Raw genomic sequence first — 72,089 nt, 5'->3', positions numbered from 1 at the left:
AAGAAGAAATACATAATCAACAAATACAACTCTATAAGAAGTAAGAAAAACATAGATAACAAAGGTATAAGACTAAAAACAGAAAAAGTAAAAAGAGAGAGATAACATACAAATGCCGAGATATTCTCGAGTGTGCCTTTGTGTTCATCGCCCATAGTCAACAAAGACATGATTTGATTTTGCAAATCTTGAGTGTGGTAGAGGAAACAAGTGCGGTAGAAGAATATAATTGAGTATTGATGAAGATGATTTGATATTGTTGATATGAGAGGCTATTTATAGATGAATGAGTGAGTAGGTTTGCAACCTAAGATGAATGTGATTGGTTGCATGGAGTGGCAAGAGAAGACAAGGGAATGACAAACTTCAGAAAGCATGTGACAGAAAGCATGTGAGGAATCTCTCTTCTAGGCGCATGTGAAGAAATCACATGTAAGGGAAGAGGCGCCCTTCCTCTTAGCGCCTACATGTGATTCTTCATATGCAAGGAAGAGGCACCCTTCCTCTTGGTGCCTTAGTGTAGGGCAATGGGAAGGGGCGCCCTTCCTAGTGGCGCCTAAGATCAATTTTTGTGAAGAGGTGCCCATCCTTTTAGCGCCCCAGTTACTTTATGGCGCCTAGGGAATGGGCGCCTAGGTGGGAATCTTAGGGCTCAGGGTTCAAAGATTCCTTGATTCCCCGACGCATGTGTGTTCTTGTCACTCTTTTCTCTACATGGTTGATTCTTTCTACTGCATGCATGGTCAAGTCTGTACGGACAATGACCAAGTTATCAATGCAACGACCAAGTTAGCAATGACCAAGCTATTTATGTTGTGCAGATGAACAACTTAGCAATGCATTCAATTCAATTAAAGCTATCTACATATTTAATATTTCAACAAAAGGTCTTCCACACAACATTACATGATCAGTGTCCATGTCAAAGGTAAAATATTTGATCATCAGTTGTTCGGTTTTTATTTTTGAAACACAAAGGTAACCCGGTTTACAATAAATCGATGATCAAAATTTTCACATCTGAACAAAGAATAGAAAACAAATTGCAGTGCAGTGATGTGGGCCAAATCATCTATAAATATCCGGTTTGGTTTGCAGAAAACCAAGTAAAATTTTATCAGAAGAAGATTCGAGATGATGATGATGTTCAACATATGTTTGTCAGTCACGAATAATTCGGTTACAATGATGTAGAGTTGTATATATTACCACATCAACAACAGGTGTCAGTACATTGATCAGTCACAAGTGTTTTGTGAGACTGATGACGAACAAGCTGAGGTGAATGTTCCAGATGACGAAGAAGAAGAAGCTGAGATCATGGTTGGTGAACGCTGAAGAGGAAGAGGAGCCAATACCAGTAAGTCATGTATACTGTCCTCCCTAACACATGACAAGGTTAAATTTGGGTTCAGATGAACCTTCATCAGATGTATGTGTCGCATCACGCGAAAAACCGGCGGGAAAAGAAAGAAACAACAGAGCCGCCACCGTGCGTTATTTATCCCAAAAGAGGGAAAGGAAACGCTCGAAGTAAACCTAGGAAAGAACATGGTCTCGCGACCAAAGAGGATGGGTTCAGGAGTCGGTTATGCGAAGGGAAGGTGTTAGGCACCCTACGCATCCGTAGTACTCTACGGGATCCACGCACAAAAGGAAGGAATATTGGTTGCTAAACACTGCTCAAACTCACACACACTGGCTGAAGGAGACAAAAGAAACTGACTGAAACTGACTCGGCAGGATGTCGCATCCTGGGCCTACTTAGTCTATCAGGCATAGACATCAGAGTCGAAGTAGTTCGGACTAGGGAAACGACACATGCTCGCTAGGATGTCGCATCCTATGCATACGTATCTTCTCGGACGAGAGAAGAATCAGAGCATTCGTAGCTCGGCTGACACGCACACAAACAAAACAAAGGCAAACGTGGAGCCTGAATGCCAATCGTTGGACTTACATCAGCATCCGAACCAGAAAACGCACACAGGAAACCAACTGCCAATCGCTGGACTTATGTCGGACTCCAACCAGAACACACACAAGGGTGGTTAAGACACAAAGGGTTGAAAAAGAAAAAGGGCGCCCGGAGAGATCAGCTCAATCTCCTGCCTACATACTTCATTTGGTATGAAGATCAGGGCGATGTAGTTCCCCTACGCAGGGACAAGGATCTAGCCTAACCAGATAACAGAGGGGGACACAACTCTAGGGAGACTACGACTCGAGCCTAGATGTTGTCATGCAAAGTCAACCCTAAGTTAAGGTTTCTAGCTAAATGGCACGAGGGCCAACCTATCCTAGACAAGGCTTGCACAGGAAGCAAGGGTCTCGATCGCAACGAGGGCGAGAGAAAGGAAGAGTCTCGATCGCAACGAGGGCGAGAGAAGAGAATCCCAATCACACAGGGGTGAGAGAAAAGGGTTAGATGTTAGTGGTTAGTCAAACTCGACAAGACATCGCATCTCGTGCCTACGTATCTCATCTGAACATGAGAATCAGAGTTGCCGTAGTTCGGCAGGAGGGACAAAGGTCTCGATTGCAACTAGGGCAAGAGAAAGAGAAAGTCTCGATCGCAACGAGGGCGAGAGAAAGGAAAAGGCTCGATCGCAACGAGGGCGAGAGAAAGGAAAAGGCTCGATCGCAACGAGGGCGAGAGAAAGGATCGCAACGAGGGCGAAAGAAAGGATCGCAACGAGGGCGAAAACAAGCACGGAGTAGTCTAAACTAAACCTAACTTGCACAGGAAGCAAGTCTAAGCTAGCCTAAGAAGCAAAGCAATCACAACACAATCACAGGAAGCACACACTATATGCATACAAGAGGCTCACACAAGGGTTAGGTTTTAGTCGAGGGGTCACATCAACCTCAACAAACAAACCTCTGGAATGGGGTGAGTGTTGCTCTTAACCTTGCCATTGAGGGGCTAAGGTGAAGCAGATGAAAGGAGATGAGGGGTGTGCCTCATTGCTTCTATCCCTGATCAGGGAGAGCATTTGACAAGAATGTGTGGGTTCAGAAAGTGGGAACCCTTCTACACATTTGATACTGACTCAACTGTGCAATTGCACAAGATCTTGGGTTTTTATCTGAAATGCATCAACACAGTGGTGTGAGCAAGACAGAAGACACACTGAATAGCAGGGGATAGATTGCTTATCCCTTGATTCTGCCAATTGCCTCTTCACTTAGGAGGTCTTTGACTCTGTACAAGGACAAATTAAACATACACAAACATTGCCTCTTAAGGAGGACTTCAGACAGTTTGCCCGGCCAAGTAACAGGCCGGGTCTCCAGACTACATGAAGTAACAGAGATTATACCTCAAGAAAGTTGCTAAAAAGCAAAGCAAAGCAAGTTCAGAGAACTTAAGCAACTAAAGTACCTGAAAAAGTCAAAACAATCAGCAAACAGTTCAAAAGTTTAAATCAAAAGGAATTGGTAAATGGTCAACACAGATGGTCAACTGTGCAAGGCATAAGACTCAAACACATGAGTCAAACCTGCAAAACAAAGGTTAGCACATGATAAACAGGTCAAGTTCAAACAAGTTTGAATGATCTTTGAGGCATTGGTGCTTAACCTGAAACCTTAACTCAATTGTAAGTACAAAAGACCACTAGGACTAGCCTAGGGTCAAGGATGAAAGAAAAAGTCAAAACAGCAAAGAAAAGTCAACCAAATTCAAGGTCAAACATTCAAGAAGCAATCTCAATTGGTCTCACATTCAAATCATGCATCATTGTCAATTCATGAGCAAAAGAAGGCAAGGCATGGCAAATGAAAGCACAAAAAAGTCAACAGAATGACTTGCATCAAAAGTCAACCCAAACAATCTCAAAAATCATCAAATAAATCAAATTCAATCCTAACATCTAGCATGGCAAGCATGTCAAATTTCATTGCATTTGGATGAGAGGAAGGCAGTCAATTAAGATCAAGAAGTCAAACCAAATTCAAGCATGCACAATGAAGGTCAACAAACATGGGTCAACTTCAAAAAATCATATCAAATTGAAAACAGATGATAAATGAGTGAGATTAACACCAATGCAAAGCTCAAGATGTCTAGTTATCACATATGAAATTTCATGATCATACAATATGGTATGAGAATTTCCCAAAGGATTTGGCAACATGTAGCACAAAAAGTCAACATTTGACTAGGCAGGGAAGAAAATTCTCAAATAAATGGAGAGCAGCACAATTAATTCCAGGAAAAATCACACATGAACTAGACATGTAAGGGAGGGATCATGAAAAATTTGGGGTCATTTGGATGTAAGGAAGCATGTCAATCAAAATTGGGAAAATGCACATTCATGGTGTGACACCAAATGTAACTTCTAACTTCAGAAAATCATATCTCTCAATCCACAAATGATAAATGCACAAACTTTATACCAAAATGAAGGTGAATGTGTCTAGTTTCTCCACAAAAAATTTCAAGACCAAAGGATGCATCATCATTATTTCACAAAAGAAATGGCAAGAGGTATCAATTTTTGTCACATTTCACAAACCCTAGAGCCAAATAATATCCAGCCAAGCAAAAAATAATAAAATTCGTGATAAAATAGAGGACATGCTTGTGAACATGATGGAAAAAGTTTCATAATTTTTGGAGTTGAAATGAATTAAATATGAATTATGGAAGATTGATGAACATTTGGATGAAACAATGAACAAAAGCAAGGCATGACAAGTCAACATAAGTTGACCGCGTGGCAAAATGGTAATTGATGGCCAACTTAAATGAAACGACTGTGCATAGGCAAAGGCAGCGAAATATTCCTATTGGCTATCCCTCAATGGAACAGTAGCACGCTGGGAAAACAACAACAACAGCCAATCGTGGCTCATGATTCTGGGCAAAGTTTGAACTTCAAGCAGCCTAGGGTTTGGAAACAGCATGCATCTCGTTTTCATGCAACATCATCAATCAACATCCCAATAGTATGGTAACAGCATGGCATTAATGTTCATGTAACAAAAGCAATAGCAAACAAACAGTAAATCCAAACATGATTCATGAAGAAAATCTGGGCAGACATGTAGGATTCAAACAGGGTATTCATCATCAACAATCCATCATGAACGAAATTTACAGAAAGTAAAATCGAGCATGGCAATAGCATCTACCAACAATGAGCATCACATATCCAGCACTCAAAAACATTAAAACAAACTCACACAAGAGAAATCGAAGGAAACAAGTTTGAACATGAAAATGTAATTTCAGATTTCTCACACATCTCTTAATCATTTGACACGATTCAAGGCCCACCATACTCAGCAAGGCAAGCACTATACATGGCATAGCATCATTTCAAAAAATGCAAGATTCGAAATACTTACCAAATCTGCAGAACTGAGCTGATTTGTGATTGCTTGAACTCCAATGGTTGAAACAGGGGTCCTTTATGCTTCCAAATGATGATTGGTGAAGCAATCTTGGCTTGAAACCAAATAAATTAACTCTGCATAACTTCTGCCATTGATGATACCTTGACCAAACAGCCACGAAAATGATGGTTACAGATGGGGTTTGAAGGTTGAAACCAACTCACAATGGTGTTTGGATGGTGATGCAACAAGCTAGTTCGTGGTCTTTTAGAGTTTTGTGCAGAAATTGCCAATATGCCAAAAAATGCAAGAGAGGAGAGAATGAATGTTTTTGATCTGCAAAGGCTGCTGACTAGGGTTAGAAAGTGCAGAAAATGACTTTATATTGGTCTGTTTATCCTTGCTAATCCAAAGCCTAAGCTTGCTTAATTCAAAATGGATCATTTGCACTTTTTGCTAATTTTGGTCAAGTGGAAGTGGAGGTGTGGTTGTACACGAAAATGGGCCTTGAAATAGGCTGCAAAGGATCCTTTCATTGGCTGTTTTAAGTTGGTTCAAAGAATGGTAAGTTTGTTCACTTAAAAAGACCAAAAATGCATCATTTGCTAACTTTCAAAATGTGCACATGGAAGTGGTATAATGGTAGTATGAGCACAACTTTGGGCTTGAAACATGTTGCAAACATCATTTAAAATGAATCCCAATTGGCCAATTGTGTCAAAAGTGTTTAAATCAAAAAGTCAAACTTGAGTCAAACTTGAATTTTAAATGCAAAAGGTCAAAAAATGCCATTTTGATTGGTAAGGTTTTGGTTCATGATGTTTACATTTTTGGAAAGAGGAGGAAAAATGTGGTTTGTAGGAAAAAACCCACCAAATTTGGCCTTATGGTTCATGAGATATGGCTCTTTGAAGTTCACAAATATCTGAAATTGAATTGATCATATCTTGACAACCATGCATGGGATTTGAGAGTTCTTGGACTTTTTGAAAATGGGAGAACAAGACCTTCAACTTTCATGTTGGGCAAAAATTCATTTGAAGCTTGTATCATGATGCAAGTTGAGGATCAAGAAGTTTCTATTTTTGGCAGTTGAAATTACAGGTCCAGTTTCTATTTTAGGAAATTTTCTGATTTGCTTCAAATTCTTCAATGATGTTGATCGCCATGACACATGAGGCCTATTAGGACATGAATAAGCTCTCTCAAACCATTTCCATCCATCAAAACCATAGAATCAACCACAGTTGACCAACTTTGACTTTTCTAGGGTTTTGCTTGACTGAAGCACCTTCTGATGAATTTCAAACCCTAATTCCTTGAGACCTTGACTTCAGATGATGTCCCAAGTTGTATGAACTCTTGATTATTGATCATGGTGCCCAAATTCCACAAGAATGGCCACCATCCACTGCAATGACTGACTTTGACTGATTTTGACCTAGTTGACTGATTATGCATGAACTGATGACCTCTGAACATCCAATCCTTGACTTAAACACCTCAAATGGACCTCCAAGTCATGTGAACTTGTTGGACAAACCCTAAGGCCTTGGCTCCTTGAGAAACACCTTTGCTTGATTGATGGACTGATCTCCTGATCAGTTTGACCTAATTCTTGCTTGCTTGCTCTTGAGGCAACTGGGGACAATGCAATGCTATGCAATGTATCATGATATGCTATGACCTAATATGAGATGGTATGTACAATGATAGGTGCAAATTTGAGGTGCTACAGCTGCCCCTATTCAATCAACTGGGAACCTGAACGGATGATAGCAGATGGCTGTCAGACTTTCAGGGTAAACAGGGATTGAATACAAAAGAACCGTAGAAATTTGCACCGACAGGATATGATACGAAAAGAACCACGTCATTTACCGATGACAACTGCATGACAGCTTCAGAAAAGCAAAAACCATTTACCGATGGTTGAAGAACTGGAACCTTGATATCAACTTCAGCACGACCATTTACCGATGGTTGCTGGGAAAACATCTTCTGAAAATCAAAACCATTTACCGATGGTTAAACCTTGATATTTACCGATATCAACTTCAACAAGACCATTTACCGATGGCTGCTGGGAAAACATCTTGAGAAAAACAGAACCATTTACCGATGGTTAAAACTTTGATATTTACCGATATCAACTTCAGCCAGACCATTTACCGATGGCTGCTGGGAAAAACAAACTTCTGAAAAACAAAACCATTTACCGATGGTTAAAACTTTGATATTTACCGATATCAACTTCAGCCAGACCATTTACCGATGGCTGCTGGGAAATAATTTGATGTAGGAAGGAAGCAAGACCATTTACCGATGGTGGCTTCAAAGAAACTTGACATTTACCGATGTCAACTTAGCGAGACCATTTACCGATGGCTGCTGCAACTGGGAATTCGATATTTACCGATATCGAAGAAAACTGGGCCATTTACCGATGGCATCTCCGCTTGGGGAGGAACAAAATCTTTGTGGTGATACCAGACAAACCGTTTACCGACGACTTCTGGGGATTTTGATTTTATTAACAAGAGAACAAAGAATGACCAGACATTTACCGATGACTGGGATGAGACTCGATGTTTACCGACATCGAAAGATGATGTTTACCGACATCAAAAAGAATGACCAGACATTTACCGATGACTGGGATGAGACTCGATGTTTACCGATACCGAAACAATGGCGTTTACCGACACCAAAAAAGACCAGACATTTATCGATGACTGGGTGAGACTCGATGTTTACCGACACCGAAACAATGGCGTTTACCGACACCAAAAAAGACCAGACATTTACCGATGACTGGGTGAGACTCGATGTTTACCGACACCGAAACAATGGCGTTTACCGACACCAAAAAGACCAGACATTTACCGATGACTGGGTGAGACTCGATGTTTACCGACACCGAAACAATGGCGTTTACCGACACCAAAAAAGACCAGACATTTACCGATGACTGGGTGAGACTCGATGTTTACCGACACCGAAACAATGGCGTTTACCGACACCGACCAATAAAACACACGTGGGTGCTGACATGACACTTACTGGTATCACGAGAACGAAATCTGAGATATGTCAAAGCAAGACTAATCACTTGCTGGGAGGGTCTCACTGGGGGAGAAACAAACTTTTGTCACCATCGGGTGAGGAAATAAACCTCTGTGGGGATAAGCAAAATCTGAATGTTGTCGAAGCAACTGTAGCAGACTTGGTGCGCTGATGTTGAATAAAGATGATCCGCCTCTGTCGGGGAATACGGTCTGATGTGGTTTCGAACACATGAATGCATACGTTTGAATTTTTCTATGGCGTAATGCTCCATATGGAATGGAAATGCTACGCAGTTTTGAGGATGCAATGATTACTATATGCAATGCAAAATGATGAGAACTCTGCGGGGAGAAATACACAGGACGACTGTGCTGAGGAATCTTCAAGATAAATCCACTGGGGGGAACCACGACTGCTGGGGAGCCGTCAATACAAATCCACTAGGGGGAGACAAGTCAACTCGCTGGGGAGTGATAACGCAACTCTGCTAGGGGAAAACAACGGTAAACTGCTGGGGATAGCCCAATCAATCCACAAAAAATTCCGCTTGGGGAAATAAAGGCTCCGCTGGGGGAATAAAACAGGCAACTCTCTGGGGGTAAGGCTCATACCAACCTCAGATAAAATAGGCCCTGCTTTGGGGAATAACCGCTACTCCGCCGGGGACGACCCACAACGTTCACAAGTAGAAACGACTCAGCTGAGGATGCAGGTATCGACCTGCTACTGAAACCTGTCCAATCCACTGGTGGGATGAACTCTGCTGGAGAAATATTTCATGAAACCCGCTCCGCTCGGGGATCAAGGTCACGACAGCGAGCAAACAGGAAGGAACACCATGGATACCGGGTTGTAGGTATGAAATGGGTGACCGACCAAAGCGTGAATTGGTTTGTGTTCCAAAATACTCAACATCCTGAAGAGGGCTTAGAAAAGTAGTCTTGTTAAAGGATGGACATTCGATTCCACAAGGAAAACGAATCTTACTCGGCTGGGGAGTACGACTTCGACCCAAGAGCGCATGAGACATATTATCTATTGCCGTCAAAACGTAGATAATAAACTCGCATGGAAGATTATCCATAACCGGGTTGTAGGTTGTTAAATGAATAATCGACCGAAAACATCCTGAAGAGAGCAAAGGCAAACTTGTTAAAGGATGAACATCCGATTCCGCAGGGAATACGAATCTTACTCTGCTGGTGATAACAATCGAAGGATTGACCAAAGAGTGCATGAGATATATTATCTATAGCCGTCAAAACGTAGATAATAACCTCGCATGGAAAATTATCCATAACCGGGTTATAGGTTGTTAAATGAATAATCGACCGAAAAGAAAGGCATCAGGGTACCAGGACTAGGTATGCAAAAGATGACCAATCAAAAGAGGATAAAAGTTGCTAACTCGGAGCAAAATATCCAAAAGAAAGGGGAAGACCCACTGGGGACAATACTGCTTGATCAAGGCAAGTATCCAGAGGGGAAAAGAATATCAATACCGCAAACTGGATACTGATAACTGCAAAGAGGGGATTACATCTACCGGTTTGTAGGCAGAAAACCACGGAAAAGTAACCAGTCATCATCGGGATGAGCACAAATGGTTAATTCCAACAAGGGGATGAAAGTGGGATTTTACAACTACCAGCTAGCGGGTAGAAAACCACAAAGATAGGACTTACAGCTACCGGTTTGTAGGTAGAAGCCAATGGAAAAGTAACCAGTCATCATCGGGATGAGCACAAAGGGTTAACTCCACCAAGGGGAGAACGTGGGATTTTACAACTACCAGCCTGTGGGTAGAAAACCACAAAGATAGGACTTACAGCTACCGGTTTGTAGGTAGAGGCCAATGGAAAAGTAACCAGTCATCATCGGGATGAGCACAAAGGGTTAACTCTACCAAGGGGATGAAAGTGGGATTTTACAACTACCAGCTTGTGGGTAGAAAACCACAAAGATAGGACTTACAGCTACCGGTTTGTAGGTAGAAGCCAACAAACGGTCTGCTGAGAGACAGAGTGAGAAAAAGGATTTACAACTACCGGGTAGTGGGTAGAAGACCGTAAAGATAGGACTTACAGCTACCGGTTCGTAGGTAGAGGCCACCAAAAAGTCTGCTGAGAGACAGAGTGAGAAAAAAGGATTTACAACTACCGGGTAGTAGGTAGAAGACCATAAAGAAAGGACTTACAGCTACCGGTTCGTAGGTAGAAGCCACCAAAAAGTCTGCTGAGAGACAGAGTGAGAAAAAAGGATTTACAACTACCGGGTAGTAGGTAGAAGACCATAAAGAAAGGACTTACAGCTACCGGTTCGTAGGTAGAAGCCAACAAACAGAATGAACCACAAAGGTTACCTCTGCTAGGGGGTGAAAGTGGGATTTTACAACTACCGGTTTGTAGGTAGAAAACCACAAAGATAGGACTTACAACTACCGGTTTGTAGGTAGAGGCCCACAAACCATATCCGCCAGGGGATGAAAGTGGGATTTTACAACTACCGGCTAGTGGGTAGAAAACCACAAAGATAGGACTTACAACTACCGGCTTGTAGGTAGAGGCCAACGAATTTCCGCTGAGGATAAGATGAATGAGTGCCAGTTAGTGAGCGACTATTCATTTATGCCCCAGGGAAGCACAGGAGACAACAGAAAGCCAATTTAGGATTGATCCAAAAAGGCAGACTGAAACAAGACTCATCCTAATGAGGAAAGAACTCAATAGGGAAAAACCCATCCCGTGTAGGGAGGGAACGGAAACAACCGTCATCCACGAGGACGTATCTCAGTGGGGAAATGGCAAGAAAGGATAGACACTTTCTGCTTAAGGGGTTGGCTCTACATGGAGAGATCAGACACACCCATACTGCTTAAGGAAAATCTACTGGAGAGATTCTGTATCACCAAATAGCAGGAGACAACCAACAACAGATACACGGCAACAGCTGCATCACGAGTATCCAAATGCTATGATTATGCATGTATGCATTATGCATGATGAATGTATGATGAATGCTGACAAACAGACATGCTCAACACGCAGGTCCGGGAACCAACCGTCCGGAGAGAAAACCAAAGCCACCAGAGAGCAAAGAAAATCCACTGGGGACGGGGATATCAGGGAACATTTATCCTGCAGGGGAGGAAGGCCACCGGAGGCTTCCGGAGGGATCATCAGTCACAACCGGAGAACAGAGTTCAACATACGGGCGGATGCGCCACAACAACTTGTGCTGGAAATCAGGGATACCAAGAAGCAACCAGATTTCTAATGAGGATGGATAGGCATAGAGAAAGCTCATCATGCCAACAACTCCGCTCGGGGATCTATCTGAGAGAATGTCGGATTACAGGGATGTCGACCCTCCAAATACTGAATCTTCAAAGGAAAAACACCCATGCTGGGGGAGATGAAGACTGCCCTGCTGGAGAGGCGAAAGTTGAAGTCTTCAGTAAACACTCTGCTAGGGGAGCTGCCCCACAATAATGCCCGAAATAGCAAACTTGCTGGGGATGCCCCACGATGAGGCTCAGACAGCACTCTACTGGGGATGCCCCACAATAGAGCTAACAGGGACTTGGAGGAAGAATCTGTACTGCCGGGAACATGAAGATGAACAACTTCAAACAACACTGCATCGGGCAACTTCACTGAGGAGAGACCATACGAGGTTCTGCAGGACAAAGATACAGTCATGCTCGAGATACGAACAATTGTCTTACCTGTTGGTAATCATACCACCCTCGGGCGAGCACTGCGGGTCTCCTAAGTATTCTTCCATCATTGTGAATGTTCACTTTGTTTAAGAACAATTTTCTTGAAAAATTTGTTTATTTTGAAAACAATGATACTTTATCAATTAAAACATGCAAAACATTTGTTGAGTCGAAACAAATAAGAGTGCAAATAAGTGGATAAAAGCTCAAATAGATGTGATGGAATGGTAGTCTGCAAAGGGCGAGACTCCATAGATCTGTACAAGTTTGAAATCGGTGATGTATATTGGAGAGGGCTACATTGAACATAATGACCTTTCCTCTACCATTCTGAATTTTCGATGTATTCAAAGCTTCAGTCGATGACGAATCGAGAATCTCTGACGGATGACAGATATAGAGCACAGTCTTGTCAAGATGCAGTTACTTGCCAAATCCCTAATTTTTGCCTAGATTGCCCCAGTGTAAGGTGTTCAATCTAGCGGGATGCAAATTCTTTTTTTTTCAATGTCTCTAACTTTTTCCTGGATCGCCCTTTCGGGTTTTCAATCCACCGAGACGCTCTTTTTTGCCTAAGTCGCCCTTTGGGGTGTTCGACTTAGCGAGCTTTTGCTTTTTTCTTTGTTTTAGGCGAAGTATTTCTTGACTGCGTCGAAAATTCACAGGACGAGTGAACCTCTTCATCCATTGTTGTAAGTGTCAGAACACTGCCTGAAAAGGCTCTCTTGAAAACATACGGACGTTCATAATTTGTAGAGTTCACTTGCCCCTGGAATCGGGTGTGAAAGACAAGACTTTCCTGAGCACGAGGTCACACGAGGCTTGACCTTCTCTTTGAATGCTTTCGCCACTCTCTGCTGATATGACTGACCATGACACATGGCAGTTGATCTCTTCTTTTCGATCGAATTCAGCATCAGTCAACTTGGGACTTTGAGGGTGCTATTTTTCTTTTTTTTTTTTCTTCTTTTTCTTTCTTTTGATTTGGATTTCTTTTGATTTTGATTTTTTTTTATTTTGATTTTTTTGATTTTGCACCCTCTTCTTTCTCTTTTTTTTTTGATAATGCCCCAGTTGGCTGTTCCGCTGATTCTCGAGATGCAGCTGAGTGATCTTCTTTTCTTGCTCAAGAAGTCGGGAAATCTCGTCAGGAATCCCTTCAACATCATCTTCGTCCGCTTCAAATACAGGGAATTCAAAATTGGGAGATGACGTCCGATCATTATGTTCAATGGGTTTGAGAAACAACCTACATAAAGATTTTGATATGAAAAGCATTTTGAAAATCAAACAAGACAATCGTTATGCAGATGAAAAGATTGCTTTTATTCTTGTTTTTAAAGGTTTTTTGTGATCACCAATTTCATGCAAAAGCGAAAAGGGAAAACAAATGGAAAAACAAATGTTTAACATGAATTTATCTGAATGAAAATATCATTGCACAAAATGTTGCCAACAATGTCATCACTTCTCCTTTTGGCATGGGAGAAGGGTTTTTAAACAAAGTGATTACTACTCTGACTTATGAACAAACCGTAGGAAAGCCCACAGTGACCCAATGGTGATAGATCCCATCGGGGACGACAACTGTCAGTAACTCTTGCATTAGCCACTTCTGTTTTCTGAACAACCCTTCTGAAGAAAAAGTCGGCGCCAGCCCGGGACTTGTTATCTTCAGACTTGATTAACACGGGGACCTAGGTCCTCCAAGATCAGAATACCTGACCTCCCAAGGTCTTGAACCTTCATCTTCAGCTGAAAGCAGCTATCCACATCATGACCAGGAGCACCCGAGTGATACACACAATGCTGTTCAGGCCTATACCACCACCGAGGGTTGACGGGTATGGGCGGCGGGTCTCTGGGAGTGATCAAGTTCCGCTCTAACAAAGAGGGATACAGTTCGGCGTAGGACGTGGGGGTTGGATCAAAAATGATCTTCTTCCTCTCGTTACTTGTACCAGCTTGATTACCATCGTGAGGCTGGGAAGCCTGCTGCTGAGGACGATGTTGTTGACGCTGATGCTGCCGAGCTGGTCTTCTCTGTTGCTGTTGAGTTTGAGTTGCTGGGATAGTCACAGCAGCAGCCTGACGATACTGTCCTCTGTTTGCACTCCTCCGACGGTGCACATCATTTGTTTCACTTTCTCCCCTTTTGGGTGCCCCAGAGGATGACTTCTTAGAACCGGAAGAACTTGAAGAGCCAGGATGGCGAACCGGAGCGCGGGTTGCTCTGACATTAACAGTCTCTGCAGCAAGAGGCTGTTCACTGATTCTGATCCCCCTCAATTCATCACCCACATCAAAATTACTGGCGGGAGTGGCAGCAGCAACATTATCATCCACAGGAACACCCACTGGTGAAGCACGGTTGGCAGTTGGAATCACAGCTTCCAGTCTCTGGGCTAAGGCACGCAGCTCCTCTTGCCCCTGAACAACTCCTTGCATTGTTGTCATGAACTGGGCCATGTTTGCCCTCATCTCAGCCAACTCTGCTTGAACCTGATCCATAATCTTCTGATGATTGAGTCTGGTCGCGGTGCGGACGATGATCAACAACCCTGTCTCAGTCAAAACCCAAAGTGAGAAGTCTCTCCCAAGCATGTCTGTAATGCAAGGATGGTATGTACATGATATGCGTATGATGCGGATGCTATTTTATTATGAATGATCCCGAAAAGGATATGCGTATGCGAGTTAACTCTTTTTTTTTTTTCATGCATTATTATTTTTTGAAAATAAACATGCTATGATGCAAATGATGCAACATGACTGGTCAAGCTGTGCGTCTCAAGGCACAGGGTCAATGCTTCGGCTTGAACTCTGATCACAAACATCTGAAACCCAAAGTCAATCTGATCAACTGGCGTCTGAACCCAAATCTGGAGAACCGAGTCACCATAAATCCGACTTGTGGAGTTCCGAAATAAACGGAACTGGAGATTGCATTACTATCATCACAGGATCATCCACTGAACGGATGACAGCCAGCTCCTCTGAACAGGTATTCTCAAATTCAACCCGGGGATCCGAAATAAACGGAATCCGCTGATAAACCACGGACAGAACTCCGGCGTCCCAGAAATAAATGTCCATAATTCACAGTCACCGTCATTACCGAGAGTCACCAACTGTACCTGTTAAAATGATCAATCCCCCCCACTCACGGGTGTAGTCTAGGCCAGGGTAAAGGCTGAGAGAGAAATGCAGCATAAATAACCTTTCGCAGAATACCATCATATACACACCCGAAGTATGTAACGACGATACCCCACCAGGGTCTGAACTGCTCGTGATATCAATGTTCCGCTAAGTGGCGCCATACCACCCGCTTCCCATGAATCACTCTATTCCTAGGTATCCTAGATTTCACTCATGGTCTGGGTATTGGACCTTTTACCTCAAGTGACTCCCACCCCTCAAACAGAGAAACACAGCCAGATGAACAGATGAATATGAATGAATGCAAACATTAATGCAAACAATAAATGCAAACAGCAAATGCAAATATATACAAAGAATGCAATAAATAAAGCAGCACAAAGAAACCAAAGCCCTAACCTAGAGAGCGCTAGGAGAGACTCGCTCGGGGAAGATGGACCAGCACAGGTCAACTTCTTTAGTTGTCCCCAGCAGAGTCGCCAGCTGTCGCATCACGCGAAAAACCGGCGGGAAAAGAAAGAAACAACAGAGCCGCCACCGTGCGTTATTTATCCCAAAAGAGGGAAAGGAAACGCTCGAAGTAAACCTAGGAAAGAACATGGTCTCGCGACCAAAGAGGATGGGTTCAGGAGTCGGTTATGCGAAGGGAAGGTGTTAGGCACCCTACGCATCCGTAGTACTCTACGGGATCCACGCACAAAAGGAAGGAATATTGGTTGCTAAACACTGCTCAAACTCACACACACTGGCTGAAGGAGACAAAAGAAACTGACTGAAACTGACTCGGCAGGATGTCGCATCCTGGGCCTACTTAGTCTATCAGGCATAGACATCAGAGTCGAAGTAGTTCGGACTAGGGAAACGACACATGCTCGCTAGGATGTCGCATCCTATGCATACGTATCTTCTCGGACGAGAGAAGAATCAGAGCATTCGTAGCTCGGCTGACACGCACACAAACAAAACAAAGGCAAACGTGGAGCCTGAATGCCAATCGTTGGACTTACATCAGCATCCGAACCAGAAAACGCACACAGGAAACCAACTGCCAATCGCTGGACTTATGTCGGACTCCAACCAGAACACACACAAGGGTGGTTAAGACACAAAGGGTTGAAAAAGAAAAAGGGCGCCCGGAGAGATCAGCTCAATCTCCTGCCTACATACTTCATCTGGTATGAAGATCAGGGCGATGTAGTTCCCCTACGCAGGGACAAGGATCTAGCCTAACCAGATAACAGAGGGGGACACAACTCTAGGGAGACTACGACTCGAGCCTAGATGTTGTCATGCAAAGTCAACCCTAAGTTAAGGTTTCTAGCTAAATGGCACGAGGGCCAACCTATCCTAGACAAGGCTTGCACAGGAAGCAAGGGTCTCGATCGCAACGAGGGTGAGAGAAAGGAAGAGTCTCGATCGCAACGAGGGCGAGAGAAGAGAATCCCAATCACACAGGGGTGAGAGAAAAGGGTTAGATGTTAGTGGTTAGTCAAACTCGACAAGACATCGCATCTCGTGCCTACGTATCTCATCTGAACATGAGAATCAGAGTTGCCGTAGTTCGGCAGGAGGGACAAAGGTCTCGATTGCAACTAGGGCAAGAGAAAGAGAAAGTCTCGATCGCAACGAGGGCGAGAGAAAGGAAAAGGCTCGATCGCAACGAGGGCGAGAGAAAGGAAAAGGCTCGATCGCAACGAGGGCGAGAGAAAGGATCGCAACGAGGGCGAAAGAAAGGATCGCAACGAGGGCGAAAACAAGCACGGAGTAGTCTAAACTAAACCTAACTTGCACAGGAAGCAAGTCTAAGCTAGCCTAAGAAGCAAAGCAATCACAACACAATCACAGGAAGCACACACTATATGCATACAAGAGGCTCACACAAGGGTTAGGTTTTAGTCGAGGGGTCACATCAACCTCAACAAACAAACCTCTGGAATGGGGTGAGTGTTGCTCTTAACCTTGCCATTGAGGGGCTAAGGTGAAGCAGATGAAAGGAGATGAGGGGTGTGCCTCATTGCTTCTATCCCTGATCAGGGAGAGCATTTGACAAGAATGTGTGGGTTCAGAAAGTGGGAACCCTTCTACACATTTGATACTGACTCAACTGTGCAATTGCACAAGATCTTGGGTTTTTATCTGAAATGCATCAACACAGTGGTGTGAGCAAGACAGAAGACACACTGAATAGCAGGGGATAGATTGCTTATCCCTTGATTCTGCCAATTGCCTCTTCACTTAGGAGGTCTTTGACTCTGTACAAGGACAAATTAAACATACACAAACATTGCCTCTTAAGGAGGACTTCAGACAGTTTGCCCGGCCAAGTAACAGGCCGGGTCTCCAGACTACATGAAGTAACAGAGATTATACCTCAAGAAAGTTGCTAAAAAGCAAAGCAAAGCAAGTTCAGAGAACTTAAGCAACTAAAGTACCTGAAAAAGTCAAAACAATCAGCAAACAGTTCAAAAGTTTAAATCAAAAGGAATTGGTAAATGGTCAACACAGATGGTCAACTGTGCAAGGCATAAGACTCAAACACATGAGTCAAACCTGCAAAACAAAGGTTAGCACATGATAAACAGGTCAAGTTCAAACAAGTTTGAATGATCTTTGAGGCATTGGTGCTTAACCTGAAACCTTAACTCAATTGTAAGTACAAAAGACCACTAGGACTAGCCTAGGGTCAAGGATGAAAGAAAAAGTCAAAACAGCAAAGAAAAGTCAACCAAAGTCAAGGTCAAACATTCAAGAAGCAATCTCAATTGGTCTCACATTCAAATCATGCATCATTGTCAATTCATGAGCAAAAGAAGGCAAGGCATGGCAAATGAAAGCACAAAAAAGTCAACAGAATGACTTGCATCAAAAGTCAACCCAAACAATCTCAAAAATCATCAAATAAATCAAATTCAATCCTAACATCTAGCATGGCAAGCATGTCAAATTTCATTGCATTTGGATGAGAGGAAGGCAGTCAATTAAGATCAAGAAGTCAAACCAAATTCAAGCATGCACAATGAAGGTCAACAAACATGGGTCAACTTCAAAAAATCATATCAAATTGAAAACAGATGATAAATGAGTGAGATTAACACCAATGCAAAGCTCAATATGTCTAGTTATCACATATGAAATTTCATGATCATACAATATGGTATGAGAATTTCCCAAAGGATTTGGCAACATGTAGCACAAAAAGTCAACATTTGACTAGGCAGGGAAGAAAATTCTCAAATAAATGGAGAGCAGCACAATTAATTCCAGGAAAAATCACACATGAACTAGACATGTAAGGGAGGGATCATGAAAAATTTGGGGTCATTTGGATGTAAGGAAGCATGTCAATCAAAATTGGGAAAATGCACATTCATGGTGTGACACCAAATGTAACTTCTAACTTCAGAAAATCATATCTCTCAATCCACAAATGATAAATGCACAAACTTTATACCAAAATGAAGGTGAATGTGTCTAGTTTCTCCACAAAAAATTTCAAGACCAAAGGATGCATCATCATTATTTCACAAAAGAAATGGCAAGAGGTATCAATTTTTGTCACATTTCACAAACCCTAGAGCCAAATAATATCCAGCCAAGCAAAAAATTAATAAAATTCGTGATAAAATAGAGGACATGCTTGTGAACATGATGGAAAAAGTTTCATAATTTTTGGAGTTGAAATGAATTAAATATGAATTATGGAAGATTGATGAACATTTGGATGAAACAATGAACAAAAGCAAGGCATGACAAGTCAACATAAGTTGACCGCGTGGCAAAATGGTAATTGATGGCCAACTTAAATGAAACGACCGTGCATAGGCAAAGGCAGCGAAATATTCCTATTGGCTATCCCTCAATGGAACAGTAGCACGCTGGGAAAACAACAACAACAGCCAATCGTGGCTCATGATTCTGGGCAAAGTTTGAACTTCAAGCAGCCTAGGGTTTGGAAACAGCATGCATCTCGTTTTCATGCAACATCATCAATCAACATCCCAATAGTATGGTAACAGCATGGCATTAATGTTCATGTAACAAAAGCAATAGCAAACAAACAGTAAATCCAAACATGATTCATGAAGAAAATCTGGGCAGACATGTAGGATTCAAACAGGGTATTCATCATCAACAATCCATCATGAACGAAATTTCCAGAAAGTAAAATCGAGCATGGCAATAGCATCTACCAACAATGAGCATCACATATCCAGCACTCAAAAACATTAAAACAAACTCACACAAGAGAAATCGAAGGAAACAAGTTTGAACATGAAAATGTAATTTCAGATTTCTCACACATCTCTTAATCATTTGACACGATTCAAGGCCCACCATACTCAGCAAGGCAAGCACTATACATGGCATAGCATCATTTCAAAAAATGCAAGATTCGAAATACTTACCAAATCTGCAGAACTGAGCTGATTTGTGATTGCTTGAACTCCAATGGTTGAAACAGGGGTCCTTTATGCTTCCAAATGATGATTGGTGAAGCAATCTTGGCTTGAAACCAAATAAATTAACTCTGCATAACTTCTGCCATTGATGATACCTTGACCAAACAGCCACGAAAATGATGGTTACAGATGGGGTTTGAAGGTTGAAACCAACTCACAATGGTGTTTGGATGGTGATGCAACAAGCTAGTTCGTGGTCTTTTAGAGTTTTGTGCAGAAATTGCCAATATGCCAAAAAATGCAAGAGAGGAGAGAATGAATGTTTTTGATCTGCAAAGGCTGCTGACTAGGGTTAGAAAGTGCAGAAAATGACTTTATATTGGTCTGTTTATCCTTGCTAATCCAAAGCCTAAGCTTGCTTAATTCAAAATGGATCATTTGCACTTTTTGCTAATTTTGGTCAAGTGGAAGTGGAGGTGTGGTTGTACACGAAAATGGGCCTTGAAATAGGCTGCAAAGGATCCTTTCATTGGCTGTTTTAAGTTGGTTCAAAGAATGGTAAGTTTGTTCACTTAAAAAGACCAAAAATGCATCATTTGCTAACTTTCAAAATGTGCACATGGAAGTGGTATAATGGTAGTATGAGCACAACTTTGGGCTTGAAACATGTTGCAAACATCATTTAAAATGAATCCCAATTGGCCAATTGTGTCAAAAGTGTTTAAATCAAAAAGTCAAACTTGAGTCAAACTTGAATTTTAAATGCAAAAGGTCAAAAAATGCCATTTTGATTGGTAAGGTTTTGGTTCATGATGTTTACATTTTTGGAAAGAGGAGGAAAAATGTGGTTTGTAGGAAAAAACCCCACCAAATTTGGCCTTATGGTTCATGAGATATGGCTCTTTGAAGTTCACAAATTTCTGAAATTGAATTGATCATATCTTGACAACCATGCATGGGATTTGAGAGTTCTTGGACTTTTTGAAAATGGGAGAACAAGACCTTCAACTTTCATGTTGGGCAAAAATTCATTTGAAGCTTGTATCATGATGCAAGTTGAGGATCAAGAAGTTTCTATTTTTGGCAGTTGAAATTACAGGTCCAGTTTCTATTTTAGGAAATTTTCTGATTTGCTTCAAATTCTTCAATGATGTTGATCGCCATGACACATGAGGCCTATTAGGACATGAATAAGCTCTCTCAAACCATTTCCATCCATCAAAACCATAGAATCAACCACAGTTGACCAACTTTGACTTTTCTAGGGTTTTGCTTGACTGAAGCACCTTCTGATGAATTTCAAACCCTAATTCCTTGAGACCTTGACTTCAGATGATGTCCCAAGTTGTATGAACTCTTGATTATTGATCATGGTTCCCAAATTCCACAAGAATGGCCACCATCCACTGCAATGACTGACTTTGACTGATTTTGACCTAGTTGACTGATTATGCATGAACTGATGACCTCTGAACATCCAATCCTTGACTTAAACACCTCAAATGGACCTCCAAGTCATGTGAACTTGTTGGACAAACCCTAAGGCCTTGGCTCCTTGAGAAACACCTTTGCTTGATTGATGGACTGATCTCCTGATCAGTTTGACCTAATTCTTGCTTGCTTGCTCTTGAGGCAACTGGGGACAATGCAATGCTATGCAATGTATCATGATATGCTATGACCTAATATGAGATGGTATGTACAATGATAGGTGCAAATTTGAGGTGCTACAGTATGGTACAATCCTTACGTGTAGATGCAAGGATCTTTGAAACAAGGAGACACATTTCGCACAAAAGAGGAATGTGTAAAATCCATTAAGAAATTCCACATGTAACTATCAGCTGATTTCAGAGTTGACAGAACTGACGCATCAAGGTATAAAGTTTATTGTCCAAATGAGCACTGCCTTTTTAGGTTGTCAGCTTCGTGCCGGAAGATGAGCGAGTCTTGGGAGATTGGATCAATGGGTACATATCACACATGCATACTGACAAACCCGATGCAGGATCATCGTAAATTAAGCTCTCAGCTAATATGCGATGAAATATTGTCTGTCATTGGCGATAATCCGTTGTTAAAGGTGAGTACAATAATCTCGCATATTAGGGCAGAGTACGAGTACACTCCATCATATAGGAAGACATGGATAGCTAGGACAAAAGCTGTTGAAAAAGTGTTTGGCAATTGGGAGGAGTCTTACAAAAAACTTCCAAAATACTTGTTGGCTCTAAAATAATATGCTCCCGGGACAATTGTCAAGATGGAAACATTGCCCGCCTTTACACCAGATGGTACGTGTGCTGTTGAAAATAGAATATTTCACCGTCTATTCTGGGTGTATCAACCATGTATCATAGGTTTTTCTTTCTGTAAACCAATTATACAAATTGATGGTACATGGTTGTACGAAAAATACAAAGGAACGTTACTGATGGCAGTGGCACAAGATGGGAACAACAATATTATTCCAATCGCCTTTGCCCTAGTTGAATGGGAGACTGCTGAGGGATGGAGTTTTTTCCTAAGAAATCTCCGATTGCACGTTGTACCTCAGCCTAACTTATGTTTGATCTCCGACAGACACCCTTCAATCATCAGTGCATATAATAACATTGGCAACGACTGACAAAATCCTCCTTCGACGCATGTGTTCTGTATTAGACATATTGCTCATAATTTCATGCGGGAAATCAAAGATAAGACGTTGCGTAAGAAGGTTGTCAATGCATGTTACGCATTATCAGAACCTTCTTTCAAACACTACCGCGAGGAAATAAGATTGTCAAACGAAGATGTGGTATGGTGGATCGATAGTATTCCATTGGAGAAGTGGACTAGGGCATACGACAATGGTCAGCATTGGGGCCACATGACAACAAATCTTGTGGAATCAATGAACTATGTCTTTAAAGGCATTAGTAACCTATCAATAACCACTTTGGTGCAGGCTACATATTTCAGGCTAGGGGCTTTGTTTGAAACCAGACACTCAAAATGAAGTTCAGTGTTGCAATCTGGACAGTTGTTCAGTGATGCTTCAATGAAATTCATCAGACATGAAGATGTCAAAGAAAACACACACGTGGTTACGGTCTTTGACCAAACTAAAGGTTGGTTTAGTGTTGCTGAGTCCATGGATCACAATGAGGGCATGCGGATGGGACAATACAGAGTCGAACTAGATAGAGGTTGGTGCGACTGCGGAAAGTTCCAAGCCTTTCGTACCCCCTACTCCCATGTCATTGCGACATGCTCAAAGGTTCGAAGGGATCCATCCTACTTGCTATCTGAAGTTTACAAAGTCGTCAGCCTTTCAAATGTTTATAAAATTAGTTTTTCCATAGTGGCAAAAGAGCATTATTGGCCAGAATATCAAAGGGACATCGTTTGACACAACAAAGTTATGCGAAAGAAGAAAAAGGGTCGCCCAAACAGCACACAGATTCGAACCGAAATGGATACGGCGAACAAAATGGTTAAACTATGTAGTTCATGTCGTCAACCAGGTCACAATTATAATAACTGTCCCAGTGTTGGAATGAGCACAACCAGATAAATTTACATGTATCTCTATTGCAATATATGAAAAACTAAATTGATTTCATATTAGACGTATGTGACGAAAGTACCATTACATAAGCAGTAACACAGATAATTATAACAAATACAATACAAGAGCTATGCAATTACAACCATCAAAACAATTTTGAACATGTAATGCATCACCCTACGAGCGTCTTGGTCGGTCTTAATATCCACCCATTTGCGCACTTCTCCGTGTTGGTTGAACGTGGACACAAGCCATTGTATTCTTCTAATCCATTCACCCTCTCCAATTTCTCTCTCTAACCAACTGTACAACGTCTGATTAAGACGTTCAAACGTATTTGTGTTCCAAAGTCGAACCTGTATCGGAGCCGCCACGGCAGAAAATTGATGGTGGTTGAACTAGACAAGTTATGGTATTAGGAGATGAGTTTGAGTGAAAAATATTGCATCCAATGCGTGGTATTTATAGAGACGGAACATCAATTGTATAAAATATGTGGGCGCCTGAGGGATTGACGCTCACATGACCATGACATGCAGGCGCCAGACGAATGGGAGTCCACACAACCAAATACACATAGACGCCAGGAGCATTGACGCCTCCTCATCAGGCCCAATGCAGACGCCACTAACATTGACGCCTCCTCATGAGGAGTCCAATGCATGCGTCAATGCTATTGACACCTCCTCTGCATGCATTGGAGATGCGTCAATTCATCTGACGTATCCTCTTTCAAACCTGATTATTTTGATAATTTTTTTGAATAATTGATTATTTTAGAATTTTATTTGAAAAAAATATTATTTTGAAAAAAAAATCCAATTTATTTATTTTCAAAATATATGACATTACCGATAATGAAAAATACAGTAATAATTTATAATAATTAGAGAGTATATATAGATATATATTAGTTGGAGTTGTTTGCGACGTATAGAAGCCACGTAGTGTTGAAAAGTAATGAAAATTGGAAACGTTGGTTCAGCTGTCGACACCACGTCCTATATATGGAACCATCATCTTTCGTCTTTATCTCTCTCTAAACTAAACTAAACTCAACTCTCCTATTCTATTCTATTCTCTCTTTCAAAAATGGGCACTGCTACCTGCATCGATATTATCCTTGCCATCATCCTTCCACCTCTCGGTGTCTTCCTCAAGTTTGGCTGCAACGTAACTATAGAATAAAACCCTCTTTTTTTTTCAGAGGTTACTTTTTTCATTGCTTAATTATTATTTGTTTGATGCTTTATAGGTTGAGTTCTGGATCTGTTTGATTCTCACCATTTTGGGCTATCTTCCAGGAATTATCTATGCAATTTATGCTATCACTAAGTAATCTATATCTATCTACAACCTTTTGTAAGTAACACACATCTCTCTCTCTCTACTTGTTTTTTTTATTTAATTATCTTCACTTTTAAGTCATGTGCTTAAATTAAATTATCTCCTTCATATTTCTTAGACCTAAGTATATGAATTTCATTTGATTTTAATTTCATATTTCAATCCACTTTTATATGGAAAGAGGATACTGCTTCCAATCCGTCCCTAATTATAAATACAGAGAAATATTTTATTAACACAATTATTAAATAGTTAAATCATTCCTATCATTTTTAAGTTTAAAATTTATGTTTGAGTAAATTTTACTTATTTACATGATACCGACACAAACAAATTTAAACTACCAAATTATTTTCGTTAAATTTTCCTTGACATAAATCCTTTAAGATTATTAGATTTGTTTATGAACAAAATAAATTTACTACTTACTGCTATATACTAAAATTTATTTTTTATATTTATTAAAGAATTAATATCTGTAAACTATATATTTTCAGATACATTTATTTTTCAATAAATTTAATTTTTTTTTTTATATTAAAGACCTACAAAATATTTTTTATATTAAAGGCAAGAGGTAATAGAAAAGAACAAAGAGTTTATATAAAATAATATTACATATTTAATTTTTTTTTTAATTTGTCACATTATATTAGTATTCTGATTTGGCAATACACTTTGGAGTAAAATTATTTTCCACTATAACAGCATATTCCTTTTTCTCAAGAACAAATTATGCTTGAAAAATACTAGTGGATTTCATTCTCTCATATCATTATGGTATCTACTTGCTAATGCTAAATAATTGTGATGCTTTACCTATTTTGCTTTTTGTTTTGTTTTGTTAATTATTAGTAATAATTAACTTTTCTTCTTGTATTATTGACATTGGAAATATTCAATGCTTTTCGTTGACAGGTGAATGATGAATAGTTTTCAAGGGTGACATTCAAGTTTCGTGTAAAATTGTTCACTGCGATGGATAAAAGTTATTCTTTTCTATTTTATAGTGTATCTTTTTAGTGTCAATATTCCTTTACTTCTTTTTGGTTTTCTGTTTTTAACTTGAGTTTTTATCATGTGTGGAATTGATAGTGTGAAGCTTGTGAACTCTAAAAATGGCAGCCCATTTGAATTATAGTACTATACCGTCTTAATAATTGTTCATCATCTTTGACTTTGATATTAATATAATATTTATTCAATGTAATCAAATTTGAAACCACTTTTCTTAGTTTTTTTATAAGAAAAACTAAAATTCATTTATTCTAAATAGAGAATGTATAATGATTAATGAAGAATATGAACAAATTTCAACGATAAATTTGCAATATGGTTATAACAAAATATAATTTATTTTTGACATAGGTTATAATGATCTAAAATAAGAAGAAAAATAAATAAATAAAAATATATTATCTACTAATTGTTATAATGTTCTGTAAACAGAAAAAAAGTTGTATTACATGACAAAGATATTCAAATTATTCATATGAGGCTTGAATTTATAACCCATGGTGAAAGGTTCGTGACACCAACAGTAATGATTAAAATATCAGAATCAACTGCATTATCTTCAATCATATCTCAGTTTAACTGGAAAACATGATAATTGAGAAACGAAAAAGTTGTTGAGTTACCCTGCTCTATAATTTTTCAAACTAACATATGCTGGCCAAGGATGTTCAACTCTTTTTCAGATGCTTAACCTTTTCCCCTTTCAAACTGTGGCTGGTCCTTCTGTGTGTATAACCTGTTATGTATGAGTCAAAAAACCTGATAAGCGTGTGTGCTATGTATGAGCAGGACAACAGGAAAGTCTTTTGATAGGTATTTATAAAAAATAAGGGGGTTTGTAAAAATGGAGATAGAGTGACATGTTAGAAAATTGATAGTAAATCAAATGGATCAAAGTTAAAATCGTGAACGAATCACTTTTATTATAGTATTTTAAGCACTCTCAAATTGTCTTAGAGTTTGTAAGTAGGGATAGTCAGGATAATTCAACTTATATTCGAGTTTGCACAAGATTGGTGAAAACTCGAATGTAAAAAAGATAAAATCTAGAATTTTATGTGAATAAGATAGACTTTTGTGTTGTATTTTTCTGAATTCAGAATAATCAATTTATAGGCCAAAGTAGTGTTGTTTCCCAAGGTTGCGGCCCTTGGTAAAACACACATTTTCAACCATTTTTACAAAAATGTTGCATTGTTTCGCCTATGTCATACCCCAAAATTTGCCCATTAATATTTCAAGACATTTCAGGGCGCTCCGACTCATTTTTATGACACTTAAAGGAACAAAAGCCCAGCTCGCGAACGACCCAAAATGGCCTACTCGCTACACGCTCACCTAGTGATAATATGAAAGTGGTTTATTTGGAAGCGGAGGAAAAGGGGTGCAAAAAGGAAAGAAAACGAACCAAACAGCAAAGCCCAACCCAAAGTACAAGAACACGGGTGTGGCATCTGTGACGAGCGTCACAGAGGCTGTGACGAGCGTCACGCCTCGCACACCCCTGTGACGGGCGTCACACATGGTGTGACGAACGTCACACCATTCCCCTACTTTGTGGGCGCAGGCAACGCTTCGGAGACTTGAAGATCCGTTGGGCCCTATATCCACGTGCGTGTTGAAGACTTTTTTTTGGCAGCAGACATGACCTAATGACAACAATATAAATAGCCGCCTTGAAAACCTAAAAGGGGAGCTTTTTCCGAGATTCTTTTTCCTTTGCCGTTTTCGCCTTTGCATTTTTTCTTCTTTTCCAGCAGCTTAGGCATTGTGTTTTACAAGTGCTACACTATTTCTTTTGCAATTCCGGATTCCCTTTTGGTATTTAGTTAATTCTTTTCGCACAATAGTTTCTACAACGGAAACTATTGTGTGCCTTTTTACCGAATCTAATCTTACGGCGGCAGCAAGGTCACCTCCGCTCAATTCTATCCGATCGGCCAATTCAAGGTTGCGACTCAATTGCAAACAGGTTTGCGTTACTATTATCGCTTTATGTTCCTAATTCACATGTGATATCATAATTGAGATTCATAAATATATTTGAGGCTTTGCATGTAACTTAAGTATGCCTGGATACTTTGAATTGTTGTAATGGATGCCGCTGTTCTTCGTCCTATTTTGATCTTTGCCCATCTGACCTGTTTTATCATAACCATGCTTTGTTTACCTATTACTTTGGTGCAACTCTCGATTGCACCCTGATTTGGTATTCTAACCCGTTTGCTGAATTTTGCAAAGGTTCATATGTCCCAGGAAAAGATTGCTGTTTAGGTCTTCCACTTTATTTGTGGGATACCCTTGTGGAGACTCACCCTAAGTGGCCTAATTAATTTTAATGTGTTAATTTTAATGTCTTAATTTTAATGTATTAATTTTAATGTATTAATTTTAATGCATTGATTTTAGTATGGACTTAATTACTTAATTGACTTTAAAATATGACCTTTAAATAAGTGATCTTGGACCTCTCTTTGCTGCCTTACGGTATTACGGTATAACGGTCATGTCCCGCGAATGTGGGGATACGCTTAGCAATGACCCTTCGATTAAATCATCATAAAATAAATCATAGTCCCTCGGATGTTGCCTTCAAAAATACGATTTTGTCCCTCGATGACCCTTCGGTGTAGCCTACGGTTAAATGATGATCGTCCCTTCGAATGCTAAGGTATCCTTACAACTGTTGCCTTCAATGACCTATCGATGACCCTACGATGACCCCTTTACATCCAAAGGATAAAACTACTTACTTCTCAATAGTAAGGACAGTTTTACCCTCATAAGGATAGGAAATGCCCATAACGACCTCAGGAAGGTATAACTCTCAATTACTGGATCATAACCTAAAACATTTTCCACCCCTCACACTTTACACTTTACGAATCCTAGAAAATCACCACTTGGTATACATTCATACTAGAATCATTACCGGGTTATATTTTTCTAAACCATTTTTAAAATCAAACGAGATAAATACTTTGTATACATTCATACGAGAATCATTACAAAGTTAAACTCTCTTTTCAAAACATTTTAAACAATTCACCAACATTTTTCAGACAAAAATATAAGTGATCCAGCAATTAAGAGCCCATGGATAACCATGGATACAAAGGGTGCTAACACCTTCCCTTTGTATAATGTACCTCCCGAACCCAAAATCTATTGAGGTCTTTCCTGTTCTTTTCCACCTTTCCTTATTGGATAAAAGAAAAGTCGGTGGCGACTCTTGCTATCCGCGACATTGCGATAAAAAGCAAAATACCCCAAGTCAGTTCACCGTATGACAGAACTGGCGACTCTGTTGGGGACTCCTTAAAGAGAGGTTACCTTAATAACAAGATCACATATTCACATTGTCTGATTTACTTTTAAGGGATTGCTTGGGTATTCTTGAGTGAAAGATCTTACACCCGGATTTAGTGTACCTTAGGTAAGTAGCAATAGATCATCGCGACTATCCGGCGTATACTGGAATGGTTAAAATGATGGCTACGGTTAATGTGACACTTTGGTTGTCCTGATGTTCCTCATGTTACTTGAGGAAAAATTTGGCTTCCGCTTGGTGTCACTAAAGCATTAACCAGACCTTTAGAACCCTAATTGACTCATCCTGGCCATTAGAAAGTAGTGAGATAACTGACTTCGGTTCCGACTGGGGTTGGTTGATACTCGATACTACGCTCCTTGAGATTGGACTTTAGGGAAGCTTCGGTCAACCACTTGGTGTTGCACTGAAGTGGACTTGAGGGAAGGTCAATGATTGGAGATCCTTTTAGAACCCGGTTACTATTCTAGGACAGGTTGAACCAACTAAACTTCAGTGGGGAGGGTACTTACCTATGGAACTCATGCAAGCCTTAAAACCTAGGAATGATGGTTGTGTGACTTGCTTGTGCTTGTTATTTATTTAACCTCATAACATCATAACCTCATGACATCATAACATTGTACTAACCATTTCAAGGACTTAGGAATTTAGCTTTGCTCTGTTGAACAGGCTATGGCTCCCAGGAAGACCATCCGGATCAATTTTGTAGCAATCTCTCCTCAACTCAAGGATTTAGTGTCAGAACTTCCCGATCATGCTCAGTTCATCAAGAAACACGGTCATCTCCTCAATTTGGTTACCACTGGTTTCAAAGAAGATATGATGAGAGTCCTATTCCAGTTCTTCGATCCCAAACATCATTGCTTCACTTTCCCAGATTATCAGTTGGTACCCACATTAGAAGAATTCTCCCAGCTGCTTGGGATACCTATCCTGGATCAAATACCTTTCAGTGGTTTAGAAAAGAGGCCAAAATCTGAAGAAGTTACCGCAGCTTTACACATGACGAAGTCCGACATCGAAGCTAATTGGGTAACAAGGAGTGGAGTTAAGGGTTTACTTGCCAAATTCCTGACAAATAAGGCCCGAGAATTCTTAAAAGTTATGAACGTCCGTGCTTTCGAAGACATCCTGGCATTGCTAATCTATGGCTTGGTGTTATTCCCTAATCCAGACCAATTCATAGACATGAATGCTATTAAGATATTTCTCACTCATAACCCTGTACCTACCTTGCTGGGAGACATTCTGCATTCCCTCCACACTCGTACCATGAAAAGGCAAGGGACTCTCATGTGCTGCATACCTCTATTGTCTAGGTGGTTTATTTCACACCTTCCTCAATCAGTCTTGAAGAATGAGCAAAATCTGAGATGGTCTCAAAGGATAATGTCACTCTCCCATTCAGACATCTGTTGGTGTCCTCAGTTCAAGGAAAATGTTACCATCATCGATCGTTGTGGCGAGTTCCCTAATGTACCACTCCTAGGAATAAGAGGAGGTATTACTTACAATCCTGCTTTAGCTCTGCGACAGTTTGGTTGTGCTCGAAGAGATGGCCCATATGAAATGATCATCGAGGGCATTGTGTTCGACTATGACAACGATTCCCAAGGCCACTGTCAAAGATTTGTACGAGCTTGGGGCATGGTGAAGAGAGGTACGGTAGGACAGAAAAATCTATTCCTATGGAACCTTATCTCAGATGGGTACGCGCCAGAGCTCGTGAACTTGTCATGCCATATCTTGCAATCGGACCTCAGATTGTCGAACCTGAAGCTGAAGGAGGTGCTCCTCAGATCATTCCTTATCCAGATATGCCTACCAACATTGAGGAACTAAAGAGATCCTGGATCCAGTTGAGAGAAGAAAGGGATACTTTCGAGACTCAGTTCGTCGCAGAAAGGAAGAAAGTGTTAGAACTTACCAGTCAGCTTAATGAGGAACGAAGACTCAATGCGTATCTTCGCCCAAAAAGAAGTCGCCCCTGGGAGACTTGAGCTTTCATTGTATTTTTATTATCATTCCTTTTGTAATGAACATTGATCAAAGAAATTAGCGATAAACATTTCTCTCTTGTTGGTGATTTACGCAAAGTTAAATTCCAAAAGTCCTTGAAAACATTTCATACATTGCATAGCATAACATTGCATAACAGGTATTCTACAAGTTCAATGTTCTCACGGTCTTCATTGCAAACAGAAAAATGGATCTCGAACAAACTGTCAAGGATCTCCAGACTCAGAATGCTCAATTCAAGGAGATGATGCTAAGCTTATCCAAGGGGCAGGAGGAACTGAAGGCTCTGTTGTTCGAAAAGAAGAAAGACAAGAAAGCTGTGAGTTTCATTAACCCGGGAAGAAGGCGTAAAGGACAGGCTATGGGAATCAAATTTGGAATCCCGAATGGTCCAGAAGAGGGGGCGGAGAATGACTCAGAGGAAGAGAATGCTGATTTCTCCAACCCTGAGGATGACGACGAGGACTATGAAAATGAACAGTACTCTCCAAGAGATGATAAGTACAAATTGCTGGAAGAACGCATGCTAGCTATGGAAGGTCAGAAGACGCCTGGTCTAGATTTCGAAAGTTTGGGTCTGGTCTCCGATGTGACCATTCCCCGCAAATTCAAAATCCCCACTTTCACTAAGTACGATGGTGCATCCTGTCCTCAAATGCATTTAAGGGCTTATGTGAGAAAGATTCAGCCGCACACCACTGACAAGAAACTATGGATCCATTTCTTCCAAGAGAGCCTGTCTGGCACACAGTTGGAATGGTATTATCAGCTCGAGAGCTCTGACATCCGCACCTGGACTGATTTAGCGACAACCTTCTACAAGCAGTACCAGTACAACTCTGAGTTAGCACCTACCCGACTACAGTTGCAGAATATGGCCATGGGATCTAAAGAAAGCTTCAAAGAGTATGCTCAGAAATGGAGAGATTTGGCTGGCAGAGTCAAACCCCCTATGACTGATCGAGAGTTAGTGGACATGTTCATGGGTACACTGACTGGCCCATTCTACAGCCATCTACTGGGAAGTTCTTCATCAGGTTTCACTGAACTTATACTGACAGGTGAACGGGTAGAGAGCGGCATTCGAAGTGGAAAGATACAGGCAACTACTTCTGCAAGCACCAAAAGGTCCTATCAGGGAAAGAATGAATCAAATGCTGTGTACAGTGAAAGGAAGCATAACAAGAAGAATCGTGACCATACTGTTGGGGCAGTTACAATTGCCGCCCCGCCAGCTCAAAACTTCCAGCAAAGACCAGACAGACCAAGAAGGCAGTTTACCAAGCTAAATATGACTTTAGCACAAGCACTGCAAAGTATGCTAAAGGTAAACTTAATCACTCTCAGAGGTCCTCCTGCAAATGTCAACACTACTTCGCCTCGTTATAATCCCAATGCCAGGTGTGCATATCACTCCGATAGCCCCGGGCACGATACAAACGATTGTTGGTTGTTGAAGAACAAAATTCAGGATATGATCGACGCTGGGGAAATTGAGTTCGAGCCTCCGGAGACTCCTAATGTCATCACTGCCCCTCTGCCTAATCATGACAAGACTGTCAATGCTGTGGAGGATACTGATAACGGTTGTGACTTGGATAGCTGGATTCTCCCAATAATTGATGATGGACTCAATAATTGGAAGGTTGAAGACACTATCCCGATTTTCTCTAGTCAGGAGTAATTGTTATTGCTATTTTAGTGTTTCAAAGCATTGTGTCTATACCTGGGGCATAATAGCTAATTTTTCAAGGGTTTGTCATTTTTCATAAGCATATTCATATTCAATAAATCAATGGACTTTTTGCATTCAAATATTGCGCTCTTTATCTTTCCTGTCATTTTTCAAACAAGCTATGTTTTCTTGCACACACTCACGTAACAATTTGCCGATCCATATCCACTCTGGATCCTGTTGGTAATGACTCTGCTACTGTTCATTATGACTTTGAAAATCCGATCTACCAAGCCGAGGATGGAAGTGAGGAAGATTGTGAAGTCCCTGGAGAACTTGCCAGACTGGTACTACAAGAAGAAAAGACCACGCAGCCGCATGAGGAATCAATTGAAATTGTAAATCCGGGTACTGAAATAGACAAGAAAGAAGTCAGAGGTTTCTTGGGACACTTGAATTACATTGCCCGATTCATTCCACACTTGACTGCTACCTGCAAACCCATCTTCAAATTACTAAAAAAATAAAAATCAAGAGATGGTATGGAATGATGAATGACAAAATCAAGAAGTATCTCCAAGAACCTCCAATTCTGATGCTACCAGTTGAAGGAAGACCTCTAATCATGCATTTGACCGTGTTAGAAAATTCAATAGGGTGTGCTGGGGCAACATGGCGAGTCTGGTCGAAAAGAGCATGCCATATACTGCCTTAGCAAAAGGTACCGACTGTGAAACAAGATACTCACAGCTCAAGAAAGCTTGCTACGCTTTGGCCTAGGCTGCTCGCCGACTAAGACAGCATATGTTGAATCATACCACTTTATTGATTTCTAAGATGGATCTTATCAAATATACATTCGAGAAATCTGCTGTCCCGAAAGAGTTATCACTGATAATGGTACTAAACTGAACTCTGCATGCAGTTCAAAATAAAACACCATAACTCTTCTCCGTACCGGCCAAAGACGAACGACGCCGTGGAGGCTGCTAACAATATCAAGAATATAACAGTAACATACAAAGACTGGTATGAGATGTTACCTTTTGCTCTTCATGGTTACCGCACTTCGACAGGGGCAACCCTTTCTCTTTAGTCTATGGAATGGAAGCCGTTTTACCAGTGGAAGTTCAGATCCCCTCTCTAAGAATTGTGAAAGATGCAGGCTTAGATGAGGATGAATGGATTCAAACTCGACTCGATCAGATAAATTTGATTGATGAAAAGAGACTTGCGGCTGTTTGTCATGGGCAGATATATCGGAAGCGCATGACCCAGGCATTCAACAAAAAGGTCAAGAGACGAGTGTACCGAATCGGCGACTTAGTTATCAAGCATATCATTCTACCACAAGGTGATCCCAGGGGCAAATGGACTCCCACATACGAAGGGCCATTTGTAGTTAAGAAGGTATTCTCTGGTGGAGCCATGATGCTTGCTACAATGGACGGCGAAGATTTCCCGCATCCTGTGAACGCGGACATAGTTAAAAAAATACTACGCATAAAAGAGACTCGCTAGGTCGACGTACCTAGGCAAAAGTAAGGGCATCCCGGCGAACCAAAAGGGTTCGGGCAAAAATTAGGGATAAACATATAAAGACGTACACCCGGCAAGTCGAAAACCTGAAAAGGCGGCTTGAGCAAAAAAGGGTATCCCGGTGGACTGAAAACCTGAAAAGGCGGTCCAGGCAAAAATTAGGGATTAAAGCGTATGACTATGCCCCGTTCTCTGTCAGCTTCACCCAAGTTTCGAGGGACTGACCAAGCCAATCACTTCTATCCGACAGCAAGGGATGAGATGCTCGAAGACATAACGACAGTAGTAGGCTTAAAATCAATAGGACTTCTTCCACATAGCTTTCTCTTTGTTTTCGGCAATTTCCTCTTACTAGGATTTCTGTCTCCTTGTGCACAGATTGCCTGTTTATAGGCCCTCTTTCAAAATCAATACAATTTCATTTCCAAAAAGATGTTGTTATTTTACTCTTCTGTTTTGTTTGCTTAAACGTCCATTGATTTAATTTGAATTGATTTATGCATTTGAATATGATCAATATTTACAAAAAAAATGCATGCCTAAAATGGCAATAGCAATCACGAAAGGACTTTAGGATCGAGGAGAAGGTCTAATCACGCTTTCCAATGAATCTGTTGCCAATTCCATTCCCCGGCAATGCCAGTTATTCCCCAGAAGAACTTGGCATCACTAGACTGGTCATCTCTTCTACCCCCAGCCAGGCTCCGGTGAATATTTCTACCATCAGACAGAAATCAAATCCCCCAGCTGAGACAGGGTCATCAATACAAATATCTCCGACCCGAAGACTGAGATTTGTTTCCCCAGTAGAGTCCCCTGGAAGAACGTTTCAGACACATAGTGCATTCATTACATCACTTCACATCACATACCTACATACAATGTTCATTCCGCATCATATACATTACATCATTTCATAACATATACATGCATACAATGTTCGCATTTATTTCAGACGCATAATTCACTCATTACATCATTTCACAGCCCACGCATGCATACAACATTTGCATCTCATGCATCATGACATGGCATGAAGCTAACTTTATTTTTCAGGTTAATTATCCTCTTGATACAATCAAAACAAAGGTCCATTCAGACGGGCATCCTTATCAATTACATTCAGGATTCAACTACATCTTTCGGATATACTCCATGTCACCATTCATTCTGACATCCTCCTAACGATGGCATCTATAAGCCCATCCCCAGTAAATTGTTGCAAATACTATCAGATACAGCCTAGCGTACGGTTCACTCTGATTCAGCTCAACCTATGACCTTCAACAACTCAGATACGATCTAGCGTACGATCCATTCTGACCTTCTTCAAATCTTCAAATACCACTCAAATACAGTCTAATGTACGACCAAGTTGGACCTTCAAGTCAGATTCTGCAAATACAGTCTAATGTACGACCAAGTTAGACCGTCAAGTCCTCGGACAACTCAGATAAGGTTTAATGTACGACCAAGTTAGACCTTTATCTGCTCAGGTGCTACCTTCGGACAGGTACATTCCTGAATGGTAGTCTGGTATACGGCTACTCCCTTGCTCAGGTGCTACCTTCGGACAGGTACATTCCTGAATGGTAGTCTGGTATACGGCTACTCCCTTGCTCAGGTGCTACCTTCGGACAGGTACATTCCTGAATGGTAGTCTGGTATACGGCTACTCCCTTGCTCAGGTGCTACCTTCGGACAGGTACATTCCTGAATGGTAGTCTGGTATACGGCTACTCCCTTACTCAGGTGCTACCTTCGGACAGGTACATTCCTGAATGGTAGTCTGGTATACGACTACTCCCTTGCTCAGGTGCTACCTTCGGACAGGTACATTCCTGAATGGTAGTCTGGTATACGGCTACTCCCTTGCTCAGGTGCTACCTTCGGACAGGTACATTCCTGAATGGTAGTCTGGTATACGGCTACTCCCTTACTCAGGTGCTACCTTCGGACAGGTACATTCCTGAATGGTAGTCTGGTATACGACTACTCCCTTGCTCAGGTGCTACCTTCGGACAGGTACATTCCTGAATGGTAGTCTGGTATACGGCTACTCCCTTGCTCAGGTACTACCTTCGGACAGGTACATTCCTGAAGGGTAGTCTGGTATACGGCTACTCCCTTGCTCAGGTGCTACCTTCGGACAGGTACATTCCTGAATGGTAGTCTGGTATACGACTACTCCCTCTTCAAGCAGATTCAGCCTAACGGACGGCTCATTCTGCAACTCAGAACCGATCTAGCGTACGATCCGTTCTGATCTTTCATCCCCATCAAAGTCATCTGCCTAACGAACAGCTCACTCTGGTATTCAGATACGGTCCAGTGTATGACCCATTCTGATCCCTTATCCCCAGCAGTATATAGCATACTCTGACTCCCCAGCGAAGTCAACAGCATGATGGATGATTCACTATACGATCTAGCGTATGACCCGGTATGACATCCATGTCTTCAGACATTGTCTAACGTACGACGCAATCTGGAAATCTCCTCTACCTGGATGGCATCTTTAAGCCCATCTCCACCAACACTAATTGGCAAGTGCAAAATTTTGGGGCATTCTAGTGTTCAATAATCTTTCACCTCTAGACCACGAACGGCACATACCATTCTACTCTCTCGGTTCAAGAATATTGAACAGGGGCAGCTGTCATACCCCAAAATTTGCCCATTAATATTTCAAGACATTTCAGGGCGCTCCGACTCATTTTTATGACACTTAAAGGAACAAAAGCCCAGCTCGCGAACGACCCAAAATGGCCTACTCGCTACACGCTCACCTAGTGATAATATGAAAGTGGTTTATTTGGAAGCGGAGGAAAAGGGGTGCAAAAAGGAAAGAAAACGAACCAAACAGCAAAGCCCAACCCAAAGTACAAGAACACGGGTGTGGCATCTGTGACGAGCGTCACAGAGGCTGTGACGAGCGTCACGCCTCGCACACCCCTGTGACGGGCGTCACACATGGTGTGACGAACGTCACACCATTCCCCTACTTTGTGGGTGCAGGCAACGCTTCGGAGACTTGAAGATCCGTTGGGCCCTATATCCACGTGCGTGTTGAAGACTTTTTTTTGGCAGCAGACATGACCTAATGACAACAATATAAATAGCCGCCTTGAAAACCTAAAAGGGGAGCTTTTTCCGAGATTCTTTTTCCTTTGCCGTTTTCGCCTTTGCATTTTTTCTTCTTTTCCAGCAGCTTAGGCATTGTGTTTTACAAGTGCTACACTATTTCTTTTGCAATTCCGGATTCCCTTTTGGTATTTAGTTAATTCTTTTCGCACAATAGTTTCTACAACGGAAACTATTGTGTGCCTTTTTACCGAATCTAATCTTACGGCGGCAGCAAGGTCACCTCCGCTCAATTCTATCCGATCGGCCAATTCAAGGTTGCGACTCAATTGCAAACAGGTTTGCGTTACTATTATCGCTTTATGTTCCTAATTCACATGTGATATCATAATTGAGATTCATAAATATATTTGAGGCTTTGCATGTAACTTAAGTATGCCTGGATACTTTGAATTGTTGTAATGGATGCCGCTGTTCTTCGTCCTATTTTGATCTTTGCCCATCTGACCTGTTTTATCATAACCATGCTTTGTTTACCTATTACTTTGGTGCAACTCTCGATTGCACCCTGATTTGGTATTCTAACCCGTTTGCTGAATTTTGCAAAGGTTCATATGTCCCAGGAAAAGATTGCTGTTTAGGTCTTCCACTTTATTTGTGGGATACCCTTGTGGAGACTCACCCTAAGTGGCCTAATTAATTTTAATGTGTTAATTTTAATGTCTTAATTTTAATGTATTAATTTTAATGTATTAATTTTAATGCATTGATTTTAGTATGGACTTAATTACTTAATTGACTTTAAAATATGACCTTTAAATAAGTGATCTTGGACCTCTCTTTGCTGCCTTACGGTATTACGGTATAACGGTCATGTCCCGCGAATGTGGGGATACGCTTAACAATGACCCTTCGATTAAATCATCATAAAATAAATCATAGTCCCTCGGATGTTGCCTTCAAAAATACGATTTTGTCCCTCGATGACCCTTCGGTGTAGCCTACGGTTAAATGATGATCGTCCCTTCGAATGCTAAGGTATCCTTACAACTGTTGCCTTCAATGACCTATCGATGACCCTACGATGACCCCTTTACATCCAAAGGATAAAACTACTTACTTCTCAATAGTAAGGACAGTTTTACCCTCATAAGGATAGGAAATGCCCATAACGACCTCAGGAAGGTATAACTCTCAATTACTGGATCATAACCTAAAACATTTTCCACCCCTCACACTTTACACTTTACGAATCCTAGAAAATCACCACTTGGTATACATTCATACTAGAATCATTACCGGGTTATATTTTTCTAAACCATTTTTAAAATCAAACGAGATAAATACTTTGTATACATTCATACGAGAATCATTACAAAGTTAAACTCTCTTTTCAAAACATTTTAAACAATTCACCAACATTTTTCAGACAAAAATATAAGTGATCCAGCAATTAAGAGCCCATGGATAACCATGGATACAAAGGGTGCTAACACCTTCCCTTTGTATAATGTACCTCCCGAACCCAAAATCTATTGAGGTCTTTCCTGTTCTTTTCCACCTTTCCTTATTGGATAAAAGAAAAGTCGGTGGCGACTCTTGCTATCCGCGACATTGCGATAAAAAGCAAAATACCCCAAGTCAGTTCACCGTATGACAGCCTACAACAACACTTTTATCAAATGTTGCATTGTTTCGCCTACAACAACATTTTTATAAAATGTTGCACTATTTCGCATATATCAGCACTTTTACCAAATGTTGCACTATTTCACTTATAACAACAATTTTCAAAGGCAGTATTGTTTTGCATTAATGCAATACTTCACGAGTATTGCCTATTTCTTATTTCAAACTATAAACTGTCTACTGCAACACTTCACAAGTGCTTGTTTTTGAATTTAAAAATTAACCTTCACTTGCATATTTTCTTGTCATTTTGGAACACGCTCAAGATTATTAATTGTTAATAATTTACAACAATCTCCCACTTGTTCTAATAATGACAATACCAATTCCAAAAAAATAGAGGGAAAAATATTATTATAGTTAAGTATCTTTCGGTTTGAACTTATACTTAGTAAGGATAACACAAAGTTTAATCAAAATGTTAGATAATTATGCTTTGAACTGTTATCCCTTGTGATTATACCTGTGTTACTTTACACACATTTTTTAATGGTTCTTCACTTACATCTCTCGCCTAACACTATTTATGGTCATGTGTTTTTCTTGTTTTCGTGAACTTTTCATGAGAGAAACTCCAACTCTCACTTTGAGACAACATCATCTCGAAATTCATATAGGTGAAGTTCAATTTGTATCTATTTCTTGAGATACATATCCTCGATATAGAACTTCATTAAGAGTTTGAAAAACTCAACCCTCAATATGTAATAGTCAACATTGTCTCAGAATGTTCCATAAAACTTTCAAATCAATGTCTTGTTGTTACAGATTGAATCTTAGGTTAAAGTTCGTTAACTTCAGATTGAGTTGCTACCATTGTCGGAACCCTTATTCAAGGAGTTTAAATCCCATACCTCTTGAGGTATATTTTACTAAATCTCTGCGCAATGGTTTAGTAAATGGATCAAGTAAATTATAGGTCAGTCATATATATGTGAATGAAATAATTACATCCTTAATTAATTTTCTCACGAACGAATTTCTAACTTCTACTTGCCTAGACTTTCTATTATACACTTTTTGTAGGCTCTAGGTAAAGTGGCTTGACTACCGCAATGTATCAACACCTTTGAAATCTGGTCTTTAGCTAATGAAACTTCCAATAGAATGTCCCTCAACCATTCAGCTTCTTCACTAGTGGAAGCAAGAGCCTCGAACTCTGATTCTATGATTGAGAGAGTGATCCACATTTATTTCTCGCTCTTTCAAAAAATTACACCTCCGACTAGTGTAAATAACCACCCAAATGCAAATTTATGATATTCAACATTCGGTATTCAAATCGCATTAGTATATTCTTCTAATATGAAAAGATATCTACCATAATATAGACCAAGATTTTTGGTTTTCATAAGATAGCTAAAAAACCTAATGATGGTCTTCCAGTGCTCACCATTTGGATTGCTAGTAAAATCTACTCATTTTACTAATTGCAAGTGTTATGTCAGGTCTAGTACATTACATGCACTTGCATTTTCCAATTGATCCACAACTCTTCCATCATTCTTTTGAAGTTTTACACTAGGATCAAACAGAGTACCCACTTTCTTGAAATATAAGTGTTTGAACTTATCAAGTACTTTATTAATATAATGTGTTTGACTAAATTCATAACCCCCACTATTTCTCTTTACTTTGATCCCCAAAAGGGTGTCAACTAGTCCAAGATCATTCATCTTAAATGTGGAAGTTAGAAACATCTTTGTTTCTAAAATTTCATTCATCTCATTGCTAATGATCAATATGTAATCAACATACAGACAAAAGAATATCGCAATGTTCTCACACAAATTTTTGTACAAACAATTGTCATAAGAATTAAATGAAAAGAGATTTTAGATAATCATGCATGATGATGCAAGAAGGTTTTTAAATGAAGTGAAAAATGAAATTATGAGTAATTTAAAGTAGTATAGTATAAATTACAATGAGCACCTTAGTCATGTTCACTTATCTCAAATCTTCACTTGAATTTCTATGTTTAACCTTCTTGATTAACTTGATTATTGATGCATATGACACTTTTGATCCTTTTAATCTTTGTATTTATTAAAACTGAACTCGATATAGGATATATTCTTCACAATCTCCCCTTTTTGTTGATGATAAACTCTTTGACTTTGTGTTTTGATAATGATTGAAAGGTCTCCCCTTAAGTTGTATGTCTCCCTTTAATTGTTGAATCTTACAATGACAAAGTCAAACTTTTAATGTCATTGTTTTGATGCTTTTTTTTATCCATACAAGGATTTGACAAGCTTGCATACCTTTTGTTCATTACCAGGAAGAACATAACCTTCCGGCTCCATGTAAATTTCCTCATCGAGATCTCTATTCAAGAATGCTTTTTGACATCCATTTAATGAATTATAAGGTCCTATATGTTTACACTTATCAATAGTACTTTCATAATTTACTGTATATACATTGCCTTTTCTTATTGTTGTTTTTTTGTATGCTGTAACTGGTTACCACATTTCCTGTAGCTGGTTACCACTTCGCGTGTTTCAATTATGCATTATTTTTTTTGGTTTTTATGGGGTCGGAACTGGTTACGTACTTTCTGGTAACCGGTTACCTCTGTTCAGATTTTGAAAATTAGAATTTTAATTTCTTTGCTTAATTAGTTAACCTTCATCTCACTCTTCCACCTACTATCTTTAGTACCCACTCATATTATACCAAGTACAAAAATAATTACATTATCACATTTAATCCCTCACTCATAAAAATTCTTTATAAAACCTTCTCACTTCTCAATCCAACTTTTTTCACATCCCTCAAAGAGCTTATCCGAAAATCACTTCTCAAAACCCTAACCTTTTCACTTCAAAGCTCCTCTCATGGCTCCTTCAAGAAAAGACAGAGGTAAGGCAAAGGTGGGTGAAGGTGGTTCTGATTAACACTCAGATGCTGACATTGAAATTGTTTAACCCACTCTCAAAGAAAGAAGGTTGCTCTTCAACATTAGGAATCATCCACTAATGCCTCCTAAATATGGTAATCTTGCTTCTTTTCCCTCTCTACGCTTTGTTTCCCAACACTTTTCCATCGTCAAGGTTTGGATTGTCTGATTTATGACTCATGATCTATTTACCCTGACCTAGTTAGAGAGTTTTATGAAAAAAAATATATTTCAATTGGCTGTATTTTTTCTTTAAGAGTTAAGGGAAAAGATATAGTTTTGTCCTTGGAGGATTTTTGTAGATGTTAGACATTTCTTATGAGGGCCAGAGAATTATGCATGGTTTTACCCCTGAATGGCATGGTTATAGCAAAGTTAGCTACTACTTTAGCATTAGCTGGTTGTCCAAGCAAGAAATTATGAGCAAAAGAGCTCGAAACACGACTTCAACCCGGTTAATTATGTCTGGAAAAAATCTCATTGTAAGTGATAGGATGTTACACTTTTTCATAGTATACATCCTTTTGCCTAAACACTCGAATCATTCACAAATTGGTGACACTGAGATGCAGCTGATTTATGCCATTAAGAAAAGGATAAAGATAGATTGGGCTTATTTGATAATGCATCACATGCAACACCAACAAGGTTTGAGTAGTGGACTACCATATGCTCGATTGATCACTCGGATTTTGGAACATTGTGGTGTTGATTTGAAGAGGCAACCCAAGAAGAATATGAATGCAAATGAATGTGAAATTAATGTTGGGGCTATCAGAAGAAATACAGGAATGTTCAAGGATAAAGATGGTGTCTACAAGCATAAGGATGATTCCTCCGTTAACGCACCTCCACCCGCACCCGAAGGTGGTTACACTAATGAAGCCCTCTACAACAAGTTATGTTCCGTGGAGACTTATATGGTATCCAGTTTTAGAGAACTTCTTCTTGAGATGGCCTCCCTCAAAAGCCAATACCAAACCCAAAACCAAGACCATAATGAAGATGAGGATAGGGATGTGGATGATATGGATGAAAGCGACTAGAGAATTTTGTGTTATCTGTTGTTATGCTATGCTATCTTAGTTTATGTTTTTCGTATATTTTGGAACAATCTTGCTAATTATGTTATTTATGTTTCCGTTATGTTTTTCTTTCCGGGTTTATGTATTAATCTATGATGTTTGGTTCTGTTTTGTAAGTAATTATGTAAGACTTAATGATATACTATGTAATGTTCTATTTTGTTTATGTTGTTGTGTTTATATGTGCAATTACATTGTGATGTGCTTCTTATATGTTTATACTCTTTTAAGTCTTTTCCCATCCTTTTTGTTAATGAGGGAGAAGATGTTATGTGTATTTGTATGCCCCTCTCTAACAATTTGTAGCAAGCATCAAATTTCAAATACTCTTATTCAAGGATCAAGGGGGAGCATTGATCAAGGGGTAGTTATCCTTGTTAGGGGGAGCAAAGCTTATCGAATTTTCAATGGGTTGTCATCATCAAAAGGGGGAGAATATGAATACAAGCTCCTTCAAATGTTAGTTTTGATGAAGACAAGTTAAAAGAATAAGCTCATGACAAAAGAATGGAAAAAACTTCATTTCAAAGACTAAAGTTACAAGGTTCAAATTCAAGTTTTGAAGAATATCTTTGGAAAGATTGTTTGATTATTTAATGTTAAGGTACAAGTAAACATTTCCATTATGTTAATTATTAAGAGCTCAAGGAAAATTATGGTAAGCATGTCATATTGCATACTTGCTTTTAACATCTTTTAAACTTGGCAAAAACTCATTTTTCCTAAGTATTTTTCAGTTTCAAAGTAGGTGTAATCGGCCACACCTTTCCTGGTAACTGGTTACACAATAACGCATTTGTAATCTTTGGCTGAGTTTGGGAGGTGTAACCGGTTACATCATTTTTGGTAACCGGTTACACACGCGGATTTTTCAAATTTTTGTACGCCACTTCAGGTGTAACCGGTTACGCCCTTTGTGGTAATCGATTACCACTGAAGTAGCGACAATAGTTCATTTAAAATCTAACTCAAACAAAATTAGTTTTTCATCCCTTAAGCATGACATCTTTTCATGCATTCATACACTTTTAGAGAGGTGTTAAGGGTCTATAAATACTCTACTAATCAGATTTTGAAAAACCTACCTCTCTCATAGTAAATCAAACTCATTACTCTCTCATTTTCAAATCAAGTGTCTTTACATACAAACTTTTGTTGAAACTTCTGCATACATTTTCATTGAATTTCTGAAAGTTTCAACACTACAAATCCTTGAGCACTTGTATAACATATTGTGAATTTCCTACTTGATAGAGAAGATCAATTCTAGTAATTGATATACATTGTTGTCAAACTTCAAACTCTTGTAAAAATTCAGATTATTGTGGAATACCTTGTTGTCCAAAATTGTTGGAAGTAAGAGAGTGAATAAGGGAGGATTGTTCTCTTGTTTCACTTTGTAAAGATCATAAGGGGATTGTCCCTATTGATTGGTTTAGGAACTTGTGTATAGTGGCTAGGATAGGCGTGTACAAAGTTCTAAACAAATAGTAAAATCTCTTATTGTGTAAGAGGACTGGAGTACTCTCGGATTGTGAGGCGAACCAAGATACATCGTTGTGTTCTTTATCTTTCTGCACTTTACCGCTTACTAATCATCACCAAACCAGAAAGTTAACAACATAATTTCAATAAAACGAAAATCTATCAAAGTACCTAATTCACCCCCTCCCCCAGGTGCAATCACTACTTACACAATCTTCATCCTAAATTTTCCATTTCTTAATGATTTGAGAAAGTGGTTTGAATATAATTTTTTGTTCCCCATATATAGTGTCAGTGTTTCTTCCGCTGAGAAGAATTCTTCTTAAAGAAGAATGTAGTCAGATTCTAATGGTCCCGAGTTTGAGGATCTTTCATGTCTTGGTTGTTTAGTTGATTATTCAGATCATTATCTTTCAGTCTTTAATCATCATCTTGTTTAGTTGTGTAGTCAGACTCTGATCAGAAAAATATATTTTGACCCTTTAACGTCATCATTATCTTTGAGCTTTAATGTCATCATCTTTACGTCACTTTATCGTAAATATACTTATATTTTAGACTCCATGACTAGATTAATAAATAAATCATTATTTAACCCATTTGAAATATAAATAATTTTATTCTGTTTCTTAATGAAAAAGAAACAAATATTAAGAATTCTAGTATAATTTTTCCTATCTTGGAAAACTCTAGAGTTTTTTAAATTTGACCAGAAACAAAAACAAAAGAAAAACCACGCGGCCCGAGAAAACGACAAAGAAACGGAAACCAGGTGTACTGCACGTTCTATAAATGAAACCACGTCTCCCTCGTCTTCATCCTCCGCATCACATTCTCTTTAAGTCTCTCATACCTAACCAACCACTAACAACAACAACAACAAGAAAATGGGTACAGCTACCTGCATCGATATCATCGTTGCCATCCTCCTTCCACCTCTCGGCGTCTTCCTCAAATTTGGCTGCAAAGTAACTATTATACCTCTTTCCTTCATTTTCCTTTATATCTCTCTATGCTCATTTTTTCATGCTTAATTGTTTGTTTCTTTTGTGATGTTAATATATATAGGTTGAGTTCTGGCTCTGTTTGGTGCTCACCCTTTTAGGTTATCTTCCTGGAATCCTCTATGCCATCTATGCTATCACTAAATGATCCATCATCTTCTATGTAAGTACCCTTTTAGTTTACTACTATGCTTCTTCTTAGATCCAACTATATGGATTTTATTTCATTTGTATAGAAACTACTTTAATGTTGCTTAATCTTGCACGCCAAGTGTTTTTTTCAAGGAAGGAAATATTAAAAAGAAGAAATGATGCTGAATAATTGTGATATGCTTTATCTTGCTGTTGCCTTTTAGTGAAAATATTGAATGCTTTTTTTTGTTGACAGGTGGATCGTGAATAGTTTTCAGGGGCGTCATTGCTGTATTTCAATTTAGATATGTATTAGTTTCGTGTAAAAGTTGTTCACTCATGATGGACAAAATTTATTCTTCTTTTATTTTATAACAATAATTTCCGTGTCAATAGAGTTCTTCTCTTGTTTTGCTGTTTTTGACTTCGGTTTTTGTCTTATGTGAAAAATGATACTATGTGAAGCTTGTGAACAGTCGATTTGAACTACTATATATTAATAAATTTGTTATCTTATTCACAATTCAATTTTGGTTATTCACAAACACTTTAAATGCTATTCCCCATAGCAGTTTTTTGGAATGGATTCCCCGTAACTAACAATAATTCAATAACTAATTCAAAACGTGCATGCGTTATGGTACTATGAAATAGAGAGCTTTTATCCACAATTTCAAGATGTAAGTATACAAGGTTACATTTTGTCTATCGTAGTAAGTATTGGAGTCCCACCATGTTTTGTCTTTTTTGTTGTAATGCACCCACTACAACCAAAGGGTGGTCCCTAAAATACGATTATACAAAAAAGGTTGGCAACTGGGCGTGACATTTATCACCAAATTCAACTACTACTGCTATTACTATCACTACCGAAGAGGTAGTTTTTGATTTGCCACCCCTTAATTAAATCCGACAACTCTCGTATTTTTAGAATGTCAAAATTGTCTCTGACTAAAAATTGAATGAAAATTTTGTTTGAAATTTTTAGTAAGTAAAAACCAAATTTTCGGTATGAACAAAATTTTTGTTAGTGTATTTTAAATTTTCGGTATGTTATAATTAATTTCAGAAATTTGAAATTTATTAATTGATATCGAAAATTTTAATCAAAGTGAAATTTTTGGTAGTGTTATTTGAAATTTTAAATGCTCAGGATTTTGTTGACAGTTTTGGATGGTTGTGATTGCGCCGACAATTTTGAGTGTTCCAGAGTAAATGCAAAGTTGTATAAATAGGGGAGTGACATGTTGTTTGATAAAAACATCTCAAAAAATGCATATTCCTCAATTTTTGATTATGTCAGAAGTGTACTTCAACGGAGCTTCACCTCCCGTAGAGCTCCGACCTCTAAATGACACCACATCTCTCGCCGAACTAACGTCTAAGTTGAATGAATTGTTGCCCGATACCAAAAACAAAAAGGTGAGAAAGATCGAGTTTAGTGAAGATTGAATTGATACTGACAGGAGGGTGAAATACAACTTTATTGGGTTGAAGACAAATGAAGATGTGAAGGATATGTGGAGATCATTTCGCCGTAGAATAATAAAGGGGTTGATCGAGTTAGATGCTAAGATTTCAAAGTTTGTCGACGACATATTGAAGATGATGAAACATCCAGAATCATCTGGTAGTGTATAAGTTTTCTTATTTATCGTCTTTTTTAAGTTATGATTAAGTTATGTAATCGTTTATCAAATGTTAGTTTATGTTTATGTTGCATGAATGGAAGATCAAAAATATTATCTAATAAAAAAGTTTCTGATGAAGATGTCTGAGTAATATACAAATAATACAAAAGATGTCTAAATAGGCCCCCTCATAGGCTCTGTGTGCAACCCAAGCTAATTCAGTATAAACCTCGCCATCTGGGTTTACCAAACCCATGAGATTATCCATAATAACTGCAACCATCTTGAGGTACCCCAACATCAGCTGAAGGAGGCGGCGCAACACGTCATCAATAGGTACCCCAACATCAAAAGGCACAAGTTCACCTGTATCCTTAACATATGGGATGTTGCAAGGGTGTGATACAGTGAGGTACCACTATAAGTAACCATCATCACACTACGAGGGATGTTGAAACCTAACTGCTCGATCTCTAATGGCATGACCAAAGTTGATGAAGTTACTCTAAAACTACCAATCAATGCCCACATAGGGTATATCTGGTAGTGGGATACTCTGAACGTAACCATATTATCGCATGCACCTCTAAGACAAGTGTCTAGCAACCATGGTCTCCCACCACATATAACTTGAATATAATGAAGAGCCCTCAAACTCATGATAGACTCTATGATCAGTGTATGGTGTCCATATGACATCATGTACAGTCAACACACCAAGCCTCCTTCGGTACTCAGCAACACCACCCGAATGTGACTGCCTCCCATTCCATCTCCTCGCCCGTGGGGCATCCCTTAGGGAATGTTTCACCCTCATGTCATAGATGGTGGGGAAATGCTCGTATATCCAACACTGATATCAAAACACATACATAACAAATAATAAATAATAAATGTTATTCGTAACAATTAAATAAGAAATCAACAACAAATAATAATTTCAAGTATACCTGTAATAGACTCAAATAACCAACAAGTTGTCTGGTCTCAAATACATTCACCACTATAAGTGTTGTATATAGAATGAACAAGCACATGTGCCAGTCATCGATATAAACACCTGACTTATCCGCAAAGAGAGTACATGTTACTAGATGTAGCATGGACACCCTAGCGACAACCTCATAACCCCCAGCCGCTACAAGCTCGTCTCACGTCTGCCAAAGCCAAGACATACGAAGTTGAGTGCCTTTGTTGAAGGAAAACTCCTTTTGCACGTCCGCCTCATAAACTCTTAAATCTCGTGCAGCAATCATATATGAAAGCATCATGCTAAGAACATGATTCGTCTAAAATCTACCGCCGATGGGAAGATGGAACAAAGAGAAGACATCATCTAGAGTGATAGTCATCTCCCTAAACGGAAGATGAAATGAAGATGTCTCCTTGTGCCATCTCTTAATAAATGCAGTAAGTAGTGGCGCGTCAAGCATGGTGAGGGAGCAGTGGGCAAACTTAAGGAGCTTGAAATTCCGTACAATCCTGTTGACCTGCTTAGGGGTCAAAATCTTCGGGAAGTCCTTCAACTTCGACCCGTGCGAAGTCACCTTCAGTGTGGGACGACTATGACAAAAAAAATATTTTTTTTGCAGTTATCTTTCATGGTAAAATAATAAACAAATTAAAGTTAAACATAAAAGACATATACATCTCCCTACCATAGTCGTAACGCCACATGGTATGCATACTCAGTAAGTATCGACCAGTCAATGGGTCATCTAGGGAATCCTCCTCCAGTGTGCATAGAGGGCTCAGTCGAATGAGTTGTAACCTTTGTGTCAGCAGTAACAAATGGGACCAGATCAACAACAACAACATCTGGATGGACCACCTCAATATCAACCTCATCAACAACCACCCCAAAAACTTCTCCAACAACCTCTCCAGCCACCTCCCTACCTACCTCCCCAACAACCTCCATAGCAACCTCTCCAGCAACAACCTCATCTCCTACCTTATCTTTGGGTTACTCGATTGATCGTACATGTCGGTGTCGAGTGTTACGAGGTGCACAAAACTGAACCTACTCAGCCAACCGTTTCCAATGTGAACTGGTTAGAACCACTCTCCAACCCATATCTGGGAAGACTCTACCTCAGTAGCCCTAGCTTGGTGTTCTGCTCTATCATTAGCTCTGCCTACAATATTGTCGTCCCTGCCTCTATATTTCACTACAAAAGAAGGGAAAATTTCAAAAATAATTAGCAACAACCAGAAATGTCAGAATTTCCAGTAAAAAATAAAGTTTTTATCCATACCGGGAAGTTCAGAAATTCCGGTAAAAAACAAAGTGTTTATAACTACTGGAAATTATGAAAATTTTGGTAATTTCCATGGGATTTTGTATCGAAATATTTTGAAATTTCTAGTTAAATTGTTAGAATTAATACCGGAAATTCTAAAATTTTCAGTACAAAATCCAAGATAATTTGACATTTATGGTATAAAACATACTGTTTTTGAAATTTCATGTAGTGTATCCTGTAAATTTGGAAAATGAATGAAGTGATTTTGCAAGGCAGTGTTGTCTTTTCATACGCAATAAGGGGGTGTCGGGTTTAATTAGGGGTGTCAAATTAAATGCTCGTGAAGACGTTAGTAACAAGGTATGTCAGAGTTTGTAACTACTCACTCGGATGGTCAAATTAGGTTTATATATAATCAAAACATAAACATGAATGAGATGGATGCATAATTTCATCACACAACGGTACAAATACAATGCACTCATATCTATTACTATCCAATTGGCATATCTCATAAAATTAGAGAAGTAATCTCAGACTCAAAAATTAATTTTCATAAAAGTTTTCTAGTGGGGATAAATGTTTCTCATGATTGGTTGGTGGTGGCATCTATGTGAAGCTAGTGAAAATATACCCAAACGCATCACACGTTCGAAGATACAATAGAGTCGTCATCGAACTTTATTTTTTCCTGAAGGAGAGGGGAAACATCGATAAAACCCTAGGGAAGAGAAAAAGGGTAAGGAAATCGGTTATACAAGGGGAATGTATTAGCATCCCTCACATCTGTTATACTTAACGGGGACCATTTTGATTGTTCTATGCTCGAATGGGTGTTACTATCTAAATATTACTCATAGAAAAAATAAGGGAAAAAGAATGGAATAGATAAAGTGCTCGAAGAGGATTAGGGCCCTTATGCCTACGAATCCTTATAGTGCAATAAGGAATTCAGAGCTCCGTAGTTCATAGAACTAGAGGTGAGATATGAAAGAAGAGTGATAGCAAATATGGTTGGAAGCAAAAGATGATGTTGTTTGAACCTATAGGGTAGGCATGTCTGAACCTATAATGTAGTGTTGAAGAAGATTCTGTTAATTCACACTGATCCAAGGGGCAAATGGACGCCAAACTACGAAGGTCCATATATTGTGAAGAAGGTTTTCTCTTGATGAGCCTTATGTCACACCCCAATTTTGATCCTGAATCGCCGTTTCCATACATTCATCATAGCTATTGTACCTCTACATGGCATACCATGCATACCATACCGCATCGTGTCTAGAATATCAGTCGAAATATTTTTTTTGGAATTACAGGAGAACCGGTTGAATTAATCGCTAGATGTGCGTCAAATCAGTAGACGATTTTTTTTAAAATCAAGCTTGCATACATCAGTTTTATTAGTCTATATTTCGTGTAGTTTAATCTGGTATGTTCGAATTATTTTTCGGCTAATGTTTCGGCCACCTTTCGACCCGACTGAGTCCTTTAACCGATCAAAATTTATTTTAAAATTAAAAGAAACGCTGTATTTTTCCAATAAGTATATTTTGTACCTATCATTTTAGTGCATCCGATTTAATTTTTCGAGCGAATTTTCGCCCGACTTTTATTCGTAATCAGTCATTTTTATTTTTGTTTCTTTGTCCAAATATCTAAATTAATTACTTAGATTTTTTCTATTATTTATTTTGAAATTGGATTAGTTTTTTTAATAAGCATATTTTTTTCTTTAGCAATAAAATGATAATAATTATTTCAAAACAAGAGAAGATACCATTTTGAATTTTCATAGGATTCCTCACATTTTAAAATTAACAGCTAGCATCCACCAAGATGATTTTTGTTTCTCCACTAAATGCATGGTAGCGCCCATGAAGCAGGTGGACGTCCTTGGTTTTCCTCTTGTTAACAACACACACCACGTGGCACCTCGGGATTGGAAGCTTTTTCTTCCAAAATTCTGAATTTGAAATAGTGAGTGGGGCGGATGGAAAGAGAGAGGCTGGCGTTATCCATCTCTCTCACAAAAAACCAAAAGAAAAGGAATTTATTTTAATGGTCCTCTCTCCCAGTTTTTATTAGAGACGACGAGAAATAAAATAAAAAAACTGAATTTCTTTTTAAAAGAGGGAACTCCCTCACTTTCATTGTCCCAAGGACGAATACTCATAATATAACAAACCCCTCCCTCTCACTTACGGAACCACCACCATCCAAACACCCTTCAAGCCCCCTTGTAATCGCTGGCGAGTCGAAGGAACGAATCACCATAGAAACCTCTTTCAATCTGTTTGCATTTTGCTGCCGCTCTCTCCGACAGATCTCCGGTGAATAACCAACAACAACTGTTGAAACACTTAAAACCCGAGGTTCACATTTGGTTCACAGCATCAACCATTGATTTTGCGGTAACAATTTTGTTTTTTTTGTGTGTTTATTTTCGTGATTATGCTATATTATGTATGCTTCTTTTTTTTCGATTCGACTTCGTCATGAGTTGTTTGTCCCTTATATGTTTTGTGCTATAATAATGTATGGAAATGGTGAGATATTGTGTGTACTAAGTTTTAGTTTTTGAGATTAAAATTGTTTTCTGTTTGATTTCAACATGTAGAAAAGGAAGGCATTTTGAGTATATATGTTTTTTTAAATAAAAAAGAAAGAAAGAAAGTTTTTAGCTTCACCTCTGTTTTCAGCAAGGAAACCAAAGAGAAAAGTTTAAATAATTACCGACGTTCTTTGCAAAGCATGATGCTAAGTTTTGTTTTACTTTTCATTTTCGTTTTTGTTTTATATATATATATATATATTATATATATTATATAATATATATATATATATATATATATATATATATATATATACTCGTTGCCTTTGTTGATTACAATTAGATATGCAGTTGAGTGGTTAAGCAATTGTTTCATAATCCTTTTGTCATGGGTTCGACCCTTTGTATAATTCACTTTCTTTTTGTTTCAATGTTGTTACCATTTTATTTCCTATTTTTTTTATTATTTTATTATTTTATTTTTTAGGTTTAGTTCATTTCTTTCCGATACTTGTCTTTGATTCATTTTTATTGATTTAAAACTTCAAATTTTAATTTATAGATTCGACAATTTCCATGTCGTTTATCCATGATTAAAAATTTCGATACATTAATGGACATTTTCGCCGCGTTATGACCCTTTCATACACATTTCAATAATTGTCAATATGCACAAACTGACTTTGAGCATATTACCTAGATTTTGTTTGTTCCTCAATTTTCATTCGGCTTGCACGTTTTTGTGTTATGTGACTTTGATTCACATCCCCGCATCTCGATTTTAATCCGTGCACGTCCCGATTTTACTTCTTTCAATTTAATTTTTGAATGTCTTGTAAATATTACTTGTTGCGTTGTTTATTTTCTTCACATGGCTTACTCTTATGCCTTCTTACAATGAGACCATCCCCTCGCACTTACACTCAACCAGTTTTTGTTCATTTATTGGGCCCAATTTATTTACTTCACTATTTTTGAATCCCCATTCGACAAAATGTACCCCCACTCCCATGATGTGTAATAATTTTACTATTTTATTTCTTTATTTGCTTGACTATTTAGCTAGTTACTAACACAAGAATAAAATCAATTTCTTTTCAAAAAGATCAAAAATAATGACTTGATCCAACGTTGAGTATTTTCTCAATAAACAAGTCAATCCATTTCTATCTATTCCATTTCTTTCAAACCACTTCATTCAAATCTTTCTCAATCGTTCATCAAATGCTTGATCCAACGTCAAGTCGTTTTCACAATAAAAACTCAAAATAATTAATTCCTATTTAAGATTTTTCAATAAAAATGGAAATGGAACATGGTGGATACCATGAGCTCTTGAGACTAAAATTCGAGATGGATATCTCGCCTATCTTAGCTCTCGCCATCATCCAAAATCATCAACACGGTTTCGTCAAACCCTTTCTCAATCAAATTCAAATACACTTAACTCTTATTAAATACTTTTGCAAATAAAATGGAAATGAAACGTGGTAGATACCATGTAATCCCGATACTAGGATTTGAGATGGATATTTCGCTCATCCCAGTTCTCTCCATTACTCAAAACACATCAAACCAATCGAACTTTTTTCTCGCCGCCGTGCGATTGATCCCTAAACCCTTTCTCAAGCGAAAGGTATTTTGTTTCAAGACGATGCAAAGCAATGTTTCATCCACTTGAACGTGTGAGCAAGCTTGCGACGTTACCCACGAATGATGATTTGTAAATCCATTTGGATGTGATGCAAACGTCCCCTTCTCCACTTGTTTTGGGTAGTCCAACAATGTTTTCGTCGATTGACACAAAATAGCTTTCGCTAAAATCGACCAACAAACAAACATTTTCTACCCAGAGCTACGTAAGCCTTAAGTTCTCTATTGCATCCGGAGATACGTAGGAGCAGGATTTGTAAATCTTGTCAGGCCCATTAATAAAAAACTTAGGTTTAGTCCCCTTCATCAAAAATCCAAAAACTTTCTTCTCTTTTCTATTCTTTCTTTCCCAACTAATAACTTGAAGCCTAACATTTCAAACTAACACTAACGGTTCCCGTTGAGTACAACGGACATGAGGGGCGCTAATACCTTCCCCTTGCGTAATCGACTCCCGAATCCTGATTTAGTTGCGAAGACCATAATCTTTGTCGTTCTTTCTTGGGTTTTATCGATATTCCCCCTATCCTTTTTAGGAATAAATAAGGTTCGATGGAGACTCTATTTAGTCCATCATGCGAGCGTGCGAATGCGCTTTGCTAAGTCGTGTTCTCATTTTTCGAGGTGGGACAGATGGCGACTCTGCTGGGGATCCGGTCTCCTTAAGTGAGTCAAGCCTAGTTAGGACGTTTGTCTGCCTTTGTTTGTTTAATTGTGTGGCTTTCTTTATTTATTTCTTCTTCTATTATCTTTATTGTTATATTGATATATCTGTTGTTATTTGGTTCCATTGTGATGTTGGTATTTGGATATTCTGATTGCAAACCATGTGGGAAAGACTCTATACCCAAGTCTAGAGTGAAAAAACATAAGATAGGACGATGGTTGCGTAGTACAGACTCCCGAGGTGAATACTTCGTAAGAGTTCCTATCAGAACCTCACTTAAAGTAGATCCTTCTGCAAATATTGTCGCCCAAGGTGAATGCTTCGTAAGCTTCAATGTTTCAAAGGGTTCCATGACTCTAAGAACCTTTTAGAACATTGAACCTTTGGCCAACTAGGAATGATGGTTGCGTAGTATGGATTCCCGAGGTGAATACTTTGTAAGAATCGGTACGAGAACCTCGCTCAGAATAGATTCTCTAGATGGAGTTGACGATCGACAAGTATTTTCCGTAAGCGTCAAATATTCTTTTGAATCCATGACTCTGAGTACCCTGTTTAGAACCAAGTCGATGGTTGCGTAGTACGGACTCCCCAGGTGAATACCTCGTAAGGGTTGGTACGAGAACCTCACCCAGAATAGATTCCCTTGATGGAGTTGATGACCGGAAAGCATTTTCCGTAAGCGTCAAACATTCTCGTGAATCAGTGACTTTGGGGGTCCTTTGTAACAAAACCCTAGATCATACCCGGTGAGCACCCCGTTTTGGAAAGCAATCCGATTTATCCATACCTCGGACCTTTGAACCTGTACAAAAAAGAAAACACATTGCATCCATCCATTCATTGCATACGCATAAAAAGCCAAACTCTTAGTTTGTTTCAGATTGTTTCAGGAAACCAAGACTTGTTAGCAAAATGAATCCTGAGAGAAGAAACACTTTTAAGTTCAAATACAAGAAATTGGACCTCGCCAGTCTGCAGAAGCTGAGTGCCAAAGTGACACCAATCAGACTCAACAACTTTGAGCAAGACTATGGAAGAATTATGAACATCTTAAATGAGAAGATGGATGTGATGACTGCGGTGACTATTGCTCAGTTCTATGATCCACCACTACGTTGTTTCACATTCTATGATTTCCAGTTGGCTCCTACCTTGGAAGAGTTTGAGAGGATTGTAGGCCGAAATTTGAAGGATCATAATCCATTTCCTAAGTTTGATGAAGATATTCCTCCTAAGAGGATAACTTTAGCTTTGGGTTTGAAGGTTTCTGAAGTCGTGGACAATTGGGATGTGAAAGGAGCTTTAAATGGTTTTTCTAGGAAGTTCTTGGAAGATCAAGCTAAGAAGATGGAAAAAGAAGGGAATTGGAAAGCTTTCTATGTTGTGTTAGCTATGTTGGTATATGGGATAGTTCTCTTCCCAAATATTGTCCACTTTGTGGACCATCTGGCTGTGAGGATATTTCTCTCTGGTAACCCTGTACCATTCCTCCTAGCAGACCTTCATTATGCTCTCCATGAGCATCATGAGAAGAAAGGAGGAACCATTTTATATTGTGCGCAGCTGTTGCATGTCTGGTTTAGATCTCATATGCCCGAAGAAGGACCTTTTATCTCAAAGGAACTCAAGCCCTCTCAGAAATTAGCTTCTCTCACCTTCAATCATGTTAAGTAGTATATCAGGGATTGGGAAACCGAGGATGTTATTGTCAGCATTAGAGACTTCCCCAATGTACCTTTGATAGGAACCAAGGGTTGCATCAACTACAACCCCGTATTATCTTTGAGGCAGCATGGTTACCTTATGAATGGCCCTCCAAAAGCTGGATATTTAGAGCCTTTCATCTTGCACAACACTAAAGCAGATCACCCCATGGTGAAGAAGATCAAGAGGTCATGGCAAGAAATTATCAGAAAGGGTAAGGAATTGGGTAAGAGAAATGTCATCGTTCGAGAGCCTTATACTTGTTGGGTGAGAGAGAGGGTTCAAATGGTTAAACTCCCTTTTCCATTTGATCCTTCTATCTATCCGTTGGTTCTTGAGACATAGTTTATATTACCTGAAGATGTGGAGAAGCTTAATGCCCGTATTAAGGAGCTGGAATTGGAGAATACTGACTTGAGGGTTAAGCTCGGCCGAGTCTCGATAGAGAGTGGAAATTTGAAAGATAGTCAGCAGAAGAAGGACAAAGAACTTGAAATTTCCAACAAAAGGGCCAGGGAGTCTGAGGAAAGGAGAGAAAAGTTAGGACAAGCGCTCTACGGTACTAAGTCTGTGTTCAAGACGAAGGAGAAAGAGTTGGATAAAGCTGTAGTCCGGATCCAAAACCTTAAAAAAAATCTGGAGTTGACTCTTGAAATGAAGAGGGAAGCACGACTGATTTCTGAGATTCATACTCGTGAACTTGAGAACACCATTCAGAAGTACAAGGATGCTTGGGAATGTGAGAAGTTAAGGATTGAAGAGTTGGAAAGAGTTTGTACACGTTTGAACTATCAGATGGAACAAGTAAATTCTAGAATCTAGGCACTTAAGGGTATGGATCAGGATGCTGCCTATATGATGTTGCTGAGTGAGTGTAGATACTGGAGAAACCTCTATAGGGACATAGAGGTGACCAAGGCTGAAGACTTGCGCATCATTCAAGACCTCCAAGGACTTTACATTGAGTGGAAGGGAAATTTTTTGAGGCTGTCCAGATTTGCAAATTCTATCATGCAGGAGTTGCCTGAGAAATTGCAAGAAGCTGATTGGTGCATGTGTCTAGAGAACACTCCGCATCAAGTTTTTAATTTCATTAAATTTTGTAAGACGATGTTGGAAGGGTTGACTACCGACCTTGCTACGGTTCGGAAAGCCCATATGCCGTAGGCATTTTGTTTGTATTTGAACTTTATTCTAAATTAATGAAAAATCGCTTTTGGGATTCATTTTTTTGTGTTTTAATGTTTTATTGCTTTAAATACTTGCAAAAAAATGTTGTGGCATTTATGAAATGAACAACTGAAACTAACCAAGAGTAATGAAAAATCGCTGTTGGGATTCATTACACATGTTTTAATGTTTTATTGCTTTAAATGCTTGCAAAAAAATGTTGTGGCATTTATGAAATGAACAAATGAAACTAACCAAGAGTTTTGCAAACAAGATGCATCCATACATGCATTCATACATTATCAAAATAGAGTCTCACTCCGTCCTTTCTTCCTCCAGTGTCACATTGAATCTTTAACACCCGTACAATACTCACGCTCGAGCAAGACAAAGGATGGCTGAACAAGAGCAAGAGAGAGCTCGAGTTAGAGCTGAATTAGACGAGATCAAGGGAGGCATGTCCGAGATGAGAGAAATGCTACAAGCTTTGACTTTCAAATTTGAAGCTCCACAAGCGACCATGATTTCAGAGATCACGAGCCCAGCAGTCGAAGTCTAACTTCATAGGTCTTTAGCTTCAACCCTACCTCCATATGGGTTACCTTACGACTTCATCCCTCGAGCAGAGGTAGTACATGACATGGGGAAATTTGTCCAACAAGTTGTGCCATTGCCGGTTTACACCGATGCACGCCCAGTCATCCATAATGTTGCTCCACCAGCTGCTTATGCTAGGCCTGTTCCGCACTTTGAAGATCAACATCATCTGTATCAGACTGCCAAATCAACTGTTAGTGGTGATTGTAAGACCCCAATTTTGGCCCTAAGATCCCTCATGGCATCATAACATTGCATTTGCAAAGCCTCAAGGATCATAAGCATCTTGGTTCCCCTTGCCTTTGGATGGGACCTCTTGTGAGTGGTTTGAGATCACCAAGTATGCTTGAATTGTATATCATTGCTTTCCTCATTTTATTTACTAACCAAAGGCACAAAAATATGTCACTAACATTTCTTGTTTGTAGCTTGAGCAATCACAAGGTCTAAAAGCTTCTAGGAGATCCTTCGTGCAATGAAAAGGTCAAGAGGAGATGAAAGCAAACATGGTAATGGTTCCCAAGTAGCTCCCATCCATCAAATGTGCATCCCAAGCATCTCAATTCATCATTTTTGATTAAAGCAAGTCAAGGGATTTGAGGTTTGTTTCTCAAGGAAACCTTAATTCATCTGATCATCAACAATGCCTTGCTCATGAAGCAACCTCAGCCCATGGTTAAATACCATTAAGGGAAGTTCTTTAATTCATTATTCCATGCATATTTGAACTTATTCGAGTGTCCTCAATCATCAATTCATCAATATATAAGTTGTGGACTTGAGAAGTTGATCAGTCAATTCATCTGACTATGTTGAAATACACTGAGACCTAACTTTTTATGTGTTAGTCAAATGGAGATAACCCCAAGAGAAAATATGTTCTTAAGGACAATATGAACAACTTTCATGTTCATCAAAATTGGATTTGAAGCATGGAAGGTCATCATCCATTCCAAGACATTATAGGTCATTTTGACTGAAACCCTAATTTTGGGTCAACTTACCAAGAACATAACTCATTCATTTTTTATGATTTTGAGGTGGTACCAAAGGAATTGGAAAGCTTATTGTGTCTAATTCAAATGTTAAGTTGATCAAAACTTCAAAATCTCAAAATAAATACATGTGATAATGTAAAACATTATAGGTCACTTTGGGCCAAATGCATTGAAATGTAAAAAAGTCCAACTTCAAGTGCCCATAACTTCTTCATTAAAAATCTAAATGATGCAAACTTTAAGTCCAAATTGATTGTCTTGAAAATATATACAACTTTCATATTGAAGGTTGTATCATTTGGAGCTCGCATCATTGAGACATAAGGGCTTGAACATTGGCCAAATTTGGAAACTTCACTTATGCATGTTTTGCACCCTACACTTTAAGCTCAAATTTCACTAATTTCCAAGGCCCAATTGGAATTTTGATCAACATATCATTTGTTCCTTATGCAACAAGATTTCTAACCATTACTCAGAAGGTTGCATTTGGAGTTTGGAAGCACCATTTTCGAAGACATGAAGGATTAAGTACATTTTGTGAAATTCAATTCAATTGCCATGCATGAGCTGATTACACTTAATATACACGTCCATTTGCATTTCACATGAACACAGCAAGTCATTTCAATCTTCATTGGGCCTTCCACATGATCACACAAGCCCATGTAATGCCAAATCCATTTGCCATGCACACGAGTTAACTCATGCATTCAGCCCTCCCCAGCTATAAATACATGTGATATGCTCTTCAATTCTCCAACCTGAAGGTGCCTGAAATGCTGCAAGGTTAAATCCCTAGCCATACCTAAAGGAACAAGTTCATTTTTCTCCAAAAATTCAGATCTGAAATTCAATTGCATTTGGTTGAATTTTCAGATCTAAAGTTCCTAGACCTTCATCATTTGATCTATTGAAGCTTCTGTTTGCAAAAGGAACCAAGGAGAGTGACTCAAATCTTCATAATCCAAAGGTTTTGATCAACTGGTTTTTGCTTCGAATCTCCTTATACTTTGCTCCATTTGCCTTGATATTGTGTTGTCTGAAGTCCTCTATATAGAGGCATCATTATTGAGTGCTTAGTTGTTGAAATCGAGCAAGTTTAGTTGAACACCACCAAACTTCCATCTCTGATTTCTCTCTTAATAGGAATCTAGAGTGGAAGTGAGTGGTATAGGAGTGATGTACATCTCTTCACCTTTCGAATGGTACCTGGATCGTTCATTTTAGTTAGCATTTGAAACTCTGCATTTTTTGACCTTCGCCGGAGCTCACCGGAGAAGACGGTGACGCTGGCCACCGTCTCATTGCCAGATCAATCCTGAGCCATTGGATGCATTTTCCAGTTTATATCATAGCCATCAGATCTTATGACTTTATTTAATTCATTGTGTTTCTCATTGACCTTGGACTATGGTGCGCACGCAGCTCATTGCCATTAGATCCTCCACGTCAATTAATGAGGATCCATCCAACGCGTGTGGTTTTTTCAAATTTCTGAATTTTCCATTTTATTTTTTAATTCCATCTCATTTTCAAAAATCCATATCTCTTTTATTATTGGTCCAAAAAATATGGGACCAATTGCATTATTTCTCTTTTAATTTCTAGTTTCTAAAAATGATTTTTAATATTTTTTATTTCATCATTTACTATTTTGCAGTAATTTTCTCTTTTCTGGTCATTTTTAATTCATTTTAAATAGTTTCTGATATTCAAAAAACACAAAAATATTTTTCTAACCTCTTTGAATGATGATGGATCTATTAAAAATATTCTCATCAATTTATTAATTGATTTGAGATTTATTTGAGATTTTAGTTCAATTAGGTTATTTTTATTCATTTTTTAATTGATTAAAAATAGTTTCTGACTTTTAAAAATGCTGAAATTTTTTGTCAAACTTTGTTTGACCTTGTTGAACTTGGGATAATTCACTTGGACTTTTCAAAGTTGATTTGAAGTGAATTTCAAGTTTGACCTTTCTTTAATATTTTAATTCAAGTTTATTTCCAAATATTAAAAAAATGCCAAAAATATTTTGCTTATTTCGTGACCTCCAATCTTTACTTCACTTCTTTCTTTTATGGTTTGACCTTGATCTTCCCTATCTTTGGTCAACATTGGTTGATTGGTACATTCCATTTCATAATGCACTTTATTTTCTTCATTTCCATTATCCATCTTCTTCTTCTTCTTCTTCTTCTTTTCTTTTTTATCAATGAGTTAAAGGTTGATAAGTTAGCATTGATTAGGGAGGTTTAATCTTACTTGATTCAAATATAATTCATCTTGATCAAATGATCAAGTGAATGGCTTTGCATTAAGGATATATTGCTTCTTAAATCATGCAAAGGACTTAAACCAATACAAGATCATTTCTCATCTTCTTTTTGGCATGGCAAGTTGTTGGAACTTGGTTCACTAGTCAAGATTTCTAACTTGTGTTGTTGCCTACATTATTATTGACCGGCCTCAGATAGTTGTGACTTCTACATAAGTCCAATTACGATTGCTTAACATAGCGCTAAATTTGCCTTATGGCTCACTAACTACTAACACTAACCATTGACTATTGACATTTAATTCTTGCTCTTTACTTTTATGTAATTTACTATTCTTGTACATATTACTCATTTGCTTTTTCCTTTTCTCATTTGAGCATATGTTTATGTTAATGCAATTTGCCTTTTGCTCACTTGAGCACATAATTGTGTATATATTATTGTGCTTGTGTTTTGTTTTGATTGTTGTGGACCAAATGCAAAGAAATGGACAAATGAACTTAGTTTCTAGGACTTTCCCTATGCAAATTGAAGTAAAAGGACCTTAATGATGAAAATGGATTAGAAGGACCAAACCTCTAAACTCCCTCTTATCCATTCTTGATTTACTTCATGAAACTTGTGATGTGTGTGCTTTTGTGCTAGGGAATTTTATGAGAGCTCAAATTGAAGAACCATTGCCATGTTCATCCAAAGTGAAAGATAAAAGATGCATTGAGGATCTCTTAAGAGGCTTGTTTGATTGTTGTTTGAGCTTACTATCATTATGCTTGCATATTCCAAAGGATGGGAGCTACTTGGATCATCAATATGATCTCAAGAGAGGAACTCTGTTTGTGGTCTTGTTTCTTATCCCTTATCTCTTGTATGATTAGGACTTTAGCCATTCTTCTTCTTCCCTCCACTCTAACCCAAGCCAAAACTTTTGTGCAAACATTTAACATTCTTTTCAAACATTAGAAATCTAAGCCTTATGCTTTTGATTTCCAAACTCTCTTTTCATAATACTTATTCTGAATTGAACTTCTAAGTCAACTTTGACCATATTTCGTACATACTTTTCATTGGTAAATATAACCCATTCAAATACCTTTTTGTGGTTTCAATGGCCATTCTCTTAATCAATATTTTTCATAACCTTTAGCTATTAGGTTTGAGTTATCCCTGTGATAGATGTAATACTCACCTGTATCCTTAGTGATGGACAATGAGTCTTCCATGCTTATTATAGGGTTAACCACTCACTAGCATGTTGAAGCTATCCTCACATGGTGGATTTGTGGTTTTAGGTTGAGTTTTCTCCCTTGGATAACAAAAGACCTTAAGGCTTTTGGACCAATCAATTCACCAACTCATTTTGAGATTTTTACCCCGAACTACGAGGTTTTGATCCTAATCATTTTTTAAGATGGTACGTAGGCAATGGGTTCATCCATCCAAACGCAAAAATGTAAATAAACTTGTATATTCTCTTCTCATCTCTTCAATCATGTTTGCACAAATAAATTTTCACAAAAATACCAACCTTACAACAAGTATGAAAAGGGCTCCCTAGGAGTACCTAGGATGTTTTGGGTGCTTAAAACCTTCCCATTGCATAACTAACCCCCTTACCCAAATCTCTGACATTTTTACTAGTTTTTGATTTGATAAAACTTTTAGGTTTTTGTTCGCTTTCTAACCATTCCTTTGGATAAATAGAAGTGCGGTGGCGACTCGACTTGTATGGTTTACCTTTGATTTAGTCAATGTCTCTAATGGTGACGAATACCCCGCTACAGTGATGAAGTGAGATTTGAAGATTTCAGAAAAGTGAAGGAGAACATGCAACTCCTTGAGAAGAAGTTCCGAGCATTGGAAGGATACCACATCTCTGGTTCTGCTGCTAAAGAAATGTGCCTTGTATCTGGGTTGGTAATTCCGACTAAGTTCAAAACTCCGGATTTTGACAAATACAAGGGGCATATTTCCCCCAAAATCCACGTCATCATGTATTACCGTAAAATGGCCGCTCACATGGAAGATGACAAGCTGATGATCCACTATTTCTAAGATAGCTTAAGTGGGGCTCCTTCCAAGTGGTATTTAAGTCTGGATTAAAGTAAGATCATATGCTTCCAAGACCTATCAGACGCCTTCATCAAACACTATAATTACAACATGGATATGGCGCCCGATAGAAGACAGCTACAAAGCATGTTCCAGCATGACAAAGAGTCCTTCAAGGAATATGCTCAGAGATGAAGGGAACTGGCTTCTCAAGTTGAACTACCTCTTGTCGAAAAGGAACTTGCTGAACTATTCATCGACACTATCCAACCTCAATTCTATGATAAGATGATTGGAAGCACTTCTTCGGGTTTCTCCGAGCTTATCGCTATAGGAGCTCGCGTTGAATATGGCTTAAGAAATGGTAAACTTGTAGTCATGGCCGGAACTTCAAGTGCTAATCCGAAGAAGTTCTCTGGAGGGTTTCCCCAAAAGAAAGAAGGTGAAACTAATGTTGTGTCTATTGGCCAAGGAAGATCCCCTCCAAGATGAAGACAACAATAATATTCACAACAATAGTATGTTCAACAATCTTTTCAATATCAACAACCTATATATCCCGTTCAGTACGCCCCACAACCGTACATAGCTGCTGTGACGCCCGCCTTTAATCAAAAACTTGCTCAGGCTTATCAACCACCTCCAGTTTATCGACCAGCTCCAGTTCAACAACGTGCTCCTGTTTCCCCAGTTTATCAGCAAGCACCAGCAGCTCCTGCCTATCAACAACCGAGAGCTCATGCTCCGAGACAAAATGCTTAAAATCAAAACAGGAGATAGGGAGATATGGCAACCTTCAATCCAATTCCAATGTCATATACTGAACTTTATCCCTCTCTGTTGCAAAAGGGTTTGGTGGTTCCTAGACTTATGAGACCTCCACCAGATCGTCTACCTCCATGGTACAACCCTAATGCATATTATCCTTTTCATGAGGGTGCCCCCGGGCATGACCTAGAGGGTTTCTATGCTTTGAAGCATAGAGCTCATGAGCTGATTGATAGCAAGATTCCGTCTTTTAGGGATATGGGACCAAACATGAAGAATAATCCTCTTCCCCCTACGGAGAACCTGTAGTGAACGCGATTAAAGATACCTCCAATGGTGTTTTGGTTGAGAAGGTTGATGATGTTAGGACTCCTTTGGCAGCATTCCATGCTCGATTGGTGGAAGCTGGCCTGATTGATGTTTGTCATGACAACTGTGAAGAGTGTGCTACACACCCAAGGGGGTGTCAGATGTTACGAGATGATATTCAAGACTTGATGAAAAAAGGAGTGATTCAAATCTCTAGTGTTGTAAAGAATGAAGGTGTGTCAGTAATTGAACCTTGTTTCAATTTACCTGAACCAGTTGAAATCCCTTACTATAGTAGTGGAGTTGTGTCGTCGAATGGTCATCCGTCACCTGTTGAGATTTGTATGCCTACGCCGTTTCCATATAAAAGCACCAAGGTTGTGCCTTGGAAATATGAGATTACCATTGTGGATATGTAGCGGTAAATTTATGATCATCAAGATATGAATAAGCAAGACATCAATAAAACCAGAGTCGCCACCGCGCTTTTATTGTTTCCAAGGGAAAAGGGAAAAGTACGAACAAAACCCAAAAGTAAGAAGTTTTTAAATCAAAACTAATAAAATGTCATAGATTACAGGTAAAGGGGTTGGTTACACAGAGGGAAGGTATTAACATCCAAAGTGTCCTAGGTACTCTTAGGGAGCCCTTTCTTGTTTGCATAAGTATTTTGTACAAAATGATGTATACAAACAAATAGAATGGGGGGATGAGAAAAGAATTAATTAAGTATATTTTTGTGTTTGACAAGACCTTTGTGTAAGACCCCAATTTTGACTCTAAGATCCCTCATGGCATCATGTCATTGTTCATTGCATTGCCTCAAGGATCATAGCATGTGTGGCTCCTTTACCCTAGGGTTGGGACTTGTGTGAGTGGTTTGAAACCATCAAGCATACTTGAATTGTACATTATTTGTTTTCTTATTTTGTTTACTAACCAAAAGCACAAAAATATGTCACTAACATCTTTTATTTTGAAGCTTAAGCAGTCATGTGATCCAAGGCTCCTAGGAGGCCCCTATGCTTAATGAAGTGGCCAGATGAAGATGAAAGCAAGCATGACAATGGTTCCCAAAGACCTAAATCATCATATATGTCTCCTAAGTATCTCAATTTGTCAATTTGATCAAGATAAACCAAAGGGTTTGTGGATTGTTTCCCAAGGAAACCCTAATTCAACTGTGCATTGACTGTACCTTGCTCATGAAGCAACCTCAACCTATGATCAAATTCAATCAAGGGAAGTTCTTTAATTCATCAAGATTTGAAGTTTGGACTTGAGAAGTTGACCAATCAAGTCATCTAACTAAATTGAAATCCACTGAGACCTAACTTTTGATGTGTTTGTCAAATGAAGATGATCCCAAGAGAAAAAATGTTCTTAAGAACCATATGAACAACGTTCATGTTTATCAAAAATTCATTTGAAACTTGTAAGGTCATCATTCATTTTAAAACATTATAGGTCATTTTGACTGAAACCCTAATTTTGGGTCAACTTCCCAAGGGCCTAACTCCTTCATTTTTCATGATTTTTAAGTGATACAAATTGATTTGGAAAGTGTAAGATGTCTAATTCAAATGTTATGTTGGAAAAAATTTCATAATCCTAAAAGAAACACATGTGATAATACAAAACATTATAGGTCACTTTGGACCAAAGCCATTGAATCTTGAAAAAGTCCAACTTCAATTGCCAATAACTTTCTCATAAAAAATCCAAATGATGCAAAATTTAAGTCCAAATTTATCATCTTGAAACGATATACAACTTTGTTGTTGGAGATTTTTCCATTTCAGGCTTGCATCATTGAAACAAAAGGGCTGGAAGTTGGTCACCTTTGGCAAATTTTTCAAAGGCATGTTTTGTACATCAAACTTCATGGCCAGTTTTCACAATTTTCCAAACTTCTAATGGATTTTTATCCAACATAGCTATTGTTCCTTATGTCAAGACCTTTACAACCATTACTCACATGCCTATGTTTAGATTTTCCATATAGGACTTTCGAAGAGAGGAACATTTGTAATCAATTATGCATTTCACTTTGTAACTTCATGCACAAGCCAATGCAGCTTAGAATCCACGTCCATTTCAACTCCAAGTGACTTCAGCTTGCATTTCCAATTGGTTTTCGGCCTCACATGCGCCTGTACAGGCCCATGCATGGAGGATCCAAGGATCATGCACACGAGTTTCTTCTCACCTTGCGTTGCATTTCAGCTATAAATAGGAACCTTGCTTCATTCAATTATCAACCTGAAGGCATCTAAAGCTCTGCTGAAATCCATACCCAACCTCACACCAAAGGAATTTTGAATTTTCATTTCTCTTTTCAAGTTTGAATTTCAACAAAATCAGTTGATCTTCAACACTTATTCCTTAGCCTTGCACTCATACCATACCTCAAGATCAAGCTGCAAGCAAGAGTTTGGTTGGATCGTGCTCATCAAAGTTGCACTTCAAAGGTTTACATCTCAACTGTTTTGATTCAAATCTCATCATATATTATGATTTTCTTGTGTTTGTTTGGTTCTCTGAAGTCCTCGTGTGAGAGGGAAGCCAATGGTGGCTTTAATTTCATGAATTGATGCATTTAAGATTGAACACCTGGATTTTCCATCTCAGATTTCTCCTTCCATAGGGATCTTGAGAGAAATCCAAGGTTATAGGGGTGAAGTACATCACCCCAGCTTTAATTTGGTATAAGGCATGTGCAGTTTGGTTGAGGTTTCAAAACCTGCAACTGGTGGGCGGTTTCTGTTTGCTCACCGGAGAAGACGGTGGTTTCCACCACCGTCCCCACGTGGAAGAGCTCTGGCCTTTGGATCTCACATGAGCCTTTTAATCTCAGCCTTTGCCTTGTTTGACTTTTTTTAATTTGTTTTGTTACGCGTTGGACTAATGATAACCATGCGCGCGCGCCTCAGAGCCACAAGATGGTCCACATCAATTAATGAGTGTTGATCATGCGCTCCTGATTTTTTTGATTTTTATAATTTCTGTTTTATTTTCTTTAATTCCTTTTATTTTCAAAAATTCATAACTCTTTTATTTGGAATCACAAAAATATGAGACCAATTGCAAATTTTTTCTTTTAAAATCTAGTTTCATAATCTGATTTTTAATTATTTTTGTGATTCCGTTTAATATTTTTTGTGACTTATTTTGTCTTTAATAGTTTTTAATTCATTTTAATTACTTTTTGATATTCAAAAATATAAAAAATATTTTCTTAACACCTTTGGATCATGATAAGTCTATGAAAATATTCTCATCAATTTCTTAATTGATTTGAGATTTTAATTCATTTGTGTTATATTTTAATGCTTTTAATTGATTTTAAAATAGTTTCTGTTTTAAAAAAATGTTGAGAAAATTTGTCAAACCTTGTTTGACCATGTTAGACTTATGATGATTCAATTGGACTTATCCAAGTTGATTTGAATTGAATTTGAAGTTTGACCATATTTTGTTCATTTTATTTTATGTATTATTTTAATTCCAAAAAATACCAAAAATATGTTTGACCTTTCTTGACTTCTAATCTTCATTTCACTTATGTTTACCATTGATTGATGTTTATTCCATTCACATTTGATCATTATGTTTTGGTTATGTCATTTGAATTTTCATTTTGTATATTCCATCTTCATCTCTCATCTTCTTCTTTTTCTTTTGACCAATGAGTTAATGATTTGTGGTTAGCCTTGACATATGAGAGGCTTAACCTTCTTTGATCCAAATCAAACTCTACTTGATCAAAGATCAAGTGAGTTGCTTTGTGTCTAAGATAGGTGCTTCTTGGTCAAGCAAAAAAACCTAAAATCCATACAAGGTCATTCTTCTTTTCTTTTGGCATGGCAAGTTGTAGGAGCTTGGCTTACTAGTCATGATCTCTAACTTGTGTTTATTTGCATATAGTTTTATTGACCGACCTCAGATAGGTGTGACTACTACATTAGTCCATTTACGATTGCTTAACATAACGCTAAATTGCCTTATGGCACACTAACACTAACTACTAATTACTAACTTTTAATTCAAGCATTTAATTCTTGCAATTTACTTTAATGCAATTTAATTTCTTGCTCATTTATTCATATTGCCTTTTACTTTTGCTCATTTGAGCTCATGTTTATGTTTATGCTATTTTCCTTTTGCTCACTTGAGCACATTATTGTGTAAATATATTGTTTCTTTGTGCTTGTTTTGTCTTTGTTTGTGTGAACCCAATGCAAAAAGGAGAAATGACTTAGAATTAGGACCTTACCTATGCTTAATGGAGTTTCAAGAGCAACTAGGCCTCATGCCTTTAGAATGCTAAAATTGATTGAAGAGCAACTAGGCCTCATGCCTTTAGAATGTTTAATCTTGAAAGTTGACTTCAAAGGACCTCTAATTCTAAACTCATTCTTTGTCCATTCCTCTTATTGCATTGTGAACTTTTTGATTGTTTGTTCTTGTGCGATAGGGATTCCAAACTTGAGATAGTAAGAACGATCATTGTCATGAATAACCAAGTTAATAGAAAGACAAGGCAAATGAAGATCCTAGGAGCTTGAATGTTTAATTGTTGTGATTGCTTGTTGCTTGCTAAGTCCAAAGGAAATTAGCATCTTGAATCATCTTTATGATCTCAAGAAAGGAACTCCAAAGGTTTTATCTCTTCTCTCATCTTTGCATGTTTAGGACTAGCCCTTCTCTTCTTCTCTCCACTCTAACCCAAGCCAAACTCATTTTGTGCAAACATTGACATTGTTTTCAAAATTAGAAACCTAGGCCATATGCCTTTGATTTTTCAACCCCTTTTCATTAATACTTATTTTGAATTGAATCTGAAGTCAACTTTGACTTCATTTTGTAAATACTTCTAATTTGTAAATACAACTCACTTCAAGTTATTTTTGTGGTTCCAATGGCCACCTTTGTTAAAACGTTTTCATAAACATTAGCCATAGGTTTGAGTTATCATAGTGGTTGATGTAAACCTCACCTTATCCTTAGTGATTAGACTATAAATCTTCCATACTTATTATAGGGTGGATCCCTCACTAGTATGTTGAAGCTCTCCTCACATGGTGGATTGTTGGCTTAGGTTGAGTTTTCTCCCTTTGATAACAAAAGACCTTAAGGCTTTTGACAAATCAATTCACCAACTTGTTTTGAGATTTTTACCTCGAACTACAAGGTTTTTATCCTACGTTTGTGATGGTACGTAGGCAATGGTTTTATTTATTCAAATAACAAAATTGTAAATAATTTGTATATTATTTTCTCATTTCCCCAATCATGTTTGCACAAATGTTTTCAAAAATACCAACCTACAATACAATTTTACAAAAAGGGCTCCCTTAGAGTACTAAGGATGTTTTGGGTGCTTAAAACCTTCCCATTGCATAACCAACCCCTTTACCCAGATCTCTGACATTTTTATTAGTTTTTGATTTGATAAAATTTCTCGGCTTTTTGTTCGCTTTCTAACCTTTCCTTTGGATAAATAGAAGTGCGGTGGCGACTCGAATTGTATACTTACTTTTGATTTAGTCAATAAATCTAAAGGTAACGAATACCCCGCTACAGAAAAATGGTGACTCTGCTGGGGAACTTCTTCCTAGTGGGTTTAGCCTACTTTTTGCTTGTATGTCTTGTATGTTTATATTTATTTGTGACATATTTTTGTGCAAATTTGGGATGACTGTATTGTTTGTAATGTATGAATTGCTTGATATATATTGCTTGTGTGCTTGGTGGTTTCTTGTGAGATGAGTTTTATACCCGAACTCAAGTGCACTTATGATAGGAGAATGACATAGTCTTGTTGACTTGTGTGGAGTTATTCCTTAGCAAGTTGACTTGCAAGCCCATTCACTTGGTGGAGGTCTTGTTGGGATCAATAATGTCACACGAGTAGTCGTGGTTAGGCATTACTCTTTCCAATATAAACCTTAGAAGCCAAGGACCTTAGATACCTAGCCCATCTTGGCCTATTTTAGGACGTAGTATGAAGGTCGTTCAAGTGTAAGATTTGATACGATTGTTACGCGATACTACACTCATAAGAGTCTCTCTTGAAAAAAAAATTGGAATGCGAGTAGTCGTTTATCCGATAATATCCGAAAGATAAGATGATGACTATGGGAACCTTTTTAGAACATGATTTTCAGGTTTAATCATAGTACACTCCCTTTGGGTGGTTCTTAACCGAGACTCCATGCTCGTGACTTGCAACAAACCCTTGATTCGCGGTTGATCTATTCTCGTATATCCTTAATATCAATGGAACTTGTGTGTTGATAAGGTTTAAACCATAATCCACCAAAATGGATGATTGATATTAAGGATGACTTGATCCATTCCGTGACCTTTGTGTGGTGTGACTTGCTTGATCCTTGAGTGTGATTGTTGCATCCATGCATTCATGCATTCATACACATCCATATCATTAATAATGAGAAAATTTCAAGGAACTTGAGAGGTCTATTTGCAAATTTTTAGACATGGATAAGCAAAGAAGGAATACGAAGAAGTACAATTTCAGACAACCCGACTTGAAAGAGTTAACGAGTTTGACATCTTATGTATTAGATCCCTTGGAGTTCAAAGCTCGTCATGGGAAGCTTCTGTCTATTCTTGCTACTCAGGTGGATGAAGGTCTGATGAGTGTGTTGGTGTAGTTCTACGATCCTTTGTACCGTTGCTTCACTTTTCCAGATTTCCAGCTTTTGCCTACACTTGAGGAGTATGCCTATCTTGTGGGTATACCTATCTTGGATCAGTTGTCGCTCAGTGGCTTGGAGAGAGTTCCTTCTTCCCAAGAGATTGCTGATCTGCTTCACATAGATGTATCTGATATTGGTGCTCATATGACTACCAAAGGTGGAATTCAAGGTCTCCCATCTGATTTTCTCATCGCCCAAGCTATCTTGTTTGGGAAGGCCTTGAGTGAGGACGCCTTTGAAGCCATATTTGTACTTCTCATCTATGGGCTAGTGTTATTCCCCAACATCGACAACTTTGTGAATGTGAACGCTATTAGCATTTTCTCTACTCTTAATCCCGTTCCAACTCTGTTGGGTGACACTTATTTCTCTTTGCATATGAGGAATGCAAAGGGTGGTGGTACCATCGTGTGCTGTTTGCCTCTGTTGTACAAGTGGTTTATTTCACACTTGCCTCAGACGCTGGCCTTCAAGGAGAATAAGGGATGTCTACGGTGGTCTATGAGACTTATGTCTCTCACTAATGACGATATCTTTTGGTATAATCGTGTGTATGATGGTGTGAAGATTATTGATTCTTGTGGTGAATTCTCCAATGTGCCTCTTCTTGGTACATGTGGTGGGATTAACTACAACCCTACTTTGGCTCACCGTCAGCTTGGGTTCCCCTTAAAGGATAAACCTAATAACATTTTGTTAGAAGGAGTATTCTTTCAAGAGGGTAAAGATCCCCAGAACTTGAAGGGTAGAATGGTTCACGCTTGGCGCAAGATTCATAGGAAGGGAAGGAAAGAGCTTGGTCCGAAGAACTGTATAGCTTTGGAACCCTACACCTCTTGGGTGAGGAAGAGAGCTTCTGAGTACTGCATGCCCTATGACTATCCTATACCTACACCTATGGTTGTGGTTGGGCCTTCAACCCTCCCTAACCAAGGAGTAGAGGAGTTGAGAGATGAAGACCGTTCGTGTGCTTGGGTCCGTGAGCGATAAGAGCTACTTCAGCAACTCAGAGATAAAGATAATGTGATAGAATTTCTGGAGCATCAGATTATTGATGAGCCAGATGATGTGGTGACTTCTCTTCTTCCTCAGTCATCCAGGTTTTGGAAGAGGAAGTATGATCGACTCGCCAAGGAGAAGGCAGATATGGAGGCAGCCTATGAG

General features: G+C 38.7%; 3 protein-coding genes across 4 annotated transcripts; all 3 read left to right on the top strand.

Annotated features, from left to right (window-relative positions):
• The first annotated feature begins 24,191 nt into the window (after positions 1–24,191).
• On the top strand, positions 24,192–46,094 carry LOC127132498 (hydrophobic protein LTI6B). Of its 2 annotated transcripts, none has more exons than XM_051061453.1 (3): positions 24,192–24,424; positions 24,507–24,613; positions 45,823–46,094. In XM_051061453.1, exons 1-2 carry the CDS (start codon positions 24,344–24,346, stop codon positions 24,588–24,590), a joined length of 165 nt encoding a protein of 54 aa, XP_050917410.1. In that variant the 5' UTR covers positions 24,192–24,343; the 3' UTR covers positions 24,591–24,613; positions 45,823–46,094. The 2 variants fall into 2 exon arrangements, with proteins under 2 accessions (XP_050917410.1, XP_050917409.1); XM_051061452.1 differs by lacking the exon at positions 45,823–46,094 and adding an exon at positions 25,517–25,768 and having other exon boundaries at positions 24,225–24,424.
• On the top strand, positions 45,148–46,094 carry LOC127132497 (hydrophobic protein RCI2A). The gene is made up of 3 exons (XM_051061449.1): positions 45,148–45,398; positions 45,499–45,597; positions 45,823–46,094. Exons 1-2 carry the CDS (start codon positions 45,318–45,320, stop codon positions 45,580–45,582), a joined length of 165 nt encoding a protein of 54 aa, XP_050917406.1. The 5' UTR covers positions 45,148–45,317; the 3' UTR covers positions 45,583–45,597; positions 45,823–46,094.
• A 9,138-nt stretch (positions 46,095–55,232) lies between these two features.
• On the top strand, positions 55,233–55,994 carry LOC127129634 (uncharacterized). The gene has a single exon (XM_051058785.1). It carries the CDS (start codon positions 55,233–55,235, stop codon positions 55,992–55,994), a length of 762 nt encoding a protein of 253 aa, XP_050914742.1.
• The last annotated feature ends 16,095 nt before the right edge of the window (positions 55,995–72,089 follow it).

Source organism: Lathyrus oleraceus, chromosome 3 (genome assembly GCF_024323335.1).
Source record: "Lathyrus oleraceus cultivar Zhongwan6 chromosome 3, CAAS_Psat_ZW6_1.0, whole genome shotgun sequence".
In the NCBI taxonomy this organism is placed as follows: Eukaryota; Viridiplantae; Streptophyta; class Magnoliopsida; order Fabales; family Fabaceae; genus Lathyrus; species Lathyrus oleraceus.
This window is presented reverse-complemented; position numbering and strand designations above follow the sequence as displayed.

Coding starts and splice junctions, on each gene's coding strand:
- LOC127129634 (XM_051058785.1), top strand. CDS start 55,233: ATGAATCCTGAGAGAAGAAACACTTTTAAGTTCAAATACAAGAAATTG.
- LOC127132497 (XM_051061449.1), top strand. CDS start 45,318: ATGGGTACAGCTACCTGCATCGATATCATCGTTGCCATCCTCCTTCCA. Junction 45,399..45,498: donor TCCTCAAATTTGGCTGCAAA/GTAACTATTATA, acceptor TAATATATATAG/GTTGAGTTCTGGCTCTGTTT.
- LOC127132498 (XM_051061453.1), top strand. CDS start 24,344: ATGGGCACTGCTACCTGCATCGATATTATCCTTGCCATCATCCTTCCA. Junction 24,425..24,506: donor TCCTCAAGTTTGGCTGCAAC/GTAACTATAGAA, acceptor GATGCTTTATAG/GTTGAGTTCTGGATCTGTTT.